The following is a 72,089-nucleotide window of genomic DNA, read 5'->3' on the forward strand; positions in this document are numbered from 1 at the left end:
TTGTAAAAAAAGGAGATTTAGAAAACAAAATATGGAGTTCTGATTATCTTTTTGTAAAGGAAGATGACAACTAAATTATGACAACAGCATGCAGTGGCTGAAAGGAAGGGCCCTGAACTGCCTAAACAATAATTTAAAGGTTAAATGGTGGAGTGGTTACTTCCGGAAAGGTCTTGTTAGTCTCAAAGTCTGTAGAAAGATGTGAATAATTAGTAGTAAGGTCAAAATGTCCTAAAAAGGAACAGACAATGGACACACACACACAAACTCAAACTTGCACATAAACCCAAGGAAACACCGACAGAGACAGCCTCAGAAAACACACAAAGACATATACACACATACACACACAGAGACACCCACAGAAAACACACAAAGACATACACACACAGAGAGACAACCACATGAAAAACACAGAAAGACATACATACACACACCCTCACTGAGACCAGAAAACACACAAAGACATACACACACCCTCACAGAGACACCCACAGAAAACACAGACATACATACATACATACATACACACAAACACCCTCACAGAAACACCCATAGAAAAAGCTCAAAGACATATGCACACACCCTCACAGACATCCACAGAAAATGCACAAAGACATACACACCCACCCTCACAGAGAGACCCACAGATAAAAAATACATACACATAGAGACACAAACCAAAGCACAAAGACATAAACACATACACCCACAGAAACACTCACAGGAGGAAACATTTATGCACCTTGCATCCCCTAAATCAACAGTGTGTGACATGCATGATAAAAACAAATGCAGAAATTAAGAGATCACTTTTTAAAGAATCATATTTGTAAATGTGCAAACAAAAATAATTCTGTGAATTCAAAATTGTTCATTAATAAGCTGGGTTGATGGCTAGATGAAGAAAAGTACCTTTAAAAGGTTGACATATGTTTGTTTGATTTTTTCCCATTTTCCCCAACCAAGAGCACCACTTCAAATATAGTGTACAAATTTTCCCATCTGTCAGCTGTACTTATGGATTTTGAAAATGCTGTACTCTATATGGTCTTGGTGGGACCATAAGCTGTGGTACTCATACCATTAGATCTGGTTAAATGCAGGATTTAGGCTTGTTGGTATGTATTTCAAAACTAAGTCAGCTGTAGTGTAAACTGAACAGTTTTAAGTTAACCTGTCTCATTTCATTTATAGTATAAATTCAGTATTCAGTATAAAATTTTATGCAGATGTAAAAATCTTAGATAAAATGCCTCCTTGCATCTGGAAAGTCCTTGCATAAAGGGGCAGTAAACTGGAATGTAATATATATATATATATATATATATATATATATATATATATATATATATATATATATATATATATATATATAATGCATATCTGCCAAAAGGGCATCTACCATTTGTGTATTGAGGAGGAAACATTTCTGCATGGTTTTAAATATAGAATTTCTACAGCATTGTCAAATAATCATAAATACACTGCTGCTAAAAAAATGTGTTTTTATGGACCCCTAGCCCCACCATACAACTACTACCACACTGAAGTTACAATCCAAAATTGCACAAATAAATAAAAAACATTTGCTAAGTAAGTCCTACCTCCTCTTCAAATGAAAGTGATCTGCCGTCTGACTCAGGCACACACTGTACAAAGTGCCAAGTCTGTCTCACACTGAGCATAGTGGTTTAGTGCACACTAAGAAATCCTCTCAAATGCTAATACTTTACCTTGTAATAACATTTCCCATGCTCAATTAGCACTCTGCTGTAGTACCCACTGGTGGCTGCCAAAATTTTTTTTTTTAGTTCTTGCCTCATGGGGCTCCCCTGGCTCATTGGGCCCCTGACAGGAGTCACCCCTGTCACCCCCTGATGGTGGCCCTGTCTGTATACAAGAAAGATTTTTAGGTTTTATTCAAATCCACAGCTCAACTGGAGAAGGTCTGACTGAGGCAGTTTTGACTGAACTTGAAAATCTTAAGATTCCCCTTGGTGATATGAGAGGACAAGGATATGATAATGGTTCCAATATGAAAGGAAAACACCAAGGTGTCCAGAAAAGGATCCTTGATTTAAACTCACGTGCCTTTTATGTTCCCTGCAGCGCTCACACTTTAAATCTAGTGGTGAATGACGCAGCCATGTCAAGCAGGGATGCAACAACTTTCTTTTCTGTTGTGCAGAAAATATATGTTTTTTTGTCAGGGTCCACACTTCGTTGGAATGTCTTGAAAAAACACATTGGCAAACTAACAATAAAACCTTTGTCTGACACCAGATGGTCATCAAGAATTGATGCTGTTCGTCCGTTTAGGTTCCAGGTTGGAGAAATTTATGATGCTTTGACTGAAATTTCAAGAGATCACTCACACACAGCAATGGTAGCACAATGTGAAGCTGAATCACTCGCAAAATAATTAAATAACTTAAAAATTTTTTTGTTTCATTGTATTGTGGTATAAAATACTGAATAGAATTAACTTTGTCAGCAAACTTCTTCAAAGACAAACGATTTATCTCCCAGATGTGATTGATGTTTTGCAATCCACGACTACTTTTTTGAAAGATTATCGTTCAGATAAAGGATTTAAAGATTTGATCGAAGAGGCAAAAGAACTAGCTTTAGAAATGGAAATAGATCCTGTGTTTGCCCCTTTAGTGCGACAAACAAAGAAAAAGAGGTTGTTTTTTTATGAAGGTCCAGATGATTCAATTGTTGATCCTGACCAAAAATTTAAAGTTGAGTGCTTTTTCAGTATTTTGGATGTATGCATTAATTCTCTTGATGAGAGATTTGAGCAGATTAAGCATCACAGCAGGCACTTTCAATTTCTTTATGACATTCAGAAAATTAAAGATGTACCACAGGAAACACTGATGAAGCACTGTCTAGATTTGCAGAATGTTTTTTTACCGATAAAAACTCAGAAGATTCTGATCTAGATGGAGCACAACTATGTGAAGAGCTTAAAATATTGGCTCCTATCTTGAAACCTGCAATGACGCCTAGTCAAATTCTAGCATATGCAGTTAAAAATGGCTTTGCTCCAAATGTCTCCATTGCACTTTGTATACTATTGGCATTGCCGATATCTGTTGCCTCTGGTGAGCGAAGCTTTTCAAAGCTGAAATTAATAAAGAATTATCTTCGCTCTTCAATGTCACAAGAGAGATTGGTGGGACTTGCAATGATTTCTATTGAAAACCGTATTGCACGAAACATTGATTTTCATACTCTGCTTCAGGATTTTGTGAGTGCAAAAGCAAGAAAGGTTAAGTTTTTTTAAGGTTTTCTCACTTTGAATGTTTGCAATATCTTTTAAAGCACTTTATGTAAATTAGCACTGACAGACAACTTGCTGAGAAAGTTAAGTTCTTATGTTATAGTTTTTGAATATGGTTGTAATGTAAAAGGAATCAAGGGATTAATATGTTGATTTGAAACCTCATTGTTCCTAGTTGCACTACTACTTCACTCTTTTTGAGTGATAGCTGTTAAAGTTTTGCCTTGACCCTAACTGTTTTATTGTAGCAATGTTTGTGTGTAATGTTTTCCTCTGTTTAATGTGAATATTTATCATAAGTTCTAATTTGTCTGTGAACTGGAATATTGTGTGACTTGTTCTTACCCTAAGAAATTAAAGTCTAAGTCATACCGTTTACACTATTTCCTGCACTTTCACTCATTGTTGAAAATGTTATGTTTTATATTTTGTTGAACAACTGTTAATAAAATGCACTTTACAAAACCACAAATATGTGTTTTTATGTAAAAGAAAAATAAGTTGGCTTAATGGAGCGCAAATAAAATGTACTTGGTATGGGGGGAGTGGTCTTGAGGAGGGCAGGGAGGTTGGTGATATTGTCTGGGTTTTTTTGGTGGGGGGGGGGGGCGTCCAAATGCACCTTCGCCTGTGTAGACAAAAATCCTTGCACCGGCCTTGCCTATGGGATTAAATAAATAGTGGGATGTTTTTTTGTTTCATTAATACTCTGTGGTATGTGAAGAGTTAATATAGCAGTAGGGTATCAGTATTTTGTGGAGGTTAATCTGTCAATGATTAAGTGCCTGGCAGGCATGGAACTCACCTGGATACGTGTCCTTGCTGTTAATTATTTGTTGCTCACATTAATTTAATCAAGAATTAATAAATGTTTTTTTTCCAGATCGTTATGCCAAGTCTTGTGAAAATCCAATCCTGCCCCCAACCCTGTTTCTGTGAGCTGGCTCAGGGCTAGGTCCTGCACCCCCAGCATTAAAATGATTCTCCTCATAATGGCTGTCTCTGTACACTGCTAAATGGATCCAAGAGCTCTGATGGATTTGCAATCAGTGCTGGATTGGTCTGCGACAGCTCCAGGGGGCCTCACACCTGGGTAGGTAAACTCAGGGTCAAGTCCTACAAAAAAAAGTGTGGGAACTCACCAAGACTTTCACCCTCCCTCAAAATTAATATTGTTTTATTTATATATATACTAGTTGGTAAGTCTGCCCAGAGGGCAGTCTATATGTTGTAAAAACAACCCCCCAAGGTACAAAAAATTAAATAGAAATACAGAAAAAATAAACACATTATCCAAAATAAAAAAAATAAACCTAATCCCTATGAAAAAAAAAAATAAAAAAAAAAATAAAAACACCCCCTATTCTAATGCTAAACTACCAAAAGCCCTAAAAATGGCTTTTTTTTTTTTTTCAGAAGTCCGGCGGAGAAGGTCTTCTTCTAGGTGGGTCCATCATCTTCATCCACAGCAAAGGCAGTGTGGAGTGGAAGTCCGGAGTGGTCTTCTCAGTTGTGGCAATCCTCGGTGGTGGTCCTCGTTGGCGGGGGTCCTCGGCAGCGGTGGTCCTCAACGGCGGCGGTCCTTGGGGACATGGAGGCTCCTCTTCATCCAATCGTCCGTGGTATACTGAAGAAAGAATGCAAGGTACCGCAATCAATTTGGGGTACCTTGCATTCCTATTGGCTGAATTTTTCAAAACAGCCAATAGGATTAGAGCTACTAAAATCCTATTGGCTGTTCAAATCAGCCAATAAGATTTCAGTAGCTCTCATCCTATTGACTGATTTTTGAAAATTTCAGCCAATAGGAATTCAAGGTACCCCAATAAATATGGGGTACCTTGAATTCTTTCTTTATTGTGCAACTGACGATCGCATGAAGAGGAACCACAAAGCCTTCTCCGAGGACCGCTATCGTCGAGGACCGCCTATGCCGCCACCAAGGAGCGCCACCGAGGAGCTCCACATCTGGGAAGACCGCTCCGGACCTCCACTCTGCGCTGCCTTCTCTGTGGATGAAGATGATGGACCCGCCTGGAAGAAGACCTTCTACGCTGGACTTCAGGAACCGTGAGTACCTATTTGGGGCTTTAGTGTTAGGTTTTTTTAAAAAAAAATTAAGTTTTTTTTTGGGTACTTTGAAAAAGAGCTGAATGCCCTTTTAAGGGCAGTGATAAAGAGCTAAATGCCCTTTTAAGGGCAATGTCCATACAAATGCCCTTTTCAGGGCAATGGGTAGTTTAGGTTTTTTAGAGCTAGGTTTTTTATTTTGGGGGGGTTTGGTGGGTGGGGGGGGTTTACTGTTAGGGGGACTTTGTTTATTTTTAATGTAAAAGAGCTGTTTAACGTTCAATCCGATTGGCTGATCCAATCAGCTAATCAGATTGAGCTTGCATTCTATTGGCTGATCGGAACAGCCAATAGAATGCGAGCTCAATCTGATTGGATCAGCCAATCGGATTGAACTTGAATCTGATTGGCTGATTGAATCAGCCAATCAGATTTTCTTACCTTAATTCCGATTGGCTGATAGAATCCTATCAGCCAATCGGAATTTGAGGGACGCCATCTTGGATGACGTAATTTAAAGGAAACTTAATTCGTCTTTCAGTCGTCGGGCCAGCTGGATGTTTCGCTTCGGAGGTCCGAAGAAAGAAGATTGAAGATGCCGCTTGGAGAAAAATGTCGCCCCGATGGAGGACCTCTTCTTTGCCGCTTGGATGAAGACATCGCCGGATGGAAGACTTCTTCTTTGCCGCTTGGATAAAGACATCGCCCGGATTGGATGAAGAGTTCGGCCCGGCTGGGTGAAGACGACTCAAGGTAGGGAGATCTTCTGGGGCTTAGTGTTAGGTTTTTTTAAGGGGGGGTTGGCTGGGTTTAGAGTAGGGGTATGTGGGTGGTGGGTTTTAATGTTGGGGGTGGTATTGTGTTTTTTTTTACAGGCAAAAGAGCTGATTACTTTGGGGCATGCCCCGCAAAAAGCCCTTTTAAGGGCTGGTAAAAGAGCTGGTTAATTTTTAATTTAGAATAGGGTAGGGCATTTTTTTATTTTGGGGGGCTTTATTATTTTATTAGGGGGCTTAGAATAGGTGAAATTAGTGTTTGTTTGTTTTTTGTAATTTAGTTTAGTGTATTTAATTGTATTTTAGTTTAGATATTTGTAGTTTATTTAATTTATTGATAGTGTAGATGTATTTGTAACTTAGGTTAGGATTTATTTTACAGGTAAATTGGTAATTATTTTAACAAGGTAGCTATTAAATAGTTATTAACTATTTAATAGCTATTGTACCTAGTTAAAATAAATACCAAGTTACCTGTAAAATAAATATAAAGCCTAAAATAGCTACAATGTAATTATTAATTATATTGTAGCTATCTTAGGGTTTATTTTATAGGTAAGTATTTAGATTTAAATAGGAATATTTTAATTAATAATATTAATATTAATTAGATTTATTTTAATAAGAATTTAGTTAGGGGTGTTAGAGTTAGATAGGGTTATTATACTTAATATATATATATAATATAATAACTATATTAACTATATTAACCCTAATATAATTAGGGTTAATATAGTTAATATATATAATATTATTACTATATTAAGTATATTAACCCTAATATAATTAGGGTTAATATAGGTGGCGGCGGTGTAGGGGGATTAGATTAGGGGGTAATACATTTATTATAGGTGGCGGCGGTATAGGGTGATTAGATTAGGGGGTAATACATTTATTATAGGTGGCGGCGGTGTAAGGAGATTAGATTAGGAGGTAATACATTTATTATAGGTGGCGGCGGTGTAGGGGATTTAGATTATAGGCAAAAGAGCTGATTACTTTGTGACAATGCTCCGCAAAAAGCCCTTTTAAGGGCTGGCAATAGAGCTGTTTACTTTGGGGTAATGCCACGCAAAAAGCCCTTTTCAGGGCTATTTATAAAGTTAGACTTAGGTTTAGTGGTAGGGATAGTTTAGTATTTTAGAGGTTAATTAATTTAATATAGCTGGCGGCGGGGTAGGGGATTAGATTAGGGGTTAATAATTTAATATAGCTTGCGGCGGGGTAGGAGGATTAGATTAGGGGTTAATAATTTTATATAGCTGGCGGCGGGGTAGGGGGATTAGATTAGGGGTTAATAATTTAATATAGCTGGCGGTGGGGTAGGGGGATTAGATTAGGGGTTAATAATTTAATATAGCTGGCGGTGGGGTAGGGGGATTATATTAAGGGCTAATAATTTAATATAGCTGGCGGCAGTGTAAGGGGCTCACATTAGGGGATAGGTAATGTAGGTTGCGGCGGTGTAAAGGGCTCACATTAGGGGGTAGTTAATGTAGGTGGCGACGGTGTAAGGGGCTCACATTAGGGGGTAGTTAATGTAGGTGGCGGCGGGGTCCGGGAGCGGCGGTTTAGGGGTTAATAACTTTATTAGGGATTGCGGCGGGGGATTATGGTTGACAGGTAGATAGACATTGCGCATGCGTTAGGTGTTAGGTTTTATTTAGCAGTTCGCGGTTGACAGGTAGATAGACATTGCGCATGCGTTAGGTGTTAGGTTTTATTTTGCAGGTAGTTTAGGGAGTTACGGGGCTCCAATACACAGTGTAAGGCTTACTACGCCTGCAATTTGTGGCAAGGTGAAAATGGAGTAAGATTTCTCCATTTTCGCCACGTAAGTCCTTACGCTATATATTGGATACCAAACTGCGCTGGTTTGGCATACCTGTCTATGGCTCAAAAAACTACGGCCGAAGGCAGAAATATATGAGCGTAACTTCTAGGTTACGCCGTATATGTGATACCAAACCAGCGCAAAATTTGGCGTCGCCGGCTTTTGCGGGTGACGCTGCATATCGGATCGAGGCCTTGATATCCTACTGAAGCTGCTGATTAGCAGTTTATATGATAATTAATGAAATACACCTGTTTAGGTGAATAGCCAATGAGATGTCAGATTGTGCTTTTAAATATGGTGCTATTCTTTAAGGTGATGGAGTCTATTAATGTAGGTGCGGACAGACATGATCCGCTAAAGCAAATCATGTCCACTGCACATCGATAAATGCCGACAGTATACGCTGACGGCATTTATCATGGCACCAGCAGTTCAATCGGCCGCTAGCAGGGGGATTCAATCAACCCGATCGTATTTGATCGGGCTGATTGCTGTCCGCCACCTCAGAGGTGGCGGACAAGTTAAAGGGACAGTCTACACCAGAATTTATGTTGGTGTTTTTATATGGATCAAATGATTTTATGAATTATAATATAGCTATATATATCTATTTTTATACAGCTAAATGCATTTAATACTTGTTTAGATATGTTGCTATTTTAGTGTAGTTATATATGTGTGAGCCTTTTTTAACCACTAGTGCCCATATAATCCAAGTAATCTGTCAGATACGAGTGTATTAGGATATATGTGGTAAAAAGGTAAATCCCTTCCTGAGAGGAAGTATGTCAGGTGTGTGTATAAATTGCAGTCCTACAGGTAGTTTGTTAGCTTGTATTTTCATATACCCCTGAAGAAGTCTGCCCGTGTGCAGAGGAAACGCGTGGGGTAACTAACTCCTACCATCAAAGTGTTTAGGACTGCTGCTCTTTTGAGTTTCTCTTTGGCACCTGCCGTATGTGACAGGAAGCGGGTCTCTTGGTGCTGCTGGTCGGCGTCTGAGGTGTTCCCGCTGAGATTTGCTACAGGCGAAAGACAACTAGCCAGAGGGCATTACCGCTCATACATTACTGTCATCTTGTAAGTGTGCAATTTTCTGTGTGTGTCATTTACCTGAATAAACGCTGCTGTGATTCGTGGATGCGCTGTTTTCTTCTTGTCATTTCTACACCAGAATTGTTATTGTTTGAAAATATAGATAACCCCTTTATTACCCATTCCCCAATTTTGCATAACCAACAAAGTTATACAAATATATGTTTTACCTCTGTGATTACCTTGTATCTAAGCCTCTGCAGACTGCCCCCTTATCTCAGTAATTTTGACAGACATGCAGTTTAGCCAATCAATGCAGACTCCTAAATAACTCCACGGGAGTGAGCACAATGTTATCTATATGACACACATGAACTAGCACTGTCTAACTGTGTAAAACTTTTAAAATGCTCTGAGCTAAGAGGGGGTTTTCAACGGTTTAGAAATCAGTTTGAGCCAACCTAGGTTTAGCTTTTCAAAAATACCACCAAGGGAACAAAGCAAATTTAATGATAAAAGTCAATTGGAAAGTTGTTTAAAATTGCATGCCCTATCTGAATCATGAAAGTTTAATTTTGACTAGACTGTCCCTTTAAGGAGCAGCGGTCTTAGGACCGCTGCTTCTTAACTTCCGCTTCAGTCAGAAGTGAAGCGGAGAGGGTCGGAAGTAGCATCCGCTGCTTCACAAATAGACACCTATGAGCAAGGCCCAAGGCCGAAACATGTTAGAGCTCTATCTCTGATGTTGCTGTTATTTTAATACATTTATAAATAAATTTTGGAATTTTAAGATGCAGTGCCAGCTTTTCCTTTCTATTGTATATTCTCATATACATATATATTTATGTGTTAATATGTGTAAATATTCATATACATATATATTTCCAGCCTGCTCTCCTTCATGCTTGTCTCTCCCATGCCACAGCCACTCCCCTTCCCCAGCCTACCAGCACAGCACAGGTAACTCCCTTTGTTTAACTTTCTTCCTACAGCCACTGCCCCGCCTCCCAGCCCTCCCACCTCCCAGCACCTATTTAATGGAAGTTGCTGTGCGTCCGCGCAGCGCGCGCATGCGGCGCTGGCGTGCCAAAGGCAAGCCCATCTGCGCCCGTCCTCGCCTGGACCGCGTCCAGCGCCACTAACCCTGGCTCCCACAACCACCGCCACTACAACGCCAGCACCCTCTTCCATCTCAACACCGGTAGATCATCTGCCTGCCACCACGCATCCCCGACGAACACCATCGGACCCTTCACCTGCCGCAACTGCACCTTCCCCTCCCTCCAAATCACTAACCTGCCAGTCACCTCTCACGCCTTCTCCTCCCTCCGAACCACTAACCTGCCAGTCACCTCACGCAAAAACAACCGCAACCACCTCAACTGCATCCTCCTCAACACCCGCAAGCACGCCGTCGAAATCTGGAACCTGCTCAACTCCACCTCCCCGGACGTTGCCTTCCTTACTGAAACCTGGCTGAACCCTACATCAATGCCGGACATTGCCATCGCCATCCCCGACGGATACAAGATCTCCCACAAGGACCGCAGCAACCGACCGGGAGGAGGCATCGCCATCGTCCACAAACACTCCCTCCACGTCACAACCAGCTCTGACTACCACTCACCAGTCTTGGAACACCTACACTTCAAGATCCAGGTCAGTCCCAACACTACCCTCCGTGGCACCCTCATCTACAGATCTCCCGGACCTCGTCCTGCCTTCTGTGACTCCATCACCGACCTCATTGCACCCCACGCCCTCCCCTCAACAGACTACATCCTCCTCGGTGACCTCAACTTCCACCTAGACAACCCCAATGACCACAACACTGCCAACCTCTTAGAAAAGCTTGGAACCATCGGTCTAAAGCAACTCGTCAACTCCCCAACCCACTCAGCCAGACACACACTCGACCCTATCTTCTCAGCAGGCAACCACATCTCAGTCAACCACATCACCGAACGCCATTGGACCGACCACCATTGCATACATTTTTCCTTCAACAAACCCACCGCACACCTCCGGCAGCACCACCCACCCCGCAGAAACTGGAACAACATCACCGAAGACCAACTGAACAAGTGCCCCCCAGCCACCTCCACAGATGCCAACTCCTCTGCCCGCAACCTCCACCACTGGCTCACAGTCTGCGCCAACACCCTCGCCCCTCTCAAGAAACCGTCCAACCGCCAACCCATCATCAAGGCTAGTTGGTTCACCCCTGCCCTCCAGGACTCCAAACACCACTGCAGGCGATTGGAAAGGACCTGGAGATCCAGCAAGACCCCCTCAAATAAAACAGCCTACAAAGAAGCCATCACTACCCACCACCACCTCATCAAAACCACCAAGAAGACAGCCATCCAAGATAGAATCAATGCCAACGTCCACAACAGCAAGGAGCTGTTCACAGTAATCAAGGAATTCTCCAATCCCAACAGCAACACCAACGACATCCCGCCCTCCCAGGACCTCTGCGATAACCTCGCAATGTACTTCCACCGCAAGATTGTCGACATCTATGACAGCTTCGTGCCCCAGAACTCACCCACCACCGCCTACCCACCAACTCCCACCAATACCTCACCCAAATACACCACCGCCTACCCCCCACTGACCATCTGGAGCCCCCTCACCACAGAGGACACCATCAGGATCATGAGATCGATCCACTCCGGAGCACCCTCGGACCCATGCCCGCATCACATTTGCAACAAAGCGGTTGACACCATCGCCCCCGAGCTCTGCAGCACCATCAACTGCTCCATCGAAACCGGCACCTTCCCGGATGACTGGAAGCACGCAGAATTAAAACCCCTACTGAAAAAACCCACGGCTGACCCCAATGATCCGAAGAACTACTGCTCAATCTCTTTGCTCCCCTTTGCGGCCAAAGTCATCAAGAAGTCCATCAACGCACAACTCGTTGACTACATTGAAGCCAACCACACCCTGGACCCCTCCCAATCAGGTTTCAGTAGCAACCACAGCACCGAGACTGCCCTCCTCGCCGCCACAGATGACATCCTTGCCCTACTCGACCGAGGAGAGACCGCCGCCCTCATTCTCCTAGACCTCTCAGCAGCATTCAACACTGTCTCCCACCCCACCCTCCGCAACCGACTACACGATGCCGGCATACGCGACAAAGCCCTGGAATGGATCACCTCCTTCCTCACCGGCAGAACCCAGAAAGTTAGACTCCCACCCTTCACCTCCAAGCCCACAGAAATCAGCTGTGGTGTACCCCAAGGCTCTTCTCTGAGCCCCACCCTATTCAACATCTACATGGCCCCTCTCTCCGCCATCGCCCGACGACACAACCTCAACATCGTCTCCTACGCCGACGACACCCAGCTAATCATCTCACTCACCAGTGACCCCACCACCACCAAGAGAAACATCCACGAAGGGCTGACAGCAGTCGCCACCTGGATGAACTACAACTGCCTAAAGCTAAACGCAGACAAGACCGAAGTCCTCCTCCTCGGCCCCACCACATCCACGTGGAATAACTCCTGGTGGCCCACAGCCCTCGGACACCCTCCAACCCCCACCGACCATGCACGAAATCTAGGCGTCATCCTGGACTCATCACTCTTCATGGACTGGCAAATCAACGCCGTCTCTTCTACATGCTTCCACACACTTCACCTGTTGCGAAAGATCTTCAAATGGATCCCAACCGAGACCAGGAAGACCGTCACTCACACCCTCGTCAGCAGCCGACTGGACTATGGTAACGCACTCTACGCCGGCACCACCATCAAGCTCCAAAAGAGACTACAGCACATCCAGAACTCCTCGGCCAGACTAATCCTTGACATCCCTCGTCAATGCCACATCACCAAATACCCGCGGGACCTGCACTGGCTCCCCATCAACAAAAGAATAACCTTCAAGCTTCTCACCCACGCATTCAAGGCCCTCCACAACATCGGTCCCGAATACTTGAACCACCGCGTTACCTTCTACACCCCTGCCAGACAACTTCGATCGGCCGACTAAGCCCTCGCTGTCATTCCCCGCATCAGGAAAACCACAGCGGGAGGCAGATCCTTCTCTCACCTGGCTGCCAAGACTTGGAACACCCTCCCGCTGCACCTTAGACAAGCTACTGCCCTAACTAAGTTCAGAAAGGACCTCAAGACCTGACTCTTCGACTGAACTGCAACCCTCAGCGCCTTGAGACCCTTACGGGTGAATAGCCACGCTTTACAAGAACCCAATAGATAGATAGATATTTATGTGTTAATATGTGTTAATATTCATATACATATATATGTGTTAATATGTGTAAATATTCTTATATACATATATATTTATGTGTTAATATGTGTAAATATTCATATACATATATATGTATGTGTTAATATGTGTAAATATTCATATACATATATATTTATGTGTTAATATGTGTAAATATTCGTGTATACATATATATTTATGTGTTAATATGTGTAAATATTCATATACATATATATTTATGTTTTATTATGTGTAAATATTCTTATATATATATATTTATGTGTTAATATGTGTAAATATTCATATACATATATATGTATGTGTTAATATGTGTAAATATTCATATACATATATATTTATGTGTTAATATGTGTAAATATTCGTGTATACATATATATTTATGTGTTAATATGTGTAAATATTCATATACATATATATTTATGTGTTAATATGTGTACATATTCTTATATACATATATATTTATGTGTTAATATGTGTAAATATTCATATACATATACATTTATGTGTTAATATGTGTAAATATTCATATACATATATATTTATGTGTTAATATGTGTAAATATTCATATACTGTACATATATATTTATGTGTTAATATGTGTAAATATTCTTATATACATATATCTTTATGTGTTAATATGTGTAAATATTCTTATATACATATATCTTTATGTGTTAATATGTTTAAATATTCTTATATACATATATCTTTATGTGTTAATATGTGTAAATATTCTTATATACATATATATTTATGTGTTAATATGTGTAAATATTCATTTACATATATATTTTTAATTTGTTGCGCGACTACCCCCTGTGCTGTGCTAGGTGCTTTGCCGTGTCTCACGGCATGAGAACGAGGCTCCCGTTGGAGCCTATGAAAGCATGCTCTTGTGAACGCAAAGCTTCCATGCAATGCAAACGCAAGGTTGCGTTCGCATTGCACCTAACTTGTGATACCAGCACACATTTCTGTGTGCTGGTATTACAGAGTGGAGCGCAAATATTGTGCTTGAGAAAGCGCAATGTTGCGCTCCACTCGTAGTCTAGGCCACTATTTTCCACCACCAAGTGGCTTATTTAACAGTTCACAGATCTAATGGTATGTTTGTTCACCAAGGTATAGTACCTCTTTACTCTTTGGTCTTAAAGGGACAGTATACACTAATTTTTATATAACTGTATAGCTATAATAGACACTACTATAATGAATAATATGCACAGATACTGATATAAAAATCCAGTATAAACCCTTTTAAAAACTGAATTAGAAGCTCCCAGTTTAGCACGGTTGTTGAGGTAGTCTGGGACACCCACTGAAAGGGGCTGCGTAAACAAAAAGAGCAGGCACTCCCCACCTCCCCCCTTTCCTGCATATGAAAAGACAGATCATATAAACAGGAGCCTGCAGGAGTCTGTAAACGCATGTATACATCTGACACTGTGGGGCTTGGTTAGGAGTCTGAAAATCAGCACAATGTTCTTAAAAAATAAGCAAAACTATACATTTTTATACAAATACTACTAGATGGGCTATATAAATGGATCATCTACAAAACATTTATGCAAATAAAAATCTAGTGTACAATGTTCCTTTAAGGATGTTGATAGTTCTTTGAATCTCTTCATTTGAGAATTACATATATATTGTAACATTGATTTATTTATTTTATAAATTATTAACATGCTGATTACATTTGGATGCAAAAATGATGCTGGAATATCTGCACTTTTTGCTCAGAGCCTCAGACTAAACAAGTTTTTTCCAGATGTTCTTTATTATTATTATTATACTAGAATGTACCTTTAAAACACACAATTTTTATGGTAAAAACAACAACTTTGTAGTGCACTTTCAGTATTTATTTTGCCCTCTTTTCTATTAATTTAACTCTGAAAATTGTGTATTTTCTATTTTCTGTAAGAATCATAAGTTACAAACTACAAATTTCAGAAACATACCCTGCAACATTCTACACAGTGATTGTGTGATTAGTGTTGTAGCTAACTTAAATTTATTCCTAACTAACCACAGCAGAAGGGATATGATAAAAAAATAGTATCTTCCTGGACTGCAAAATAATTTAAATGTTACTGTCAAAATGAAAGTTTAAATGGCTTTGTACCTTCTAAAATGTTGTATTTATGTTATAATATATGTTATGCATTTATAAAATAAGAATTTTATGAAAGTATTGTCATCAAGGGATTTCAGTGCACTGAAGATATAACAGTTTTCATGTTTATTATCATGTTAAATTATACAAAGGGAGAGGATGTTACCATCTGAAATCAAGCACAATGAGAAGGGTGTAGCTCAGATACTCTGCTTGCACACATGCACATACACACGCTCATTCATACAGTGGCATCACTAGAAAGTAATAATGAGGGGGCACTTGCTTAGGCCCATGCAAGGGGAGGGGCAGAATAGGGTGTGCCGTAGGTGGGTCTGCAATAGGAGGGGTGGGGCCAGACCAAACATGGGCAGGGAGTGTCATGGGTGTTGCTGGGTAGGGATTGTGCAGGACCAGTGGGGTTGGGGAAGCCATCAGTAGAGTAGTGGTTGAAAAAGCAAGGGGGAGCACAATTGGCAGCATATGGGAGGAACCATTATGCCCCCCTCTTTCACCCCCTGGTGACACCACTGCACATTCACCATGCACATTGCACACAACACACAAGCTCACACTCTAGTTACATATACCAATCCCGAGCTAGAGTAAATTATATGACATTTCCAAACTCATTAGGAATGGTGATGCTTTAAAAAAAAATCGGAACAAAATATAGGCAGGGAAGGCAGATTTGTGACAGCAGTAACAGATGGTATCCGGTGGTTGCCCAAGGAATGGTTCCGCTCATGTTGGTTTGGAAGACCCCATTCATGGCAAGTACATGGTTTTCCAGTCTGCTCCCTGTGGGAGACACAAACATATTACTGCCTTTATCTGTTATTATTATTTATTTATTTATAAAACATGTTCCACAGCTCATTAAAGACACATGTGATTTTCCATAAACACCTAGATTACAAGTGGAGCACAATATTTACCATGAGAAGCACAAATGCTTGCGCAAGCTCACGGTACTAACACTCCCTATACTTTCTATGATGAGCACAAAGTGGAAACTCACGTTCGTATTACAAATTCATGGTTAACCCTTGAACTCAAGCGATAATATAATTAAAACTGGAAATATTAACCAAAGTGAAAACCTCTGGTAAAGTCATTGTGACAGGACTCCATAAACCACGAAACTGGCCTCTTTTATTTTCACGCTATTTAAAAAATTCTATGCATTGCTTTTGTGCATAAGCAAAAAACACTGTCATTTTTAGATGTATTAAAGGGACTGTAGACACCAAAAATATTATTGTTTAAAAAGATAGATAATCCCTTTATTTACCTTTCTCCAGTTTTGCATAAACAACACGGTTTAATTAATATACTTTTTTACCTCTGTGATTACCTTGTATCTAAGCCTCTGCAGACTGCCTTCTTATCTCAGATCTTTGACAGACTTGCATTTCAGGCGATTAGTGCTGACTCTTAAATACCTCCACAGATGTGAGCACAATGTTTACTATATGGCACACATGAACTAACACCCTCTAGCTGTGGAAAATCTTTCAAATGCATTCAGATAAGAGGCGGCCTTCAAGGTCTTAGGAATAAGCATATGACTCTACCTAGGTTTAGTTTTCAACTAAGAATATCAGTCCTATAATTTAAAAATGTAAATACACAAAAATGAGAACAAAAAAAATGCATTAGTATATTTTAATTTATACTATTTTCATTATTGAAAATGAGATTTTTTTATCTGACAGCATGCCATGTCTTTGTGCTGAAGGCTGTGAGTTCACTTTCAAAATCCATTGTATGAGTTTTCAAAAATATTAAGATGAAATCTGTGGGTAAGTAATAGATGTCATTTTCGAAATTACAATATTTCATGATGTGGTTACAATAACAAATATATTTATAGGTTGTGAAATGTTATTTATTGTTATTTTTTATTATTGTTTAATCCATTTGAGGTGGGGCATTTTGGGCATACAATACATGTGTGCATGATGTGTTATTTATATGCAGTATACTGTAATACATGTGTGTATAATGTGTTATTTATATGCAGTATACTGTAATACATGTGTGTATGATGTGTTATTTATATGCTGTATACTGTAAAACTGTTCATTATACATTTTTCTTACTTCATTTACTGTAAATAAGATGTTGGTTTTTTTTTAAATTTGTCAAGGTTTTTCTCTAGAAACAAGAGTATGGGATATTAAAGGGACGTGAAACCCAAACTTTCATGATTTAGAAAGAGCATTACATTTTAAACAACTTGCCAATTTACTTCTATTATCTAATTTACTTCATTATCTTAATATCCTTTCTTGAAAAACATATCTAAATAGGCTTAGTAGCTGCTAATTGGTGGCTGCTCAAAGGAGCCTCGTGTGATTGGCTCACTCATGTGCATTTCTACTTCTTCAACAATACTAAGAGAATTAAGCAAATTAAATAATAGAAGTACATTGGAATGTTGTTTAAAATTGTACTCTCTATCTGAATCATAAAATACATTTCTCCAACATTGGTGTGTCCGGTCCACGGCGTCATCCTTACTTGTGGGATATTCTCTTCCCCAACAGGAAATGGCAAAGAGTCCCAGCAAAGCTGGTCACATGATCCCTCCTAGGCTCCGCCCACCCCAGTCATTCTCTTTGCCGTTGCACAGGCAACATCTCCACGGAGATGGTTAAGAGTTTTTTGGTGTTTAAATGTAGTTTTTATTCTTCTATCAAGTGTTTGTTATTTTAAAATAGTGCTGGTATGTACTATTTACTCTGAAACAGAAAAGGATGAAGATTTCTGTTTGTAAGAGGAAGATGATTTTAGCAGACAGTAACTAAAATCGATTGCTGTTTCCACATAGGACTGTTGAGATGAAGTAACTTCAGTTGGGGGAAACAGTTAGCAGACTTTTCTGCTTAAGGTATGACTAGACATATTTCTAACAAGACTGTGTAATGCTGGAAGGCTGTCATTTCCCCTCATGGGGACCGGTAAGCCATTTTCTTAGTCAAAAACAAACAGAATAAAGGGCTTATTATGGGCTAAAAAACTGGTAGACATTTTTATGGGCTAAATCGATTGCTTTATTTGTGCATATTATTCAAATTTAGGCTAACAATTGACATTTATAATCTTGGGGAACGTTTATAAAACGGCAGGCACTGTATTGGACACCTTTTTCAGTCAGGGGGCCTTTCTAGTCATAGACTGAGCCTCATTTTCGCGCCACTAATGCGCAGTTATTTTTTGAGAGCAAGGCATGCAGATGCATGTGTGAGGATCTAAGAATCTCTGAAAAAGCTTTTAGAAGGCATCATTTGGTATCGTATTCCCCTCAGGGCTTGGTTGGGTCTTAGCAAAGACTGTATCTGGGACTGTATAGGGGTTAAATTGAAAAACGGCTCCGGTTCCGTTATTTTAAGGGTTAAAGCTCTGAAATTTGGTGTGCAATACTTTTAAGGCTTTAAGACACTGTGGTGAAAATTTGGTAATTTTTGAACAATTCCTTCATACTTTTTCACATATTCAGTAATAAAGTGTTTCTGTTTGAAATTTAAAGTGACAGTAACGGTTTTATTTTAAAACGTTTTTTGTGCATTGTTGACAAGTTTAAGCCTGTTTAACATGTCTGTACCTTCAGATAAGCTATGTTCTATATGTATGAAAGCCAATGTGTCTCCCCATTTAAATTTATGTGATAATTGTGCCATAGCGTCCAAACAAAGTAAGGACAGTACTGCCACAAATAATGATATTGCCCAAGATGATTCCTCAAATGAGGGGAGTAAACATGATACTACATCATCTCCTACTGTGTCTACACCAGTTTTGCCCATGCAGGAGGCCCCTAGTACATCTAGTGCGCCAATACTTATTACCATGCAACAATTAACGGCTGTAATGGATAACTCCATAGCAAATCTTTTATCCAAAATGCCTACTTATCAGAGAAAGCGCGATTGCTCTGTTTTAAACACTGAAGAGCAAGAGGACGCTGATGATAATTATTCTGTCATACCCTCACACCAATCTGAAGAGGCCATGAGGGAGGTTTTGTCTGAGGGAGAAATTTCAGATTCAGGAAAAATTTCTCATCAAGCTGAACCTGATGTTGTGACATTTAAATTTAAATTAGAACATCTCCGCGCACTGCTTAAGGAGGTGTTATCTACTCTGGATGATTGTGACAATTTGGTCATTCCAGAGAAATTATGCAAGATGGACAGGTTCCTAGAGGTTCCGGTGCCCCCCGACGCTTTTCCTATACCCAAGCGGGTGGCGGACATAGTAAATAAAGAGTGGGAAAAGCCCGGCATACCTTTTGTTCCTCCCCCTATATTTAAGAAATTATTTCCTATGGTCGACCCCAGAAAGGACTTATGGCAGACAGTCCCCAAGGTCGAGGGGGCAGTTTCTACTCTAAACAAACGCACTACTATTCCTATTGAAGATAGTTGTGCTTTCAAAGATCCTATGGATAAAAAATTGGAAGGTTTGCTTAAAAAGATTTTTGTACAGCAAGGCTACCTTCTACAACCAATTTCATGCATTGTTCCTGTCACTACGGCAGCGTGGTTCTGGTTCGAGGAACTAGAAAAGTCGCTCAGTAGAGAAACTCCATATGAGGAGGTTATGGACAGAGTTCACGCACTTAAATTGGCTAACTCTTTTATTTTAGATGCCGCTTTGCAATTAGCAAAATTAGCGGCGAAAAATTCAGGGTTTGCTATTGTGGCGCGCAGAGCGCTTTGGCTAAAGTCTTGGTCAGCGGATGTGTCATCCAAGACAAAATTACTTAACATTCCTTTCAAAGGTAAAACTTTATTTGGACCTGATTTGAAAGAGATTATTTCAGACATCACTGGGGGAAAGGGCCACGCCCTTCCACAGGATAGGTCTTTTAAGGCTAAAAATAAGCCTAATTTTCGTCCTTTTCGCAGAAATGGACCAGCCTCTAATTCTGCATCCTCTTAGCAAGAGGGTAATGCCTCACAACCCAAACCAGCCTGGAAACCAATGCAAGGCTGGAACAAGGGTAAGCAGGCCAAGAAGCCTGCCACTGCTAACAAGACAGCATGAAGGAGTAGCCCCCGATCCGGGACCGGATCTGGTGGGGGGCAGACTCTCTCTCTTTGCTCAGGCTTGGGCAAGAGATGTTCAGGATCCTTGGGCGCTAGAAATAGTCTCTCAAGGTTATCTCCTGGAATTCAAGGAACTACCCCCAAGGGGAAGGTTCCACAAGTCTCAATTATCCTCAAACCAAATAAAGAGACAGGAATTCTTACATTGTGTAGAAGACCTGTTAAAGATGGGAATGATACACCCAGTTCCAATAAAGGAACAAGGAATGGGATTTTATTCCAATCTGTTCGTAGTTCCCAAAAAAGAGGGAACGTTCAGACCAATTTTGGATTTGAAGATCCTAAACAAATTTCTCAGGGTACCATCGTTCAAAATGGAAACTATTCGAACGATTCTACCCACCATCCAGGAAAGTCAATTTATGACTACCGTGGATCTAAAGGATGCGTACCTACATATCCCTATCCACAAGGAACATCATCAGTTCCTAAGGTTCGCTTTTCTGGACAAACATTACCAGTTTGTGGCTCTTCCATTCGGATTAGCCACTGCTCCAAGGATTTTCACAAAGGTGCTAGGGTCCCTTCTAGCGGTTCTAAGACCAAGGGGCATTGCAGTAGTACCTTACTTGGACGACATTCTAATACAAACGTCGTCCCTGTCAAAGGCAAAGGCTCATACGGACATCGTTCTAGCCTTTCTCACATCTCACGGATGGAAGGTGAACAAAGAAAAGAGTTCTCTGTCCCCGTCAACAAGAGTTCCCTTCTTGGGAACAATAATAGATTCCTTAGAAATGAGGATTTTTCTGACAGAGGTCAGAAAATCAAAACTTCTAAGCTCTTGTCAAGTGCTTCATTCTGTTCCTCGTCCTTCCATAGCACAGTGCATGGAAGTAATAGGATTGATGGTTGCAACAATGGACATAGTTCCTTTTGCACAAATTCATCTAAGACCATTACAACTGTGCATGCTCAAACAGTGGAATGGGGATTATACAGACTTGTCTCCAATGATTCAAGTAGATCAAAAGACCAGAGATTCACTCCGTTGGTGGCTGACCCTGGACCATCTGTCCCAGGGAATGAGCTTCCGCAGGCCAGAGTGGGTCATTGTCACGACCGACGCCAGTCTAGTGGGCTGGGGTGCGGTCTGGGAATCCCTGAAAGCTCAGGGTCTATGGTCTCGGGAAGAGTCTCTTCTCCCGATAAACATTCTGGAACTAAGAGCGATATTCAATGCTCTCAGAGCTTGGCCTCAACTAGCAAAGGCCAAATTCATAAGGTTCCAATCAGACAACATGACAACTGTTGCTTATATCAATCATCAAGGGGGAACAAAGAGTTCCCTGGCGATGAAAGAAGTGACCAAAATAATTCAATGGGCGGAGGATCACTCCTGCCACTTGTCTGCGATCCACATCCCAGGAGTGGAAAATTGGGAAGCGGATTTTCTGAGTCGTCAGACATTTCATCCGGGGGAGTGGGAACTCCATCCGGAAATCTTTGCCCAAATAACTCAATTATGGGGCATTCCAGACATGGATCTGATGGCGTCTCATCAGAACTTCAAGGTTCCTTGCTACGGGTCCAGATCCAGGGATCCCAAGGCGACTCTAGTAGATGCACTAGTAGCTCCTTGGACTTTCAACCTAGCTTACGTATTCCCACCGTTTCCTCTCATTCCCAGGCTGGTAGCCAGGATCAATCAGGAGAGGGCCTCGGTGATCTTGATAGCTCCTGCGTGGCCACGCAGGACTTGGTATGCAGACCTGGTGAATATGTCATCGGCTCCACCATGGAAGCTACCTTTGAAACAGGACCTTCTTGTTCAAGGTCCATTCGAACACCCAAATCTGGTCTCCCTCCAACTGACGGCTTGGAGATTGAACGCTTGATTCTATCAAAGCGTGGGTTTTCAGATTCGGTGATAGATACTCTGGTTCAGGCCAGAAAACCTGTAACTAGAAAAATTTACCATAAAATATGGAAAAAATATATCTGTTGGTGTGAATCCAAAGGATTCCCATGGAATAAGATAAAAATTCCTAAGATTCTCTCCTTTCTTCAAGAAGGTTTGGAGAAAGGATTATCTGCAAGTTCTATAAAGGGACAGATCTCTGCGTTATCTGTCTTACTACACAAAAGACTGGCAGCTGTGCCAGATGTTCAAGCATTTGTTCAGGCTCTGGTTAGGATCAAGCCTGTTTACAGACCTTTGACTCCTCCCTGGAGTCTAAATCTAGTTCTTTCAGTTCTTCAAGGGGTTCCGTTTGAACCCTTACATTCCATAGATATTAAGTTACTATCTTGGAAAGTTTTGTTTTTGGTTGCAATTTCTTCTGCTAGAAGAGTTTCAGAGTTATCTGCTCTGCAGTGTTCTCCTCCTTATCTGGTGTTCCATGCAGATAAGGTGGTTTTGCGTACTAAGCCTGGTTTTCTTCCTAAAGTTGTTTCTAACAAAAATATTAACCAGGAGATAGTTTTACCTTCTTTGTGTCCGAATCCAGTTTCAAAGAAGGAACGTTTGTTACACAATTTGGACGTTGTCCGTGCTCTAAAGTTCTATTTAGAGGCTACTAAAGATTTCAGACAAACATCTTCCTTGTTTGTTGTTTATTCTGGTAAAAGGAGAGGTCAAAAAGCGACTTTTACCTCTCTTTCCTTTTGTCTTAAAAGCATTATCCGATTGGCTTATGAGACTGCCGGACGGCAGCCTCCTGAAAGAATCACAGCTCACTCCACTAGGGCTGTGGCTTCCACATGGGCCTTCAAGAACGAGGCTTCTGTTGATCAGATATGTAAGGCAGCGACTTGGTCTTCACTGCACACTTTTGCCAAATTTTACAAATTTGATACTTTTGCTTCTTCGGAGGCTATTTTTGGGAGAAAAGTTTTGCAAGCTGTGGTGCCTTCCGTTTAGGTGACCTGATTTGCTCCCTCCCTTCATCCGTGTCCTAAAGCTTTGGTATTGGTTCCCACAAGTAAGGATGACGCCGTGGACCGGACACACCAATGTTGGAGAAAACAGAATTTATGCTTACCTGATAAATTACTTTCTCCAACGGTGTGTCCGGTCCACGGCCCGCCCTGGTTTTTTTAATCAGGTCTGATGAATTATTTTCTCTAACTACAGTCACCACGGTATCATATGGTTTCTCCTATATATATTTCCTCCTGTCCGTCGGTCGAATGACTGGGGTGGGCGGAGCCTAGGAGGGATCATGTGACCAGCTTTGCTGGGACTCTTTGCCATTTCCTGTTGGGGAAGAGAATATCCCACAAGTAAGGATGACGCCGTGGACCGGACACACCGTTGGAGAAAGTAATTTATCAGGTAAGCATAAATTCTGTTTTTTTGTGTTTCATTTCCTTTAATATCTCCCTAAACAAAATATACATAGCTTTTCCTGTTTACAATAGTGGCCTTTATGACATTTCTCACACTGTAAAGGCACCATTTCTACCATTGAAACTACTGAGTTGCTTTATTCTCACTGTAATTTTTTTACTGTACAGAGTGGGATTGCATTTTTTATGCAAGATATTAATTTTCCTGTATTGGTAATATTGATTCTACAACAAAACCTTAATAAAGTAAAACACGCCCGCAAACAGGCAAATTACAAGTCGCTGGTTATTGCTACTGCAAGTTTGTGGTAGCAATTAGTGCTCAGAAAATTAACCAGAGATTAGGGGCGGTATTACATATGAGGCGCATATATTTCACCCGCTAATTTTACTCCCATAAACTAACATAGAACTGCGTCACAAATCAGTATCATATATTTAGTGCAAGGACTTACGCGCAAAAAAGGAGAAATTTTACTCCATTTTCACCTCGCCACACATAGGCAGGCACAGTAATCCTTGCACTGAAATATATAAGTACCGTAACTCCCTGGAAGTTCTAACTAACACCTAATGCATGCGCAATATCTACCTGTCAAGCGACATCCCCCCACCGCAATAACTATCGCAATCTACCTAATACATGTATTAACCCCTAATCCACCATCCCCCCACATCGCAATCTACCTAATAAATGTATTAACCCCTAATCCTCCATGCCCCCAGATCGCAAACTGCCTAATAAATGTATTAACCCCTAATCCGCCATCCCCCCACATCGCAAACTGCCTAATAAAGTGATTAAACCCTAAACCGCCATCCCCCCACAACACAATAAACCTAATTAACCTATTAACCCCTAAACCGCCAACCCCCCACAACGCAATAAAATAATTTAATCACTAAGCCCCCTAATCTAATAACCCCTAAATTAACCCCATTTACATAAAATAATAAAATTCTAAGTTAAAATACTAAGTTAAAATTAAAATAAAAAGTAAAAAATCCTAACTTAAAAAACCTAAGATTAAATTAAAATAAAAAAATCTAAAATTACAAAAAAAATAAGTCTAAAATTACAGAAACAAATAAACCAAATTATATAAAAAAATTAAACCTAATCTAATACCCCTATGAAAATAAAAAAGCCCCCCAAAATAAAGACACCCCTAACCTAAACTAAACTACCAATAGCACCAAACCCCCATAAAAGCTACCCATTGCCCCTAATGAGGCATTTGTATGGGCATTGCCCTTAAAAGGGCAATCAGCTCTTTTGCAGCCCATGAAAATAAAAAAAAATCCTAATCTAAAAAATGAAGAAACCCCCCCAAATAAAAAAAAAAGCCTAAGTCTAACCCCCAAGTAGGTGCTCACCGTTCCTGAAGTCCTACGGAGAAAGTCTTCTTCCAGGCGGTGAAGTTCTTCTTCCAGGCAGGGACATCTTCTTCCATCGTGGGGACCTCTTTTATCTTAATCCAGGCCGAAGGTGGCGCAGAGCAAGAACGCGGGCCGTGGAGCCATCCAGCGTGAAGGATTCTCTTTGTACGATCGTCGCCGCACACTGAGGAATGAATGCAAGATACCCGTTTTATATTTGGGGTACCTTGCTTTCCTATTGGCTGAAATTTTAAAATCAGCTAATAGGATGAGAGCTACTGAAATCCTATTGGCTGTTCAAATGTGTGAGGTGAATTTACGGGCAACGCAGGTTTCAGCAGTTACGCTGAAGCCTGCGCTGTATATGTAATCTTGCCCCTGATCTCTGGTTAATTTTCTAAAAGTGCCCCAAATGCCCTTAAAATAGACTGCATTATAGTATAGTATTTTTATAAAAAAACAACTGCATAAGGCAGTTTTGGGGCTTTAAAGGTGGTGGGTTTGGGGTGTGGGGTAGCGCTCCACTTGTAATCTAGTCCATAATGTATAACACATCATACACACATGTACTGTATACCCATGATGTTCCTTTAAGTATATAACTACTGTGATTATATCAATAGCCAAAAGACAATTACATAAATAATAAAATATTCAATAAAAAATTTAGAAAAAAAAATTGGATTGTTGGTGACAACTGAAACCATTTCTGATCATATAGACGGCCCATGCAGCCCAGTTAGGGAGGGGCGAAACATGTCATCTGGCAGCAGTGCGCTTGTGTGGTCTAGGACTATGGGGTAATTTTGGTTCTTGGCTACTGTTAGAGGTACAGGCGGCTTCCAGCCCAGGTGTGGGTTGCAACATCCCATTTTCCCTTCAGGTTTAGCAGTACTTCTTTAGCAGTATATTTATGTGCTTATATGTGTATACACATATATCACTAAATAAATATATATGTATATAGCACACAGAGGAAGTCCAGTACTCACTTGCAAGCTCTCAGCTAAGTGTTGGACTTCCTCTGTGTGCTGTATTAATTTGTTTTGTAATTTTCCCTATGGGCCTTGCACCCAGACCTGCCTGGGGTTAACTGTCTGGGACTCTGAGGACAGTGCAGCTGCCTGAGAGTGCTATTGAGGCTTGAGCACCCAGGACTGTGCATGTTGCAGGGTCATACGATGTGTTGTGAGTCCAATCTGAGTGCAGTCACAGTCTGAGTGCAGTCTCCTTTTATATAAGCATATACATATAAATTAACAGTTAAAACACAGTCCCCATAGACCGCAATGTAAAGGCACTTTTTTCCTAACACCTCACATTCACTCACTTTAACCCCTTATAACTGCTTAGTGCAGATATATTTGTTTTTTTTTAAATGCTCGTATATTTTATTTTTAAAAAGGAACTATACTCTTAATTTTAGGGGGCAATTCAGGAACTTTTTTTAAATTAACCAGAGGTCTGATCTCTGGTTAATTTCACTGAGCGGAAAGTTCTACGGCAAGCTCATGAAAGCATTAACCAGCCACTCGTAATGGCTGTTTATTCAAAATGCGCCCGTAAATGAGCAAATTTGGCAGTTTACGGACGCACATTAAATTAGCGATCCACTTGTAACCTAGCCCTATGTTATTAATGTTTAAAGGGACAGTTCACTCCAAAATTATCTCCCATTTAAATTGTTCTTAATGATCCTATTAAATTGTTTACAAGTAGCTCCTTTACCCCTATTTTGGCCTTTGAAATAGCTGATTTAGCTTGTGGTTTCCCAACCTATTCTGAAAGTTTTGATACTGGAGTCTCAGCTATTGATAAACCTAAGTAAACACAGCCAGCAGAAGAAATGACACTCCCAGTGGGGTGCAGGATAGTTAAAGGGACACTGAACCCACATTTTTTCTTTCATGAGCATGCAGTTTTAAGCAACTTTCTAATTTACTCCTATTATCATTTTTTCTTCGTTCTCTTGCTATCTTTATTTGAAAAAGAAGGCATCTAAGCTTGTTTTGAGGTTCAGAACTCTGGATATCACTTTTTTATTGGTGGATGAATTTATCCATCAATCAGCAAGGACAACCCAGGTTGTTCACCAAAAATGGGCCGGTATCTAAACTTAGATTCTTGCATTTCAAATAAAGATACCAAGAGAATGAAGAAAATTTGATAATAGGAGTACATTAGAAAGTTGCTTAAAATGTCATGCTCTAGCTGAATCATGAAAGAAAAAATTTGGGTTTTCCATTGTTCTCTCTATGTATTGAGCTTTAGTTTTCCAGACAAATATAAGATAAGGAAGCAAGTGTATGTACACAAAGTGATAACATAATGAGATATGATATTGCCTTTAAGTTTAACCCATTGTAATAGGCTGTGGTTTAAAAGCACAAAACCAGCTACTTCATATACACAAATAAACCTGAGTATACATTTTATACTCTGCACCTGGTATAACAAGTCATTAAAAATACATTAATATAAAATTAATTTTACAGTGTACTGTCCCTTTAAGGTGGAGGAGTGTAGTGATAAATTCTTCCTAATCACATCCATTGAGTGCGGCATGGTCATTCTTTCTGGTGTTTAATTAAATTGAGCACATGCTTCCTTTTTCCCTATAGTATACAATAAAATATTCAAGTTCACCTAAACTATTTGTTCTCCATATTCCCCTCTTCATCCTTTGCCCTCATAAACAAAATGTAAAATGCATCCCCAAAGTATATGGAAACTTTATATAAATATATCTTGGTTTGAACACACTTATTGCTAAAATAAACTATAAACTGTATTATTTAATGATTAAAAATTGTCTTTAAAGAGACACTGTATTGTACAATTTTCCCCATTTTAATGCGTCCCTAATTATCCATTATAACTGCTGGAGTATAGTAAGTTGTTTACAAATGCCTCCATTACCTTCATTTTGTTATCTAAAATATCTGATTTTGCCTGTTGACACTGCCCTCTAAACTGAAAATATAAATACTTCTGTATTCTCTGCAGAAAAGCTATGTAAACAAGACAGTATCATAAATTAACCTCCCAGTGTGAGCATGGTAGAGAATGATTTTTGTATCTGAAATAGCTGATTTTGTTCATTGGACCCCCACCCATAGTTAACATATCAAAAACCATTTGCCTTTGTGTATAGAGAGAGATAACTTTAGCTGGTCAGCTCTGTCTGCAGGCTCAGCAAATGTAAAAGGGCATGGCCATTGAGTTTTAATGAGCAAAGCTAGCTATTTCAAATAAATAAATAAACACAAATTAGCATTTTCCCATGCATTTTATACAATGGCATAACAAGTCATTAAGGGGAAACAATGGGAAACAATCTTTACAATTAATTGCCCCTTTAACCTAAAGGTGAGTTAGTAGGGCATTCTCTACCATTTATCCTCTCTTATATGTTCTCCTGTCTTCATCTACCTATGCACCATTGCATCACATCCTACAGACATCCACCCACTGTTCCTCTTTAAAGGGACAGTCTACCTTAAAATGTTTATTGTTTAAAAAGATAGATACCACCTTTACTACCCATTCCCCAGCTTTGCATAACCAACATTGTTTTATTAACATAACTTTTAAACCTCTAAACCCCTGCAGGCTGTCTTTATCTAAGTGCATTTTATTAGCTTTTCGCAGCCAGACAGTGCTCGTTAATGTGTGCCATATAGATAACAATCCTGTGGAGTTAGTCATGAGTCAGCACTGATTGGCTAAAATGCAAATCTGTAAATAGCACCGATGTATGTATTTTATTTGCCTCCTACTCTCTGTCTCACCTAGATGTCTCCTTTTTAAAGGGACAATCTACTTGAACGTGTTTTTGTTTAAAAATATGGATAATCCCTTTATTACCCATTACTAATTTTTTCATAACCAACACTGTTATAGACGTTTTATCTCTGTGATTACCTTGTAGCTAAGCCTCTGCAGACTGCCCCTTTATCGCAGTGCTTTTTACAAACTTGCATTTTATCCAATTGGTGCTGATTCCTGCATAACTCCACAGGAGTGAGCACAATGTTTATCTAGATGGCACACATGACCTAGCACTATCTAGCGGTGAAAAGCTAATAAAATGCACTGAGGTAGAAGGTGGCCTGCAGGGGCTTAGAAACAGACAGAGATTTAGAGGTTTAGAGTTTACAATGTATAATAATGTTGGTTGTACAAAGCTGGGCAATGGGTAGTAAAGGTGTTATCTCTCTTTTTAAACAATAAATTCCTTACTCCCATCAGCCCTCTTCTCTTGCGCTGCTCATTGTGAACCTATAATATGAGCTACTTCCTTGTTATCCTTCATGTAACCCCCTCCTCTCTGACCCTTTTTGTTCTCCCTTTGCCTCTACTCTTTTTTGTCAATCAGCTTCCTACTCTGTAATGGTATCAGCCTCCCTATTTCCATCCTTTTCTGCAACTGCCATTCTCTGCCCTCCCTAAAACTCTTCCCTCCCATTCCCCCTGGCCTCCTTTCTAACCACAGTCTAGTCTCCACTCTGGTCCCTTCTTATCTTGTGATCTGTTACATTTTTATTGAAAAGTTGTTCTCTCAGTGAGTTCTCTAAATTCTCCTACCTGTCCTTCTCTGGTCCATCTACGTTTCCTGTATTTAGTAGTCTTCATTTAGCGCTCTGTATAGAGAAAACAATGTTACTGTTATGGATAACTATTGTTAATGAGGAACATCATGAATTAGCGCCAGTACCGAGACTAACCTCAGTTGCTTTTTCCTCCCACAGCGAAATCTGCCACCTAGGATTTGAGAAGAAAAAATTGCTAATAACGCACAATACATGACGTGGAGGACAGACAGGCCTGTGTATACATGAATATACGGTATATGAAAACAGACATGCAAGTCATGTGGGAAAGACAGATCTTCACTTGAGCAGACAGGTGAAAGTGTATACGATGTCAGCTTCTAATATACTCACTGAAAATTATTAGCAGGCCAACCACAAATGCTACCGCTGCAAAGATGAGACCTCCTCTCCTAACAGTCTCATAGTCTGTAAATAGGTGGGGTGAAAAAAGTCAAGATAAACTAGCAAGGATTAAGAGAAAAAAAAATAGTATCCCACTACTACCACCAATAACAGTCCCAGACATCAATTCACTTCACAAAAATCAGACCTCACAAAAAAATCTAAAATTACTCTCAGCTGCATTAAACAGGTGGGAAATGGTTCAGTTTAAAAGAATGTGTGTTTTATGCATCTAAAAGAGGGCATATACAATATATTATAGTCGTTATTAAGAAACATAAAACTATGCTATGTATGCTTGTGAGGCTTTTCACTATCCACCAGTAAGAGTGGACGGAGTTGTCCTTTTGAGACAGTGAGCAGACTATTTGGAACAAACATGTATTGCATGTTAGTTTCAAAATCAGAAACTATGTTTAGCATATTTAAATACTGTTCTTTCAAGGCCATTTTTTTTAGATTAATGTCCCTTTAATGTTAAAGGAACACTAAACCTAATTTTTTTCTTTCAGGATTTAGGTAGAGAATACAATTTTAAAAAGCATTCCAATTTACTTCTATTATCTAATTTGCTTCATTATTTAGATATTCTTTGTAGAAGAAATAGCAATGCACATGGGTGAGCCAATCACACAAGGCATCTATGTGCAGCCACCAATCAGCAGCTACTTGAGCCTATCTAGATATGCTTTCCAGAAAAGGATATCAAGAGAATAAAGCAAAATAGATAATAGAAGTAAATTAAAAAGTTGTTTAAAATTGCATGCTCTTTCTAAATCATGAAAGAAAAAAAAATGGGTTTCATGTCCCTTTAAGGATAGAATATCTGCTTTGAAATTAACACATTTCTGAATTAATGGATAATTTGTTAAAGTGGAGAGCATTTCCACATGATATTAGACTATGTGTACTTACCATAGAAAAATCGTTCCTGGCCATTCATATCCTGTGCTGGAGAAAGAAAGAGAGAAGAGGTGAGACAGGATTGGAACTGTGTCTAATATGTTAATATGTCAAGTATTTATGTGTGTATTGATAATACACCAACAGAGGAGGTCAGGGTTTTTAATATATTTTTAAAACACAGGTGTGCAGTGCACTCAATTACCCTGATGTCAAGCAACTGTGTATAATCAAACACATATTTACAGGTATTTAGACAAAATGTGCTGTAAAGAATGCTAGAAAATGTGCAATTTAATCTGAATCTGTCAAACCTCCCCAAAATAAAAAAACTAACACTAAAAAATCCTAAACTACCCATTGCCCCTAAAAAGGCATTTGTATGGGCATTGCCTTTAAAAGGGCATTCAGCTCTTTTACTGCCATTAAAAGGGCATTCAGCTCTTTTAAGAGTGCCCAAAAAATCCCTAATCTAACCCCCCCCCCAAAAAAATGAAAAATAAGCCTTAGTCTAACCCTCAAATAGGTACTCATCGTTCCTGAAGTCCGGCGGAGAATGTCCTGTTCCAGACGGTGAAGTCTTTTTCCAAGCGGCCGACATCTTTTTCCAAACTGGGACCACTTCCTTCATCCAGGACCAAGCCGGCACGGAGCGGAGATGACCGCGGAGCAGGACCGGCAGCCCCGGAGCCATGGAGGATCCTCTTCGTACGATCGCCGCCGTACACTGAATAGTGAATTCAAGGTATGCATTTAAATATGGCGTCCCTTGCATTCCTATTGACTGATTTGATTCTTCAAATTCAAATCAGCGAATAGGATGAGAGCTACTGAAATCCTATTGGCTGTTCAAATCAGTCAATAGGTATGCAAGGGATGCCATATTTAATTGTGTACCTTGAATTCACTATTCAGTGCGCGGCGGCGATCGTACGAAGAGGATCCTCCACGCTCCATGGCTCTGTGGTCGCCGGTCCTGCTCCGCGCTCATCTCCGCTCCGCGCCGGCTTGGTACTAGATAAAGAAGGAAGCGGTCCCTGCTTGGAAGAAGATGTCGGCCGCTTGGAAAAAGACTTCACCGCCTGGAACAGGACCTTCTCCGCCAGACTTCAGGAATGGTGAGTACCTATTTGAGGGTTAGAGTTAGGATTTTTTTAATATTTTTTTTTTTTTTAGGTTAGGGATTTATTGGGCACTCTTAAAAGAACTGAATGCCCTTTTAAGGGCAATGCCCATACAAATGACCCTTTAGGGGCAATAGGTAGTTTAGTTTTTTTTAGTGTTAGGTTTATTTATTTGGGGGGGGGGGTGGGTAGTGACTTAGAATTTTTTTTTAAATGCAAAAGAGCTGTTTAACTTAATGCAAAAGAGCTGGTTATCTATTAATGTCACCACACCCTACAAAAAGCCCTTTTAAGGGCTATTGGTAGATTAGCATTAGCATTATTTTGGGGGGGCTTTTTTATTTTCATAGGAATTAGGTTTAATTTTTTAATTTTGGATAATTTTTGTTTATTATTTTTTTGTAATATTAGACTTTTTTATTTTTGGTAATTTTAGATTATTTATTTTAATTTAATGTTAGGTTTATTTTTCTAAGTACTGTTAGGATTTTTTATTTTAATTATAATTTAGTATTTTATTATTTTATGTAATTTTGGGGTTAATTTAGTGGGTGTTAGGTTAGGGGTTTAGCAATTAAATTATTTATTTGCGTTGTGGGGGTTTGACGGATTAGGCGTTAATAGGTTAATTAGGGTACTTGCGTTGTGGGGGGTTGGCGGATTAGGGGTTAATAGTTTTAATAGGATTGTTGCGTTGTGTGGGTTTGGTGGATTAGGGGTTAATAGATTTATAAGGTTTGTTGCGATGTGAGTTAATGGCGGATTAGGGGTTATTAGTTTTAATAGGTACTTTGCAATGTTGGTTAATGGTGGATTAGGGGTTAATAAATGTAATAGGTAGTTTGCGATGTTGGGGTTGGCAGATTTAGGGGTTAATACTTTTACTAGGTAGATTGCTATGTGGGTGAATGGGTTAGGGGTTAATAGTTTAATTAGGCATATTGTGTTGTGGGGGGTTGTCGGTTTAGGGGTTAATACTTTTATTATTAGTTGTGATATGGGGGGATTGTGGGTATAGGGGTTTTTACGTGTTGGGTTTATTTTTGGGAGGTCGGTTAGACTTTTACGGGAGAGTTGATTTTTTTCTTTATTTTCTTAGGCACCGGCAGTTTCTAAAGTGCCGTAAGTCACTGGCGACTCCAGAACTTTGCTGTAACTGCCTGAAAATATTAACTAACACCTAACGCATGCGCAATATCTATTTACCTGTCAACCGCAATCCCCCACCGCAATAACTAATAAAGTATATTAACCCCTAATTCACCATTAACCCACATCGCAATAAACTTAATAAATGTATTAACCCCTAATCCGCTATTAACCCACAACGCAATAAACCTAATAAATGTATTAACCCCTATTCCGCCAAACCCCCACAACTCAAATAACTAATTAAATTACTAAGCCCCCTAACCTAACACCCCCTAAATTAACCCCAATTACCTAAATTAAAAGATACTAAATTACAGATTAAAATAAAAAAGATAACGTTACTTAAAAAAAAAATAATAATCTAAGATTACAAAAATAAAAAAGTCTAACATAAAATAATAAACCAAATTATCAAAAATAAAAAAATTAAACCTAATGCCTATGAAACTAAAAAAGCCCCGCAAAATAAAAACACCCCCTAATCTAATACTAAACTGCCAATAGTCCTTAAAAGAGCCTTTTGTAGGCCATTGCCCTAAATTAAACAGCTCTTTTACCTTAAAAAATACTTAGCCCCCCTCTAACAGTAAAACCCACCACCCAACAAACCCCCCAAAATAATAAAAAACTAACACTAAAAAATCCTAAATTACCCATTGCCCCCAAAGGGGCATTTGTATGGGCATTGCCCTTAAAAGGGCATTCAGCTCTTTTAAGAGTGCCCAATAAATCCCTAATCTAAAAAAAACAACCCCCCCAAAAATAAAAAAAGCCTAAGTCTAACCCCCAAATAGGTACTCACCGTTCCTGAAGTCCGGCGGAGAAGGTCCTGTTCCAGGCGGTGAAGTCTTCTTCCAAGCGGCGGACATCTTCTTCCAAGCGAGGACCACTTCCTTCTTCATCCAGGACCAAGTCAGCGCGGAGATGAGCGCGGAGCAGGACCGGCGACCGCAGAGCCATGGAGAGTGGAGGATCCTCTTTGTACGATCGCCGCCCCACACTGAATAGTGAATTCAAGGTACGCGTTTAAATATGGCGTCCCTTGCATTCCTATGATTTTAACAGCCAATAGGATTTCAGTAGCTCTCATCCTATTGGTTGATTTGAATTTAAAGAATCAAATCAGCCAATAGGAATGCAAGGGATGCCATATTTAAACACGTACCTTGAATCTATTCATTGTACGTCTGCAATCGGCTTGGTCCTGGATGAAGAAGGAAGTGGTCCCCGCTTGGAAGAAGATGTCTGCCACTTGGAAGAAGACTTCACCACCTGGAACAGGACCTTCTCCTACGGACTTTAAGAATGGTGAGTACCTATTTGGGGGTTAGACTTAGGCTTCTTTTATTTTTGGGGGGTTTGTTTTTATTTAGATTAGGGATTTTTATTTTGGGGGGGTTTGTTGGGTGGTGGGTTTTACTGTTAGAGGGGGAACTTAGTATTTTTAAGGTAAAAGAGCTGTTTAAATTAGAGCAATGCCCTACAAAATGCCCTTTTAAGGGCTATTAGTAGTTTAGTATTAGATTAGGGGGTGTTTTTATTTTGGGGGCTTTTTTATTTTCATAGGGATTACGTTTATTTTTTTAATTTTTGATAATTTGATTTATTATTTTATGTAATCTTATACTTTTTTATTTTTGTAATCTTAGATTAATTTAATTTTTTATTTTTTTAAGTAATGTTAGCTTTTTATTTTATTTGTAACGTAGTATGTTTTAATTTAGGTAATTGGTGTTAGTTTAGGGGGTGTTAGGTTAGGGGGTTCAGTAACAGAGTAACATAGTAGATTAGGTTGAAAAAAGACTGAAGTCCATCTAGTTCAACCTATACAAATATAAAATACTTACAAAAAGCTCCAGTTAAGATTAAATAATCCCTTTAATTAATGACCCATTTAAAACAAGCAATCATATCCATGAATTTTGTTTCTAGACAGACATGTATCCAAACATTTTTTAAATGTATCTAGGGTATTAGCATTCACTACCTCCTTTGGTAATGAGTTCCACAACTGCTCTTACAGTGAAAAAATGTTTCCGTTGCAGGAGATTAAATCTCCTTTCCTCTGACCTTAAATTGTGACCTCTTGTCACAAACAATTTTCTTGGAATAAACAGAGCTTCTGCCATCTCTTTATATGGGCCTTGAATATATTTATATAAAATAATCATGTCACCTCGCAAGCGCCTTTTTTTCTAAAGAAAACAGACCCAGTTTGGCTAGCCTCTCCTCATAGTTTAAATTCTCTATTCCCCTTATTAGCTTTGTGGCCCTTCTCTGAACATTTTCTAGTTCTGCAGCATCTTTTTTTTGCGATCGGTCCCCAGAACTGCACTCCATACTCAAGGTGAGGTCTTACCAGGGATTCATATAGTGACATAATTATGTTTTCTTCCCTTGAATCAATTCCTGTTTTAATACATGCTAGTATCTTATTAGCCTTTGAACCCGCTGCCCTGCATTGTGCACCCATCTTTAGCTTGTTATCTATTACTACTCCCAAATCCCTTTCCTCCTCTGTTTGGCTAAGTCTTTTCCCATTTAAATAATAAATTGCCTGCTTATTTTTACTTCCAAAATGTAGAACCTTGCATTTCCCCGTATTAAATCTAATTTTCCATTTACTTGCCCATACTTCTAATTTATGCAGATCTCTTTATAACGAAAGTTCATCCTGGTCTGACCTAATGACCTTACTTAACTTAGTATCATCTGCAAAAATAGAGATGTCGCTATTTAATCCTTTTATTTATAAAAATATTAAAAAGAATAGGGCCCAGTACTGATCCCTGGGGAACTCCACTGATTAACTTTGTCCAAACTGAGTATGATCCATTCACTACTACTCGTTGCTCCCTATCTTTTATCCAGTTATTTATCCATGAGCTAACATTTTTAGCTATTCCCAGTCCCTTAATTTTGTGCATTAATTTATCATGTGGCACTGTATCAAACACCTTTGCAAAATCTAAGTATATCACATCAACTGATTTCCATTTATCTATATTTTTACTTACTTCCTCATAGAATATAATTAGATTAGTTTGACATGATCTATTCCACATAAAACCATGCTGATTTGAATTTATAATCTTGTTTACACGAATATGCTTATCAATATAATCCCTTATAATCCCTTCAAATATCTTCCCCACTATTGATGTCAGACTAACTGGTCTATAGTTTCCTGGATCATCCCTGTTTCCCTTTTTGAAGAGTGGCACCACTCAGGATAATGAGTCTTGAAAAATTAAGAGTAGAGCTTTGTCTATAACAGTGCTAAATTCCCTTAACACCCTTGGGTGAATTCCATCTGGGCATGGAGTTTTATTTACTTTAATATGATCCAGTTTTTTTCTGATATCCTCTATACATAACCCAGTTAATGGTATGTGCTGGCATGTTCTATTTTGTTCCAAAGTATCCTCCATTAGTTCCTCTGGTTTAGTACCTCAGCCTTCTCCCTGTCACTATTAATCATGCTACCCTCCACGCATTTTAATGTACCTATATTGTCCTTCTTAGATTTTTTGCTATTTATGTACATTAAGAACCTTTCAGGGTTAGATTTAGAATCCTTTGCAATTAATTTTTCATTTTCAATTTTGTCTAATTTGATTGCTTTTTTGCATGCATTGTTACATTCCTTATACATATGGTATGTTGAGTTTGTAGTATTTTCTTTGAATAATTTAAATGCCCTATGTTTTTCCTAAATTTATTTAGCCACATTGGCTTTGATTTTTTTTTTTTTTATAACCATATGGTTTTTGTTGAAATGTTATCCATTTATCCTCTGTATTTCTATTAAAGAATACTTTGTCCCATTTTATGATTTCCTTAAATTCCAATTCTATCTAATTTCTGGGCTATAACATTTCTCCATCTGGTATACACATATGAGGGAAGCAAACAAAGTCGAGGCTATCACTAATTGACCCATCCTAAAGTCCAAAAAAGAAGTTAAAAAATGTCTTGGGTAGATATAGAAAAGTTCATCAATGGATTTTCTTCTATAGTTAAACCCCTGACTACTCTCACTAAGAAAGCTTACAAATATTCCTGGAATCCCCAAGCCAATCAAGCTTTCAACTTACTAAAAGAGAGTTTTGTCTCAGCTCCCATATTGCAATTCCCAGACCTGAAGTTTCCATATGTTTTGGAGGTAGACGCCTCAGACTATGCTATTGGTGCAATACTGTCTCAAAGAAAATCCTTAAAAAAAACCCTACACCCAGTTTCCTTCTATTCCAGGCTCATGAATAGTGCCAAATTAAATTATGCCATTGGAGAAAAGGAATTGCTAGCCATCAAGGCTTCACTAGAGTTCTGGAGGCATTTACTAGAAGGCACCTCTTTACCCATAATAATCTATACCAACCACAGAAACCTCCAATATTTAAAAACCAATAAAACCTTAAGTTCACGAAAAGTTCGCTGGAGTCTTTTCTTTTCTAGGTTCAATTACCTTATTACATATCGCCCTGGTAGTAAAAACATGAAAGGAGACACACTGTCTAGAAAAGATCCCAAACCTTAATATGACCAAACTCCAGGTTCTATTGTACCCCCAGACAGGCTTGTTGCTCTTATTTCACACAATTCGGACCATATCAAAAGTTATCAAGAAAAGGATCCCTCTACATTGTAACTCCCTCTTCAAAAAGCTTCAGATGGTCTACTCTATCATGGACATCAACTATATGCCCCTGCTTCTCTCAGGGATGAATTTCTCAGAGCCGCCCATGATTCTCTCCTATCAGGTCATCCTGGCATAAGGAAAACTTTACATCTCATACAAAGAGATTTCTGGTGGCCAAAGATGGTCCACAATGTAACAAAATGTGTTCAAACCTGTTCGGTTTGTTGTAGATCAAAACATCAAAAGATCCATCCTTATGGGTATCTTCTATCCATGCCCATTGCAGACAGACCTTGGCAAGCAATAGCCATGGACTTTATTGTCGACCTACCGCCTTCCTCCAATAATAACATAATTCTTGTAGTTAATGACCTTTCTCAAAGATGGCTCATTTTATTCATATCCAAGGACTACCAACTGCTTTCCAAAATAGCTCAATTGTTTCTTAACCATATTGTTAAACTTCATGGTTTACCTAATTCAATCACTACAGATAGGGGCACAATTTACTTCGAGATTCTAGTTGCAACTCTGCCAAACTCTTCAGATTGAAAGAAGACTTTCTACGTCTTTCCATCCCCAGACCAATTGGCACACAGAAAGAACATATCAGACCCTGGAGCAGTACCTACATTGTTACTACACTATACAACAAGATAACTGGACCTCCCTATTGTCAACTGTAGAATTCTCGTACAATAATACCATTAACAGCTCCAGTAAACTTACTCCATTTTTTGTTAACTATGGATTTCATCCATCATACCACCTAACTCAAAGGAGTGAAACCACTTCACCCCTAGTTATTGACACGATTAACATTATAGCATAAGGCTTCACTCATCTTAAAGAAACTCTACAAGAAGCCCAAGCGAGACAAAATACTTATTATGATCTCAGGAGATCAAAACCACCTGAGTACAAACCAGGAGATAGCGTTTGGCTCTCCACTAAATATTTGAAACTTCGGGTACCTAGCAAAAAACTTGGTAGTTTATTCATTGGACCTTTTCAGATCATTAAAGTGCTGAACCGGAATGCGGTCACTCTTCAGTTACCCCCTTCTTATAAATGTCATCCAATGTTTCATGTCTCTTTACTCAAACCCTACCATCCAGTAAGACCTCATTCCCAACAAGTGACTGAGTCATCCTTTCTACCAGACGACAAGGAATATGAGGTTGAGTCTATTATTGATTCTCAATACTACCGACGATCCCTTCAGTATCTGGTCCGCTGGAAGGGTTACGAAATGGAGGAAGATTCATGGGAACCCTCTATCAACCTGTCGGCTCCACGACTCGTTTCGCAATTCCATCGGCGACATCCATATCGTCCCAGGCCTTGATCCGCTGTCATGTTTCAGTCTTATCCAGTATGTACCTTAAAAAATTTCTGTCTCACCACCCTATTTAAGGCTCCTCCTCCTCTTCCTCTTTGCTAGGTAATTTGCTTATGTGGTGTAAAGACCTCTGTCGAGCAACTACGATTTAGCCACTAATTTCATTGGGAGTGAATACCTTTTAGACTGAATCTCTCTTCCTATTATTCTCCTCCAGTCTAAATCAGTCTGGTACATTTTATTCCCTACAGGAATCTGCAGTTTCACCGAAACCAACTCAAACTTCCATTCAGCTTACCTTACTTGTAGCCTCCGCTACTCCCAAGTATTCCGCTGACAAGCTGCGGTGCATGACGTCACTCCTCTGTGCCTGCACACTCTCAGTCCGGACTGGCTGAATCTCCAACCCTCTGAATCACGGTATAGTTACGAGCGGAGCTTGCAGGCTCATAAGCCTCAAGTTAAATGAATGACGCAACTGGCTAAAGACCTGCATACTAACACTTGAGCTGCCTATCTGAACTGTCTGACTAACTAACCACTTGCTCTGATTTATTCACCTCCATTTTGTCTACCATCAGGCTTGTGTCCTCTGAGTGCATTATTCTGTGACCCTCAGTATTCCATTTTAACTCCTCATCTCTATCTTATACTATAATCGTCATACTACATACTATCTTGGACTCAGTACTGATTACTTTGTGTGTGGATTTACTTCCTGGCGAAGATTATACCATAGTAGGAACTAACCTTTGTACCGTAGTCTTTCTCAAAGATTTACACTTACATAGCCTCAGTACCAAGAAATATACCGTTGCTAGTGGTTTTCTACCAATCTTCCCAAATTGAGCGTCCACATTTATCTTAGCTAAAGATTTGATTGTTCAGTCCTTTATTGACTAGTCGTAGTCACCCTCAGTTCAATGAGCATAACAGGGCTCTAATTACATCCATAGAGTCTGTGGTTTGGTGTGAGACTGAGTGTTAATTATTTGGGTTATGTGGGTACTTAAGAAAAACTTAATAGAGCTACTGAAATTCTATTTGCTGATTGGAACAGCCAATAGAATTTCAGAAGCTCTAATCCTATTGGCTGTTTTGAACAACCAATTGGATTTTAGTAGCTCTCATCCTTTTGGCTAATTTGAATTTCCAAAATCAAATCAGCCAATAGGAATGCAAGGGACGCCATTTTGAAAAGGCTCCCTTGCATTGTAGATTCAGTATACGGCGGCGACTGTATGAAGAGGATGCTCCCTGCCGGATGTCTTCAGGATGGACCCGCTCCGCGCTGCCAGGATGAAGATAGAAAATGCAGCCGGGATGAAGATAGAAGATGCTGCCGGGATGAATATAGAAGATGCCGCCTGGATGAAGATGGAGCCGCCTGGGTGAAAATGGAGCCGCCAGGATGAAGATCCTTTAAGCAGGACTTCAGCAACTGTGAGTACCTAATGAGGGGTTAGAGTTAGGTTTTTTAAGTTTTTTTGGGTGTTTTGTTTTAGTTTAGGGTTTGGGCTTCTTTTAAAAGAGCTAAATGCCCCTTTCAGGGCAATGCAAAAGAGCTAAATGCCCTTTTAAGGGCAATGCCCATGCAAATGCCCTTTTCAGGGCAATGCCCATGCAAATGCCCTTTTCAGGGCAATGGGTAGATTAGGTTTTTGTTAGAGTTAGGTTTTTATATTTTGGGGGGTTGGTTGGGTGGTAGGTTTTACTGTTGGAGGGGCCTTTGTATTTTTTTTTACAGGTAAAAGAGCTGTTTAACTTAGGGCAATGCCCTACAAAAGGCTCTTTTAAGGGCTATTGGTAGTTTATTGTAGGCTAGGTTTTTTTGGAGGGGGGGGTGGGCTTTTTTATTTTTATAGGGCTATTAGATTAGGTGTAATTATTTTCTATTTTTGATAATTGCGTTTGTTAATTTTCATAATTTAGTGTTTGTTATTTTTTGTAATTTAGTATTTTTTATTTTTTGCAATTAGATACTTTGTAATTTGTATAGTAGTGTTAGGATTTTATTTATGTGTATTTTAGTTTTCTTTAATTGGTAGTTAGTTTAATTTTAGTTTAATAATTATTTTAGTTTAATTGTTAGTTTAAACTTAGTTTTTTTTAATTTGACAGGTAAGTTTTAATTTAATTTAAGATAGGGAAATTGTAATTTTAATATAAAGTTAGGGGGGCATTATGTTTAGGGGTTACTAGTTTAAATTAGTTTATTGCAATGTGGCGCTTTCAGTTTAGGGGTTATTAATTTAGTATATTTCGTTGTGGGGGGCTTGTGGTTTAGGGGTTAATAGGTTTATTATAGTGGCGGCGGTGTAGGGGAACAAAAGAATAGGGGTTAATAACTTTAGTATAGTGGGGGCGATGTGGGCGGACGTCAGATTAGGGGTTAATAATATTTAAATAGTGTTTGCACTGTGGGAGGGCGGCGGTTTAGGGGTTAATAACTTTATTATAGTGATGACGATGTCGGGGAGCGGCGGAATAGGGTTTAATAAATTTTATTAGTGGCGGCGATGCCAGGAGCGGCAGATTAGGGGTTAATAAATTTATTATATATTGTTTGCAATGCGGAAGGGCCTCGGTTTAAGGGTTAAAAGGTAGTTTATGGGTGTTAGTGTACTTTGTAACACTTTAGTTATTTGTTTTATGTAACTGTTTTGTTGCGTAAAACTCATAACTACTGCTCTCAGATGGCGTTACGGATCTTGTCGGTATAGGGTGTAACGCAAGCTTTTTAGCCTCACCGCAAAACTCGTAATGGCTGCGCTATGGAAGTCCGATGAAAAAACGTAATTTTTACGAGTGCGGGACTGACGTTGCGTTACAGGCTAAAAGGCTTGCGGTACAGCTATACCGACAAGACTTGTAATTGCTACGTTGCTATTTTAACGCTGAAATTACCATTTTTTCAGCGTTAAAACACGAACGCACAACTCGTAATCTACCTGTTAGTTAAACCTTTAAGACACTGCTTATGAAAAGAGATTTCAAATGTGACCATTTTATGACCACTGTTACCCAAATGTTCTTTGACTTCTATGTTTGATATTATATCTGTTTTTTTTATAGCACTAAATCAAATATAGTGTTACTCCTAGTTGGTTCCTCTATTAATTGTGACAAGAAGTTATCCCTGAGAACATTTATAAATCTATCCCCCTTAGCTGAATTACTAGTTTTGTTGGCCCAGTTTATATCAGGGTAGTTAAAATCTCCCATAATTACAGCACTGTTATTAGCAGCCTTACCTATTTGGATAAGTAGATGAGTTTCCTCCAGGTCACACATTTTATTAGTTATTTGCTTTGTGTGGGTTTGGCGGATTAGGGGTTAATAGTTATATTAGGTTTATTGCGTTGTGGGTTAATGGCGGATTAGGGGTTAATAGTTTTATTAGCTTTATTGCGATGTGGGTTAATGGTGGATTAGGGGTTAATACATTTATTAGGTTTATTGCGATGTGGGTTAATGGTGGATTAGGGGTTAATATACTTTATTCGGTTTATTGTGATGTGGGTTAATGGCGGATTAGGGGTTAATACATTTATTAAGTTTATTGCGATGTGGGTTAATGGGGATTAGGGGTTAATATACTTTATTAGTTATTGCTGTGGGGAATTGCAGTTGACAGGTAGATGGATATTGCACATGCGTTAGGTGTTAGTTAATATTTTCAGGCAGTTACTGGAGTTATGGTGCTCACATTTTCAGCGCAAGGCTTGCTGAGCCTGCCTATGTGTGGCAAGGTAAAAATGGAGTAAAATTTCTCCATTTTCACCGCGTAAGTCCTTGCGCTGAATATGTGATACCTATTTTCTATGTTAGCTTATGGGAGTACAAATTGTGGGCGACGGGTGAAATATACGCGCTGCATTTATATGCGGCACCATATATGTTATACCAAAACCGCGTAAAAACCGGCGTCGCCGGCTTTTGCGGGCAATGCCACATATGTAATCTTGCCCTATGTGGATAGCAATTAGTTTACACTGCAAGTTATTTTCTGCAAATAAAGGTTCCTGGTATACAACAGACTACTATAAAGCATTTCAAATAAACATAAGTACAATATAATAAAGAAAAACTTGTAAAATAGTTAAAAATTGAAAAGTATCATAGACCAGAAATTCAAGTTGCTGTGTAATTTATAAGCTTGTCTTGAATTAAAAATGCACTTGTTGCAATGTATGATACATTTATGAAACCAATAGATTTATTAAGCTATTTTTTATTTTGTTTTTTGCTTAATGATTCAGATATACCGGTCTCAAACAACTTCACAATGTACTTCTATTATCTAATTTGCTTAATTCTCTTGGTATCCTTTGTTGAAGGAGCAGTAATGCATTACTAAACACATCATATGAGCCAATGACAAGAGGCATATATGTGCAGCCACCAATCAGCAGCTAGCTCATAGTAGTGTATTACCTTTTCTTAGCCTACCTATGTATACTTTTCAACAAAGGATACTAAAAAACAACACAAATTAGATAGGTAAGTATACTGGAAGTTGTTTAAAATTGCAAATGAATGCCTAATAAACATTTCAACTTGACCTCACTGTCCTTTTACTATAGCATCTTTTGCACATTTGTTATATTACTATTTTATTTTTCAGTTATATTTCTTTTCTTTGCATTGACTCAAACCAAGTAAAACGGTATCTTTCTGTGGGTGGACAAACAGACTTTGCCCAGATGCACAGACAAGGTATTGGATTAATTTGTGCTTTCTCTCAATGCGTTACAGCCTAATGAACCAGAAAAGCTTCATGTTAACCCTCTGACGTTCACTGTGCATCTCCTACTCACAACAGCACAAAAAGACGTGCATCAGACGTGAGACAGGAGACTATTAAATATGTTACTAATTGTAAGAGGAAAACAGGACAGGGCACGGGGAAGGGAGAAAGGTCAAGTGATGTTTAAAGGGAAATTAAACCCAATTTTTATTTTTCATGATTCAGACAGAGTGTGCGATTTTTGGCAGCTTTCCAATTAACTTCTATTTTAATTTTTTTGTTCTCTTGGTATCTTTGGTTGAAATGCAGGAAAATATGCTTAGGAGCCGGCCCAATTCTGGAGCTCTATATGGCAGCAGTTTTGCAAGAATGTTACCTATAGTGTTCAAGACACTTGCACACTCCGGTGCCTATTTAGATATTCTCTCAAGTAAAACAGATACATTTTAAAAAAAGAATACAAAGTGAAAATTGTAAACTAAATTGAATTTGTTTTTCAAATTGTATTTTATATCTCAATAAGGAACATTTGATCTTGACTTCCATGTTTCTTTCAAGAGGAATATTGTTACTGTTAGACAAAAGTAGTCATGTGCTAGATACATACAGTATTTCGTTTAGACAAGCCCATGGCCAAATATGCATTAGATTAGGTTGATTTGTGGCCCTAATTCTTAGGTTGGACAACTGTGCTATATAGGTTTTATATCATCAGGGATTTAGATCATCAGGCTCAGAGAGAGAAGAGCTTGTAGAGAAAAGAGTAAGAGAAAATAAAAATAAATTGTTCATAGTGTTTTACAGATGCAGAAGAGATGGTTTGCTTGGAAGCATGGGCATATGCAGAAATATCTTTTTGGGTAGGGGGCCAACATTAAACATATGTCCTGATACTAATAATGTTCATGTAGACAAATACTAATATATATTTAAAGAGACATGAAACCCACATTTTTTTCTTTCGTGATTCAGAAAGAGCATGCAATTTTAAACAACTTTCCAATGTACTTGTATTATTTATTTTGCTTCCTTCTATTGTTATCCTTTGCTGAAAGGTTTATCTAGGTAAGCTCAGGAGCAGCAAAGGTTCTAGCTGCTGATTGGTGGTTGCATATATATAACAATTGTCATTGGCTCACACATGTGTTCAGTTAGAAACCAGTAGTGCATTGCTGCTCCTTCAACAAATGATACCAAGAGAATGAAACAAATTTGATAATAGAAGTAAACTGGAAAGTTGTTTAAAATTGTATGTTCTACCTAAATCATGAAAGACAATTTTTGGGTTTCATGTCCCTTTAACTGGAGAATAAGCAAAATTATGTGGACGAAGAGAAGGGGAAGCCCTCCTGATCCCATTCCTGACACCCATGCTTGGAAAGGTTTTGTTTCAAAGGGAACAAAATATGAACATTTTCCAGTTACTTAAATGAGTTTTAAAACTGATAAAGTTTATGAAATTATTAAGGATATAATGTCTGCAGGTAGCAGGATTCACCTACAGGAGTCTGTATCAATATATGAGGATACAAATATATTTTAGAACAAAAGGTAGTTTTTGAAAAGAGGGTGCAGAGGTGGCACGAAGAATAAAGTCTGCTTGTATGACTGAACAGTGTCTAAAAGGCATTCAGAGAAAGGCACAGGGGCAAAGGCAAACAGATATCATTTGATGGGAAACTACATAGTCTAAAATTGGTTTAGAGTTGACATGTGCCTGACCTGGGGTTGCCTTTCTGGAGGGGAATATATTTTTGATTATTGAAGGGCACTATCATTTGGCATTTATCTAATTTGTCTTGGAATTTTTAAAAATATATTGCTTGTGATACTGTGTCTTATCTGTAGGTGATATAATCAGATGATTTTATTGGGGGTTCTCATAACAATATAGCGATGGAAAATCAGTGTATAATACGGAGGTTTTTTATATGGGCTATTTAAACTGATGGGGAAAATGGTTTCAAATAGAGAGTAGTCAAATATGGAGAGTAATAAAGGGGTTATCTTTATGAAAATAAAGATGGCTGATTCTGTTTTATCACTATTATGAAAAGGTCTGATCTATTGGTACCTACTCTCTAACATAATAAGAGGGGTTTGATCTAGCACAGAATGCCATATTTATCAAAAAGTCAAATTTAAAAAATCAAATATCTAAGGGAATTTGTGCATCTGATTTGGTGGGGAATATACCTGGATTATAGTTGTGGTTAGTAGAATTAAGTATGGGTTGAATAATCTTTGTTATTTAATCTGGCTAGAATTAGAGGGTCTGTTCTGGGGAACTAAATCTAGGTTGTGCATAAATGGGTCTAAACAGTTAAGCAATACAAGTTTCTGATCTGTTTATATGTAACTGGGATGAAAGTCTGATTTATGGGATAGGTGAATGTGATTTTTGGGAACAGGTGGGTTTAATCTGGGGAGCGGGATTGTCTGCTTTGGGGAAAATGGGGTCTGATATAAGAGGCAGTATAATCTTGGGGATAGGCTTTTAATACATTGTGTTGTCAGGGAAGGTTAGAGAAAGTTTACAGCATCCTTTCCTTACCATCAGACATCTCTCCAGTCACACACAACCTCTCGCCTTCTGCTCGATGCTCTGAATGTGCAATGCCAATGACAGCTTGGATAGGACAAACATTGGAGACAGCCCTCATTAAACATTAACCTCCTCTGGGGTAATATTTCTCCCAGTCACAAGGGACTCATGATTCGGATGGAGGAGCTTGGAAAATCACCAAGTCCTATTGCTCCTGTGGTGGTTTGTAAGGGTGGAGCGTGAAGGAATGATGTTCCCCTGAGCCATAAAAAGTATCTGTAAAATTCTTTAAAAAAAATAAATCATTAACGCCTGTTGAATGATGCCAGCAACATGCACATAAAATATCCCTGTACCAACAGAGCTTGCAATCTAATGACCTTCATGGAGTCATGGATTTAAAAGGAGTAAACTATTCTTTAAGCTAAGAAAAAAGATAATAGGAATAAATAATATAAATAAAAAGGAAATGTACTATACATAGCAAAGATCGCCAACCTTTCGGACCTCAGGGACCACTAAACTCACAATTTTGAAACCCGTGGACCACTAACATGATTTTTTTTTTTTTTAAAAAAAGGTACAAACCTGTATAATGTATATGTACTGTATGTATGTATATATATATATATATATATATATATATATATATATATATATACACACACACACATACTGTACATAGCTAGTATAACCATAGCTAAGTTTACATTGTGTATATATTTACACATTTTTAAAAATTATTTTTTGGAATTAACTAACTGAATGACAGAACTAAGAATACTTCCAAATGACAGATGAAGGGTGAGTAACAACGTTTGAGCTGGAAACAGAGAGGCAGAAAGTGGGAAAAAAATGTTAACCTCCCCATTTAGGAATTATTCAATACTACCTATGATCATGGACAGACATTGGAGTCATAAATTAAGTTTATATCAGAAAGATCTCAATATGGATGTGAGCTAACCACGACTGATGTTACTGGCAATTACTATAATACTGGTGGGATATGGCTGATCTGCTGGATGGCAATTACTAGAATTCAGGTGGAATGGCTTTGTGCGCGGGAAAATTATTAGAATGAAAAATAATTAATATTTAATTTTAAAAAAAGAAGATGGAGGGGAGGAAGACAGCGATGTAAGTCCATCTGAAGGAATTAGGAAAACTACTACAAAGAGACAGGTAAAGGGAAGAAAATAAATAAAAAAATTAGAAAAACATTTGTAAGATTTTTTTTTTATATATATAGTTTAATTCCACTATTTCAAGCCAAGACTATACCAACCTCTTCTGGCTTTAGCATGGAATCATCTTCCTCTGAGCAGTGCACCGGACGGGAGGAGTTAAAAATACAATCTAGCTACCAAGTTGCGCAGTACTACGCAACATGCGTAGGGAGATTGTAATTTAACTCCTCCTCCATTGGTTTTTACTGATGTTCAGCCAGGCACTGTAGGGAGTTGCGGCACGACAGGGGTGACACCATCAGAGGAGATTAATTCCTGCTTGATGGTGTCAAGGACCACCAACATCTTCTCATGGACCACCAATGGTCCATGGACCACTGGTTGGCGACCGCTGATACATAGGATAAGAATTTGTATAAGATAACAGGGAAATAAGATAATAGGGAATGGGTGTGTTTGTCAGAGAATGTGACATTTTGAATGTAACAATCTGAGGAGCTCTCAGTATAATGATGAGATGTGCTGGTCATGTTGTGGAATCTTAACCCATTCTATTCCATGAGTCCTGCCCATAACCTTAGCTAAGCTTGCTATGTATGGTAACAATTGTCTTGTGCCTCCATCCATGTGAAACTGGCCTGAGTTATTAGATGTCAGAGAGACCAGTGCAGATAAAATAGATACCTGCTGGAGGTCAGCTCATATAGTAAGATAGTTTGAGAGAGAGTTAGGACCAACACACTTGTGGGCGTGAGCTAATCCCCTTAAGGTCAAACAGTGTCACTAAGTCCTGCACTGCAGTGTGCCCAGAAAGTGTCAGCTGGTGTGTGTTTGTGTATCACATAAATCAGTGATTTAACCTCTTAAGTGCCACTATTGCTTATTCCACTTGGTAGTAATACATACCTGTTCCCTCATGTACAATAGTTGCCAAATGTTCCATGCTGTAATTATAGCATGAAAGGAAGAAAGTGATCTAATCTACAGTTATCATTTACAAATAAAGTGTTTAAGCTGCAGCACACGGGAAACTTGAATGGCCACTCCCCAACATCCCACCCAAAGCCTTCCCTAACCTTTTCATTGATATTTCTCACATCAGCAGTTAATGACCTTCTTCCTGCAAGTCAAAGGGACAGTATACACCAATTTTCATATAACTTCATGTAATAGACTACTATACAGGGAGTGCAGAATTATTAGGCAAGTTGTATTTTTGAGGATTCATTTTATTATTGAACAACAACCATGTTCTCCATGAACCCAAAAAACTCATTAATATCAAAGCTGAATATTTTTGGAAGTAGTTTTTAGTTTGTTTTTAGTTTTAGCTATTTTAGGGGGATATCTGTGTGTGCAGGTGACTATTACTGTGCATAATTATTAGGCAACTTAACAAAAAACAAATATATACCCATTTCAATTATTTATTTTTACCAGTGAAAGAAATATAACATCTCAACATTCACAAATATACATTTCTGACATTCAAAAACAAAACAAAAACAAATCAGTGACCAATATAGCCACCTTTCTTTGCAAGGACACTCAAAAGCCTGCCATCCATGGATTCTGTCAGTGTTTTGATCTGTTCACCATCAACATTGCGTGCAGCAGCAACCACAGCCTCCCAGACACTGTTCAGAGAGGTGTACTGTTTTCCCTCCTTGTAAATCTCACATTTGATGATGGACCACAGGTTCTCAATGGGGTTCAGATCAGGTGAACAAGGAGGCCATGTCATTAGATTTTCTTCTTTTATACCCTTTCTTGCCAGCCACGCTGTGGAGTACTTGGACGCGTGTGATGGAGCATTGTCCTGCATGAAAATCATGTTTTTCTTGAAGGATGCAGACTTCTTCCTGTACCACTGCTTGAAGAAGGTGTCTTCCAGAAACTGGCAGTAGGACTGGGAGTTGAGCTTGACTCCATCCTCAACCTGAAAAGGCCCCACAAGCTCATCTTTGATGATACCAGCCCAAACCAGTACTCCACCTCCACCTTGCTGGCGTCTGAGTCGGACTGGAGCTCTCTGCCCTTTACCAATCCAGCCACGGGCCCATCCATCTGGCCCATCAAGACTCACTCTCATTTCATCAGTCCATAAAACCTTAGAAAAATCAGTCTTGAGATATTTCTTGGCCCAGTCTTGACGTTTCAGCTTGTGTGTCTTGTTCAGTGGTGGTCGTCTTTCAGCCTTTCTTACCTTGGCCATGTCTCTGAGTATTGCACACCTTGTGCTTTTGGGCACTCCAGTGATGTTGAAGCTCTGAAATATGGCCAAACTGGTGGCAAGTGGCATCTTGGCAGCTGCACGCTTGACTTTTCTCAGTTCATGGGCAGTTATTTTGCGCCTTGGTTTTTCCACACGCTTCTTGCGACCCTGTTGACTATTTTGAATGAAACGCTTGCTTGTTCGATGATCACGCTTCAGAAGCTTTGCAATTTTAAGAGTGCTGCATCCCTCCGCAAGATATCTCACTATTTTTTACTTTTCTGAGCCTGTTAAGTCCTTCTTTTGACCCATTTTGCCAAAGGAAAGGAAGTTGCCTAATAATTATGCACACCTGATATAGGGTGTTGATGTCATTAGACCACACCCCTTCTCATTACAGAGATGCACATCACCTAATATGCTTAATTGGTAGTAGGCTTTCGAGCCTATACAGCTTGGAGTAAGACAACATGCATAAAGAGGATGATGTGGTCAAAATACTAATTTGCCTAATAATTCTGCACTCCCTGTAAAGAAGAATATGCACAGATACTGATCTAAAAATCCAGTATAAAACCCTTTAAAAACTTACTTAGAAGCTCCCAGTTTAGCTCTGTTGATGAGGTTAGCTGGAACCCCCACTGAAAGGGACTGGGAGCAGACACTCTCTCCCCATCCCCTCCCTGCATATTAAAAGACAGATTAGACAAACAGGAGTCAGCAAGAGTCTGCAAATGCGTGTATACATCTGATACTGCGAGGCTTGGTTAGGAGTCTGAAAATCAGCACAATGTTATTAAAAAAAAAGCAAAACTATACATTTTTACAAAAACACTCACAGATGGGCTTTATAAATGAATCATCTACAAAACATTTATGCAAGGAGAAAATGTCCCTTTAACACATGGAAATATGATTAATACATCTGTGCCAGTGACACAAGAAAAGAAAAAAAAAACATTCTTGTTGATGACATACTTACTACAAATCCTGACTAACCCTTTTTATGTTATAAACACAGAGGGAGCAATGATCAACACATTTTGTCAGCACACACACAGGGGAGTAACACACAGGGCCGGTGCTAGGATTTTTGGCCACACAGGCGAGAATACATTTTGCCGCCCCCCCCCATTACATACCATCCCATTGCTAGTTAAAGTGATATGAAACCCACATTTTTTTCCATCATGATTCAGATAGAGCATGACATTTTAAGCAACTTTTTAATTAACTCCTATTATTAAAAAAAAAAAAATTCTCTTGGTATCTGTATTTAAAAAGCAGGAATGTAAGCTTAGGAGCTGGCCCATTTTTGGTTCAGCACCTGGGTAGCACTTGCTGATTGGTGGCTAAATTCAAATCAAACAGTGGTAGTGCAGCATAGCAAATCAGACAGTGGTACTGCAGCATAGCAAATTAGACAGTGGTAGTGCTGAATAGCAAATCAGACAACGGTTGTGCTGCATAGCAAATCAGACAACGGTTGTGCTGCATAGCAAATCAGACAACGGTTGTGCTGCATAGCAAATCAGACAACGGTTGTGCTGCATAGCAAATCAGACAACGGTTGTGCTGCATAGCAAATCAGATAATGGTTGTGCTGCATAGAAAGTCAGACAGTGGTTGTGCTGCTTAACAAAATAGACAATGGTTGTGCTCCATAACAAATAAGACAGTGGTAGTGCATTACACCTTAATCAAATTGATTATTACTGCCAGTGACAGTAAATGAGGGGTCAAAGTGTGAGTGACACAGCACAGCAGTCTGACTGAAATAGATAACAGATAGAGCCACCGTCCCACTCCCAGGAGGACTTACCTCCCTCAATATTGATGTTTTCCCATCAGTGCATGGCCATGTGTGTTGTGTGTGTATATGCATGTATATTGTGTGTGTTTGTGCATGCATATATATATACACATATATGTGTGTGCGTGTATGTGTGCATAAGTGTGTGTATGTATGAGTGTCTGCATGTTGTGTGTCTATATGCATGTGTATGAGTGTGTGTTGTGTGTGTGTTTGCGTGTACACATGTAAATATATGTGTGTTATGTGTATGTACTTATTATCTATGAGCAATAAAAGCATTAGTTAGTTTGAACTCAGGAGACAAACTGTTGCAAATAGGCATTAAAATCTTTTATCCCATAAAAGTATAGAATTAATTTCATATATAATGGTAAGGCCAAACTCCACTCCAAGTGTACCTAAAGATGCAGGCTCTAATTATCATGTTACATGTGCTTGGTTTTATGTAACTGACTTACTAGCTCCTAAAAAATAATCTTAAAAAATGAAGTATGATCCAGCAGGAGCAGTACTGATACAAGTGCCACTGTTGCAGGCCAGGAGGACTTACCTCGCTCAATATTGATAATGTAATGTTGTTATAACTTATGTTCTCCCTCAGTGCATGGCCATTGGCCATGTGCCTCTGTGCAGTCGGGCTGCCGCTGTAGCTGGGAGAAGTTTTCCAGGACCGGGTGAGCGTGGGAGCACAGCAGGAAATCCCACTCACACCACCAGTGGGAGAGTAAGGGAGGAGGGCAGGCAGTACAGATGTAACCTGCTGTCTGTGCTGAAAGCCTGGATCTGGCATCGCTGATCACCGCTCCCAGTGTCCGGTCCGGTGGCGGGCTTTAAAACACACTCATATCACACTTCAGCTCCGCCTCCAGCATCGCATGGGCTCTGACTGCGGCACCGCACGGACATTACATCACAAACTTGTGTGTGTGTGACAGTGCAGCAGGCTGTTTGTTTTCCCAGGCAGAGCGCAGAGGCAGGCAGCCAACACTTTGTTCGTTGCGGCTGCACTGTAAAGCTGCCTGTCTATCACTGTCAGTGTCATATGCGTTTATGGTACCTGTGACCTGACCTACCCACCCACATGTAAAATTAAATAGATAACAGTTAAATGTATGGCATAACAACATTGCTATTGCTAACTCATTATATAAGTCAGGTCAGATTTAGGCAGGCTAAATGAAAAAATATGAAAGTTTTGGCTGTTGCATATCTGCCGCTCCAGGATTGCGCCCACCTCCTTGTGCGCCCTAAGGCGAATGCCTAAGCTGCCTTATGCAAAGCGCCGGGCCTGGTAACACACTCAAATACTAATACAATAAAATTACATATTTGAATTGACTCGCTAAAACACATATACTGACAGACACATAGACAGACACATAGACAGACACATAGTCAGACACATAGACAGACACATAGACAGACACATAGACAGACACATAGACAGACACATAGTCAGACACATAGACAGACACATAGACAGACACATAGACAGACACATAGACAGACACATAGTCAGACACATAGTCAGACACATAGACAGACACATAGACAGACACATAGACAGACACATAGACAGACACATAGACAGACACATAGACAGACACATAGACAGACACATAGACAGACACATAGTCAGACACATAGACAGACATATAGACAGACACATAGACAGACACATAGACAGACACATAGTCAGACACATAGACAGACACATTTATGCAGTTATGAAGCAGCGGTCTAACGAGTATGATCGGGTTGATTGACACCTCCCTGCTGGCGGCCGATTGGCCGCGAGTCTGCAGGGGGCGGCGTTGAACCAGCAGCTCTTGTGAGCTGCTGGTGCGATGCTGAATACAGAGAGCGTATTGCTCTCCGCATTCAGCGATGTCTGTCGGACCTGATATTTTATTGCAGAAAATATATATATATATACAGTATATATATGATCAAAACACCTGTGGCTCCCCTGCCCTGACTCACAAAGGAGTGTTTGCCCCCCCCCCATAATAGCTTCTGCAGCAGCCTCTGGCACACATACTCCTTTGACCCCTTCCAGGTCCCACCACTTGTCATATACCATATCTATTAAATTCTGTCACAAAACCTTCTTTTCATCAATAACCATGTGTTTCCTAAGTAGTGTGTAAATGTATCTATTATTTACATAGCATTTTCATGTGTTTTGCTTTGCAAACTAGCAAGTGATAAACGTTTACCTCTGGTCTTAAAAAGCTCTACATTTTAAATTGGTAGTTTGCATTGCAATCAAGCAACTTGGGATATGAGCACAATGAGTATGCTGATACCTCTCTGTGCTATCCATTACAAGTATAGGGAATGTTAAAACGTTTTGACCGTTAAGGTTTTGGTTAACATTTGTAGCCTCCATGTATGATACCAGATTGTGCTTTATACTTTGAGTGAGACCTGAACACAGATAAGCACTCTGTGCTACTTGTAATCTAGCCTGCTATTAATTAAAGGGACAGTATACACACATTTTTATTTAACTGCATGTAATAGACAATACTATACAGAATAATATGCACAGACACTGATCTAAAAAATCCAGTATAAAACCATTTAAAAACTTACTTAGAAGCTCCCAGTTTAGCTCTGTTGAAAAGGTTAGCTGGAACACCCACTGTATATGGTTCTATATAAAAAAAAATCAGACCCTCCTCCCCTCCCTCTTCCTCTGCATATGAAAAGACTATTTACACAAACAGGAGCAAGCTGGAGTAGGTAGACATCAGTATTCTCCTAAAACTTTGGGGCTTGGTTAGGAGTCTGAAAATCAGTGCAATGTTATTTAAAAAAATAAGCAAAACTATACATTTAAAAAAAAAAAAAAATAAAGCTGTATAGGCTATATAAATGGATCATCTACAAAACATTTATGCAAAGAAAATGTCCCTTTTCAGCTCTGAAAATTAACTTCCACCAGAGAGGTTGGAGTGCAGAACCTTGAGATTCATATATGCTGAACAGTGATTGGTTGAAATGTGCAGGAGCTCATTTATATAATGTCTTTAATTGGCCACAGCGATAAAAGTAAAATAAATAAAATTCAAGTGGTGAAACTAAGTATATTTGTCTGATAAAATTACTTTTTTAAATGCTTTTAAAACATGTATTTTTTTCTGCAGATCTTTTGCGGTGCAGCAAATAATTCTCAGTGCATAGATGGAAATTTTACTTGAATGTCCTTTTAATAAAAGATGAAAAAGCAAATCACAGAGCTGTTGTCATTCAGTGTTTTTGCACTGAAATTATGATGGTTCAAAATAGACCCAATAACGTATTCCTATGACAACGGTGTGAAATACTAGAAGCTGTAATTATGTGTTAAATAGATTTCACAGCTAAAAAAAAATAAATAAAAAAATAGATCAAATAAATAAAATGATTAAAAAATAAAAGAATACAAATAAATGGATACATGCACACAGAATGTACAACATGTACACAGGGAGGTGAATATATATACCCTGACAAACTTATTCTGTATATAAGCATCTGTATATATTCACACTCCTGTTGTACATAATCACAATTTCAGGTAACAGATTAAGTGCATTATGTTCAATAATGAGTAACTAACAATGAAATCATCTCCCTATTCTGCCACCACTACTGAGACTCAAATTTTCCACCTAAACTGTAGCTCACAGTATCCTAGGGGCATTAAATAACTGAGGGTGAGTTAGAGGACAGGAGTTAAACAAACAATGCCTGGATTTAACATTGCGATAAACCCAGCTGTCTCAACCTGTCCTGATAATGTGCAATCAGGGGTTTACATGCACTGAACAGGCCAGCATGTCTGGTTTAAAGGGACATAAAACCCACATTTTTTCTTTTATGAGTCTGATAGAGCACACAATTTTAAACAACGTTCCAATTTACTTCTGTTATCAAATTTTCTGTTTTCTTGTTATCCTTTTTTGAAAATCAAGGATGTAAGCTCATAAGTGTGTCTTCAGGCACGTGCATGCTACCTACCTAGGTATCTCTTCAACAAAGAATATCATGAGAAGGAAGCAAATTTGATAATAGAAGTAAATTGGAAACTTTTTTTTTTAAATTGTGTTCTCTATCTGAATAATGAAATAAATATTTTGGGTTTAAATGGCTTTAAGTTAATGTAAGTTAGGAGGTCACCCTGACACCCAACATTTGTTTTAACCTTTCTTGATAATCTGCTGTCTGAATGCATGAGACACCAACACTCCTTAAACCTGTCCTGATAATTTGCTGTCAGTAAATCAATGTTTGAAATTGTCTTGCTAATCTGCCATCAGTTTGTCACCCTACATTTGACATTCAGTACTGCAGTTAATCTGAATTCTGTAAAATTCTGAGCCTGTTCTGTTAATCTGCAGTAAATAATTCACCCTACATTTGAAACTCAGTACTGCAGTTAATCTGAATTCTGTAAAATTCTGAGCCTGTTGTGTTAATCTGCAGTAAATAATTCACCCTACATAAGATATCCCCACTGCTGTCTAAGCCTGTCCTGTTATTATGTCTCCAAACATTAGATCCCCATCAATCTCTGAGCCTTTCCTCTTAATCTGCAGTCTGTAAATCATCCCATATCAGAGACCTGCACTGCCATAGCCTATCCTGTTAACCTGTGGTCATTTAAATACCCAGCACTGTCTAAATGTGTCCTTAGAAACTGTGCTTCATTAAGTTGTCACCTACCCAGCTCATATCCCTGTCTGGATCCTTATTTGGATAGCTGTTGCCATCTCCCACAGCTGCTTCCCCCGTGTAGTTTAACTCTCCAGTTGGTGCTTCTTATAAACCTTCCAGTTCCTTATGCCCCCTCCCTTTAATATAAGAATGTGAACCCTCAGGGTCTTCCAGTCTTGGGAATATGAGAGTCAATGATGCATTTAAAGTCTTAAGAAGCATATGTGTGCGCCAGTTTAAACCTATAACAGCCAGTAACTTGACAATTTATTAGTCATTTAGTGTGTTCCAACAGAAAGAAGCTGGCTGGAATCAATGGTTATTTACGCAGACACAAAATTGGGTGTATTTTAGGAATAATTGGGGTCAAGTACCTACACATAGACTGAAGAGGCTGTGTATATTACTTTAGAGACTTGAGAAACAGGGATGGATGATTTATAGCTAGAGGGATATAAGAAACTAAACAATGAGATTGCTGGCTGAGTAATGTCACGTTGTAAGTGCTTCATTATCAATAGGTTGGGTCTTACTGAGGAAATGTATCTGGCATATCATATGTGACATAATGGTGTGTGTGTCATTACAAAATCTTATAATGTGGGTCTTGTGTATTATTTGATTAAAGATGTAGCAGTAGGAAAATGTACCAGGAGTCTGATTTAAGAGAAGGTCTTTTGGAAGTTTGAAAAAAAGAGGTAGCGTGAAATTTAAGAGGATGGAGGCATGATGAAACAACTTTGTGCTGAGAAACGCGTTGCATATGTTTGGGGGAGCACTCACATGTCCCTCATTATATTCACTGCTTTGTTTTAACCAATTTTTTTTAATAAACCAATGTTTTAATAAGCAGTGTGTGCAAGCCTTTTACATATAGCAAGTTCATACACAGAGTGAAGTTCGGCTGGAGACTCTGGAGGAATCCTTGGACAGTTCCGGTCACTGGGAATAGGTGAGCTGATACACCTGAAAATATCAGCTTGCGACTACCAGCACATAAGGAGGTGAAATGTGAGTATTGTAACCCTTTGCTATGCACATTATATCCATCTTTATGGCTACTGATTGATACACACATGAGGCGTCCCTCTCTTGTTTGTCTGACTACTTAGATTTGTTCCACCATCCGTGTGAAGAGGAGTGCGGCCCGCCTAGCCCTTTTTTAATTTGTGCTTCTGAGTCTACCTAGATATGTTCTTCATTTTGACTGGACTTTCTATTTAAATAAAATGATTGCACCAGTATTATATTGAAAAGACTATGGTCCATGCAACTCATAGGGGAGATTGTTATCTTGGAGATGATTGAACATGGTAGAATCTACTTTCTCTGCTTTAAATAGGCCAGTTGACTCAAAATGTATCAGACATGGGCTTTGTGCATGCTTTTTCCACTTTGTTCTTCTGTAAATTCACCCTTTTTTGGCATCTTGTTGACCTTCCACATAGTCCTATAAGTAAGCAATGGCGTAGATTCAATAACAGGCAGGTAAAGGCTATGTCGGATGGGAATATGTTTCCCATCGAAGGATTTATTAACTGCAGATCACAATTTGTAGTGTATCAATTAGAGTGTGAATGTTCCCTTAAGTACATTGGAAGGACGAAGAGGAATTTCAAGACTAGATTGGGGGAACATAAATAATATAGAAGAGGGTTATATGAAACACAGTGTATCAGCACATTTTGCTGTTGCACATGGGAAGAATCCAAAAGGCTTAAAGGTAAAAGCATTTGAACAAGTGGAACAGCACATAAGAGGAGGGGATCGGTTGTTAACCCTTCGTAAAAGAGAAACATATTGGATTTATCGTTTGGGTACTTTGAATCAAAATGGTCTGAATATAGACATTGACCTTGCAGCTTTTTTATAAAGGGAGTGTATGTTTAATACAACCTGCTTGGAAATTCCTCTGACAGACCCCCCCCCCCATTTTTATCGTTATTTAAATCTTTATTTTTATTTGGGAGTACACATATGATATATGAATATAGATTATTAGTATTACAAGTCTAGGCAAGATGCATAGAGAAGGGATAATACATAAGGATGTAATGAGTCAGGGTCCTTGGGGCAACATCTTATAGCCAATAGTATTAAAATAGATTCATTACATTAATGGACGCATTATACTATTAAAAGGAACTAGTAGGAGTGAGAAAGTGGTATTGTGCTACGTTATGCGTCTGGCCACTACGCATCATCATAGGAATGAGCAGCTTTGATAAGTGGTAATGAGTGGTAATAAGTGGTAATGAGATGTTATGAACCTGTGATGAAAAGTTGCTTTAAAAGTGATACGTGAGAAAGTGGGCGGGTTCCTACATAGTCACTTACTATGGTTGAACTAGGTATTTTAATAACAGGCTGATATATATTAATACAGATGCGTACATTACGTACATTTGTGATTATAAACAATAGCAACGGAGCTGCTGCAATAGGTGAGTTTGTCTCTGAATAGAGTACATAAGAGGATAGGTCTGGATAGGTGGGCATGCTTCTGATGAAACTGGATTGGACCCGCAAAGCGCGTTAGGCCAGGCCCACCTATCGCAGCTTGTTTTATTGCAAGTACCTGTTATGGATATTTTTCACCTCTGCCTGAGTCTCCGGTTGAGGAATAGTCGCTTAAGAAAGAATCCACCTGTGAATTATATCCACTATTAGTGTTGTGGATAAAGACAACATGACTTCTGCCTTGCCAGCACCGTGGAATCTAGGGTTGCCATCTAGGTCATGTTTTCCTGGACAAATATGAATTATACATGCTGCAGGGTGTGCAGAAAGGAATATGAATAGTGCTGTTCAGTGTCACTATTTGTGTGCTGTCCAGGGTGGAAATTCATGTACCTACCTGCACACCCTGCAGCATGTATAACTCATAAGTGTCCAGGAAAACATGGCTGAGGTGGCAACCCTAGTGGGATCAGAAGATACAGGTGACAGCTACCAACAGTCTTGCTTTTATACCGATGTGCCATATAAGTGTTCCTCAGCTTTAAGTGAGGTGTTTTATTGTAAGTGTGCATTTGTCTATTTGGTATTAAATTGAATGCTTTTTACCCCATCTACACTTAGATCTTTTGTATGGCGCTTCTCCCCTTAACCCCTTGCATCTTTTCAGCTTGTTTCTACCTACTCCAGTAAGTAGGACATTGGAAAGTTGAGCCTGCAAGATTGATCTGCATGCTTTAAAGGGACACTGATTCAGATAGAGCATGAAATTTTAAGCAACTTTCTTCTGTTAAGTGTGATCAGTCCACGGGTCATCATTACTTCTGGGATATTACTCCTCCCCAACAGGAAGTGCAAGAGGATTCACCCAGCAGAGCTGCATATAGCTCCTCCCCTCTACGTCACTCCCAGTCATTCTCTTGCACCCAACGACTAGATAGGATGTGTGAGAGGACTATGGTGATTATACTTAGTTTTATATCTTCAATCAAAAGTTTGTTATTTTAAAATAGCACCGGAGTGTGTTATTACCTCTCTGGCAGAGTTTGAAGAAGAATCTACCAGAGTTTTGCTATGATTTTAGCCGGAGTAGTTAAGATCATATTGCTGTTCTCGGCCATCTGAGGAGTGAGGTAAACTTCAGATCAGGGGACAGCGGGCAGATGAATCTGCATAGAGGTATGTAGCAGTTTTTATTTTCTGACAATGGAATTGATGAGAAAATCCTGCCATACCGATATAATGTCATGTATGTATACTTTACACTTCAGTATTCTGGGGAATGGTACTTCACTAGAATTACACTGTAAGAAATACATAAAGCTGTTTAATAACTAGAGATTATGTTTAACGTTTTTGCTGGAATGTAAAATCGTTTTCATTTGCTGAGGTACTGTGTGAATAAATGTTTGGGCACCATTTTTCCACTTGGCAGTTGCTTAATCTGTTTTTCTGACAGTTTCTGTTCTCCCTCACTGCTGTGTGTGAGGGGGAGGGGCCGTTTTTTGGCGCTTTTTCTATGCATCAAATATTTCAGTCAGCAACTCATTGTATTCCCTGCATGATCCGGTTCATCTCTACAGAGCTCAGGGGTCTTCAAAACTTATTTTGAGGGAGGTAATTTCTCTCAGCAGAGCTGTGAGAATTATAGTTTGACTGAGATAAAAAACGTTTATTCTGTAATTTGTTTCCTGCTTTCAGAATTTGTTATCTTTGCTAATGGGATTAAACCTTTGCTAAAGTTGTGTTGTTTACAAGGATTGAGGCTATAACTGTTTCAATTTATTAATTTTCAACTGTCATAGATCTTCTGTGCTTCTTAAAGGCACAGTACATTTTAATATTATTCTAATTGAATTGTATTTCCAAGTTGCAAGTTTATTTGCTAGTGTGTTAAACATGTCTGATTCAGAGGATGATACCTGTGTCATTTGTTGCAATGCCAAAGTGGAGCCCAATAGAAATTTATGTACTAACTGTATTGATGCTACTTTAAATAAAAGTCAATCTGTACAAATTGAACAAATTTCACCAAACAACGAGGGGAGAGTTATGCCGACTAACTCGCCTCACGTGTCAGTACCTACATCTCCCGCTCAGAGGGAGGTGCGTGATATTGTAGCGCCGAGTACATCTGGGCGGCCATTACAAATCACATTACAGGATATGGCTACTGTTATGACTGAGGTTTTGGCTAAATTACCAGAACTAAGAGGTAAGCGTGATCACTCTGGGGTGAGAACAGAGTGCGCTGATAATATTAGGGCCATGTCAGACACTGCGTCACAGGTGGCAGAACATGAGGACGGAGAACTTCATTCTGTGGGTGACGGTTCTGATCCAAACAGACTGGATTCAGATATTTCAAATTTTAAATTTAAACTGGAAAACCTCCGTGTATTACTAGGGGAGGTGTTAGCGGCTCTGAATGATTGTAAAACAGTTGCAATACCAGAGAAAATGTGTAGGTTGGATAAATATTTTGCGGTACCGACGAGTACTGAGGTTTTTCCTATACCTAAGAGACTTACTGAAATTGTTACTAAGGAGTGGGATAGACCCGGTGTGCCGTTCTCACCCCCTCCGATATTTAGAAAAATGTTTCCAATAGACGCCACCACAAGGGACTTATGGCAAACGGTCCCTAAGGTGGAGGGAGCAGTTTCTACCTTAGCTAAGCGTACCACTATCCCGGTGGAGGATAGCTGTGCTTTTTCAGATCCAATGGATAAAAAGTTAGAGGGTTACCTTAAGAAAATGTTTGTTCAACAAGGTTTTATATTGCAACCCCTTGCATGCATTGCGCCGATCACGGCTGCAGCGGCATTCTGGATTGAGTCTCTGGAAGAGAACATTGGTTCAGCTACTCTGGACGACATTACGGACAGGCTTAGAGTCCTTAAACTAGCTAATTCATTCATTTCGGAGGCCGTAGTACATCTTACTAAACTTACGGCGAAGAATTCAGGATTCGCCATTCAGGCACGCAGGGCGCTGTGGCTAAAATCCTGGTCAGCTGATGTTACTTCTAAGTCTAAATTGCTTAATATACCTTTCAAAGGGCAGACCTTATTCGGGCCCGGGTTGAAAGAGATTATCGCTGACATTACAGGAGGTAAAGGCCATGCCCTGCCTCAGGACAAAGCCAAAGCCAAGACTAGACAGTCTAATTTTCGTTCCTTTCGTAATTTCAAAGCAGGAGCAGCATCAACTTCCTCTGCACCAAAACAGGAAGGAGCTGTTGCTCGCTACAGACAAGGCTGGAAACCTAACCAGTCCTGGAACAAGGGCAAGCAGACTAGGAAACCTGCTGCTGCCCCTAAAACAGCATGAATTGAGGGCCCCCGATCCGGGATCGGATCTAGTGGGGGGCAGACTTTCTCTCTTCGCCCAGGCTTGGGCAAGAGATGTTCAGGATCCCTGGGCGCTAGAGATAATATCTCAGGGATACCTTCTGGACTTCAAATACTCTCCTCCAAGAGAGAGATTTCATCTGTCAAGATTGTCAACAATCCAGACAAAGAAAGAGGCGTTTCTACGCTGCGTACAAGAGCTCTTGTTAATGGGAGTAATCCATCCAGTTCCACGATCGGAACAGGGACAGGGGTTTTACTCAAAACTGTTTGTGGTTCCCAAAAAAGAGGGAACTTTCAGACCAATCCTGGACTTAAAGATCCTAAACAAATTCCTAAGAGTTCCATCGTTCAAGATGGAGACTATTCGGACAATTTTACCTATGATCCAAGAGGGTCAATACATGACCACTGTAGATTTAAAAGATGCTTACCTTCACATACCGATTCACAAAGATCATTATCGGTACCTAAGGTTTGCCTTCCTAGACAGGCATTACCAGTTTGTGGCTCTTCCATTCGGATTGGCTACAGCTCCAAGAATCTTCACAAAGGTTCTGGGTGCTCTTCTGGCGGTACTAAGACCGCGGGGAATCTCGGTAGCTCCATACCTAGACGACATTCTGATACAAGCTTCAAGCTTTCAAACTGCCAAGTCTCATACAGAGTTAGTGCTGGCATTTCTAAGGTCACATGGATGGAAGGTGAACGAAAAGAAAAGTTCACTCGTTCCACTCACAAGAGTTCCCTTCCTGGGGACTCTTATAGATTCTGTAGAAATTAAGATTTACCTGACAGAGGACAGGCTAACAAGACTTCAAAGTGCTTGCCGCACCCTTCATTCCATTCAACACCCGTCAGTGGCTCAATGCATGGAGGTAATCGGCTTAATGGTAGCGGCAATGGACATAGTACCCTTTGCACGCTTACACCTCAGACCACTGCAACTGTGCATGCTAAGTCAGTGGAATGGGGATTACTCAGACTTATCCCCTTCTCTGAATCTGGATCAAGAGACCAGAAATTCTCTTCTATGGTGGCTTTCTCGGCCACATCTGTCCAGGGGGATGCCATTCAGCAGACCAGACTGGACAATTGTAACAACAGACGCCAGCCTTCTAGGTTGGGGTGCCGTCTGGAATTCTCTGAAGGCTCAGGGACAATGGAGTCAGGAGGAGAGTCTCCTGCCAATAAACATTCTGGAATTGAGAGCAGTTCTCAATGCCCTCCTGGCTTGGCCCCAGTTGACAACTCGGGGGTTCATCAGGTTTCAGTCGGACAACATCACGACTGTAGCTTACATCAACCATCAGGGAGGGACAAGAAGCTCCCTAGCTATGATGGAAGTATCAAAGATAATTTGCTGGGCAGAGTCTCACTCTTGCCACCTGTCAGCAATCCACATCCCGGGAGTGGAGAACTGGGAGGCGGATTTCTTAAGTCGTCAGACTTTTCATCCGGGGGAGTGGGAACTTCATCCGGAGGTCTTTGCCCAAATACTTCGACGTTGGGGCAAACCAGAGATAGATCTCATGGCGTCTCGACAGAACGCCAAGCTTCCTCGTTACGGGTCCAGATCCAGGGATCCAGGAGCAGTCCTGATAGATGCTCTGACAGCACCTTGGGACTTCAGGATGGCTTACGTGTTTCCACCCTTCCCGTTGCTTCCTCGATTGATTGCCAGAATCAAACAAGAGAGAGCATCAGTGATTCTAATAGCACCTGCGTGGCCACGCAGGACTTGGTATGCAGACCTGGTGGACATGTCATCCTGTCCACCTTGGTCTCTACCTCTGAAACAGGACCTTCTGATACAGGGTCCCTTCAAACATCAAAATCTAACTTCTCTGAAGCTGACTGCTTGGAAATTGAACGCTTGATTTTATCAAGACGTGGATTTTCTGAGTCAGTTATTGATACCTTAATACAGGCTAGGAAACCTGTTACCAGAAAGATTTACCATAAGATATGGCGTAAATACCTATATTGGTGTGAATCCAAAGGTTACTCTTGGAGTAAGGTTAGGATTCCTAGGATATTGTCTTTTCTACAAGAAGGTTTAGAAAAGGGTTTATCTGCTAGTTCATTAAAGGGACAGATCTCAGCTCTGTCCATTCTGTTACACAAACGTCTGTCAGAAGTTCCTGACGTCCAGGCTTTTTGTCAGGCTTTGGCCAGAATTAAGCCTGTGTTTAAAACTGTTGCTCCACCATGGAGTTTAAACCTTGTTCTTAATGTTTTACAGGGCGTTCCGCTTGAACCCCTTCATTCCATTGATATAAAGTTGTTATCTTGGAAAGTTCTATTTTTAATGGCTATTTCCTCGGCTCGAAGAGTCTCTGAATTATCAGCCTTACATTGTGATTCTCCTTATTTGATTTTTCATTCGGATAAGGTAGTCCTGCGTACTAAACCTGGGTTCTTACCTAAGGTAGTTACTAACAGGAATATCAATCAAGAGATTGTTGTTCCTTCTTTATGCCCAAATCCTTCTTCAAAGAAGGAACGTCTACTGCACAACCTGGATGTAGTCCGTGCTCTAAAATTTTACTTACAGGCAACTAAGGAATTTCGACAAACGTCTTCTCTGTTTGTCATTTACTCTGGGCAGAGGAGAGGTCAAAAAGCTTCCGCTACCTCTCTTTCTTTTTGGCTTCGTAGCATAATTCGTTTAGCTTATGAGACTGCTGGACAGCAGCCTCCTGAAAGAATTACAGCTCATTCTACTAGAGCTGTGGCTTCCACTTGGGCCTTCAAGAATGAGGCCTCTGTTGAACAGATTTGCAAGGCTGCAACTTGGTCTTCGCTTCATACTTTTTCCAAATTTTACAAATTTGACACTTTTACTTCATCGGAGGCTATTTTTGGGAGAAAGGTTCTTCAGGCAGTGGTTCCTTCTGTATAAAGAGCCTGCCTATCCCTCCCGTTATCCGTGTACTTTTGCTTTGGTATTGGTATCCCAGAAGTAATGATGACCCGTGGACTGATCACACTTAACAGAAGAAAACATAATTTATGCTTACCTGATAAATTCCTTTCTTCTGTAGTGTGATCAGTCCACGGCCCGCCCTGTTTTTAAGGCAGGTAAATATTTTTTAATTTATACTCCAGTCACCACTTCACCCTTGGCTTTTCCTTTCTCGTTGGTCCTTGGTCGAATGACTGGGAGTGACGTAGAGGGGAGGAGCTATATGCAGCTCTGCTGGGTGAATCCTCTTGCACTTCCTGTTGGGGAGGAGTAATATCCCAGAAGTAATGATGACCCGTGGACTGATCACACTACAGAAGAAAGGAATTTATCAGGTAAGCATAAATTATGTTTTCTAATTTACTCCTATTATCAAATTTTCTTCATTCTCTTGGTATCTTTATTTGAAATGCAAGAATGTAAGTTTAGATGCCGGACCATTTTTGGTGAACAACCTGGGTTGTCCCTGCTGATTGGTGGATAAATTCATCCACCAATAAAAAATTGCTGTCCATAGTACTAAACCAAAAAAAAAAAGCTTAGATGCCTTCCTTTTCAAATAAAGATAGCAAGAGAATGAAGAAAAATTGATAATAGGAGTAAATTAGAAAGTTGCTTTAATTGCATGTTCTATCTGAATCACAGAAGAAAAAAATTGGGTTCAGTGTCCCTTTAACTATTTGAATCCAAGCGCTCTCATATGAGCAATACTGAGCAGAGCTAAGTGTTACTTTTATCCAATTCCATAGACTCAATAACACTTGTTCTTGAAACCAATATCTCTCTGGAAAAAAAATGGATGCACCACTGCAACCAGAAAAGTGCATAATTCATACATTATGTACCCACCCTTTATCACAACCACCATTTGCAAGATCAGCTACAGTCTAATCAATTGATCTGTATCTATCTTATCAAGTAATATGATATTTCTGAGTTAAAGGGCCAGTCTAGTCAAAATCAAACTTTCATGATTCACCTAGGACATGTCATTTTAAACAACTTTCCAAATTTACTTTTATCATCAAATTGCTTTGTTTTTTTGGTATTCTTAATTGAAAGCTAAACCTAGGTAGGTTCATATGCTAATTTTTAAGCCCCTGAAGGCTGCCTCTTATCTGAATGCATTTGACAGTGTTTCACAACTAAGGGCGTTAGTTCATGTGTGCCATATAGAAAACAGTGTGCTCACGCCCGTGGAGTTACTTATGAGAGGGCACTGATTGGCTAAAATTCAAGTCTGTCAAAAGAACTGAAATAAGGGGGCAGTCTGCAGAGGCTTAGATACAAGGTAATTGCAGAGGTAAAAAGTATATTGATATAACAGTGTTGGTTATGCAAAACTGGGTAATAGGTAATAAAGGGATTATCTATCTTTTTAACCCTTTGAGTGCTAATGACGGCTCTGAGCCATCACAGAGTTTCCCACTCTGGGGCTAATGACGGCTCAGAGCTGTCACTAGCACTCTCCCATCTTGAGGGAGATCTGGGGGCTCCCACCCGCTCCTACCCCGGCAATCGTGCCTGTAGAGTGACAGGCATCGCCGGGGCTTCCTGTTTTGCGTGATGACGTCACCGCGCAACTTTATTTATACTTAACAATGTTAAGTATAGGAACAGGGGGCATGCTGCTTAGAAGCCTGTATCTCAGGCATCTAAGCAGCTAAAGACCCCCAAGACCCACCATTGGAAAGGTAATCGCCTAACCTTTCCAACAGTGTAAGAGTCTTGGGAGTCTGAAAAAAAAGTTAAAAGAAAAATTGTTAAAAAAATAAAAAAACCTTAAAAAAATCTTAGCACCCAGGTGGGAAAGTGCTTAGCACTCAAAGGGTTAAACAATAGACATTCTGGTGTATACTGCCCCTTTAATTTCTAGATGCATAAAATGAGTTATACTGTCAAGGATACTGATTTAACTTAAACATCTTAAAATGACTAAACAAACAAATTTAAAAATCTGCACAAAACAAAACTTGTAAACAGTTAAATAGAAATAAAAATGAAACAACCTTATCAGCTTTAAAATAGTGAGACACGACACATAGGCAATCTTGCCTTTATGTATTCTGCATGCTTAGTCAAGCTTTAGATGAAAACTCCAACCATGAATGAAAACACCCATGGGCAGCCCCTTGTTTGCATCTGTGAGGTTTCCAACATGATTCCTGTTCTGACAAGCGAGACTAATGGACCACTCAATGCAGAACAATTGCATAATTAACATGTGCATAATAAAAAGACAACAATTTAACACCTACTCTGAATTTCAAATAAGCAGTAGATTTTTTCTGACAAATTTATTTTTTCTCCCATTTTCTGACAACTTGTATCATGTGACAGACATCAGCCAGTCACAGACTGGTATACGTATACCCTGTGAGCTTGTGCACATGCTCAATAGAATCTTGTTCCACAGAAAGTGTGAATATAAAGACTATGCAAACTTTGATAATGGAAGAAAATTGGAAAGTACCTTAAAACTGTTTGCTCTTTCTGAATCATAAAAGTTTATTTTGACTTGAGTGTCCCTTTAATAAAATAGAAATGTGAATATTTTACTACAAAAATTGCAAGTGTTTCCTAAGAGTTGTGTTTGTAATTGTTGCATTTCCGCTTTGTTAGCAGTTCTCCATTACTATTGCTGTGTGAAATAATATGTATTGGGTCACCTTTAAAGAGACATGATGCACAATTATTTTCTTTCATGGTTCAGATAGAGATGGCAGTTTTTAACAACTTTCACAGTTATGTCTATTAACAGATTTGCTTAATTCTTTTAGTACTGCACTACTGGGAATTAGCTGAACACATCAGGTGAGCCAATGACAAGAAGTATTTAAGTGCAGACCCCAATCAGCAGCTAACTCCCAGTTGAGCAGTGCCTGAGTCTACCAAGGTATGCTTTTTTAAATAAAATAAAAAGATAGCAATAAAGCAAATTAGATAATAGAATTAAAATGGAAAGCTGTGAAAATGGCATGCTCGATCTGAAATTGTTTGGTGAGAGCAGGGCTTGCCAATCATCCTGGGCAAGTCAGTTATGAAGCAGAAGTTGTGTATCCAGGCTCACATGAATGAGTTCTATAGGGTCAAGTCCTAAAAAAAAAAAGTGTGGGAACTCACCAAGACTTCCACCCCCTCACAATTAATATTGTTTTATACAACCAAACATATCATGTCAGCAATTACCAGATGGTACAAGCACCTTAGGCTCTCTGAGCACGTGCTGTGTTTAAAATGCTGGTGCACAGTGCATATCTAAATACACTTTTGAAAAAGCTATAGCATTTATCCAAATACATGTATATTACAAAAATGCTTCTATTCAAAACTGAAATACATCCATGTGGCTTCCAATTTTGGCTGAAATGTCCATTTAAAACCCTCCACTTCATAAAAGTAACAGCCACAAAAATAAAAAAATGATTGTATAGCCAATTAGCACATCTAGGCAATAATCCCAACTTGATTTTCCACAGAAGTATTCTGTATACATTGTTACCAATGCACCAGAGAACTCTAAGATATGGTATATATCGCAAATATCTTAGCCAGAGTACTCTGGTGCTTCGGTAACAATGTATACAGAATACTTCTGCGGAAAAGCAAGTTGGGATTATTGCCTAGATGTGGCATATATATATATTGTATACTGTATATACAGTATACTATTACTCACACACAATATGTTAGCTTACACATGTATGTGTGTGTGTGTATATATATATATATATATATATATATATAATATGCATAAGCTAACATATTGTGTGTGTGTCTGTATATATATATATATATATATATATATATATATGTAGAAATAAGTAAAATGTGTCTCCTCAGTGTACTGAGTTGACACAAGTGATACTCTGTTGTGGGCGCTGGTCAGAAGGTGTATAGGAAATAGTGGCAGCTGTATAGGACATATACTGGGAGGGTTGTGAAGCCCTAGACAGTAAAAGAGAATATATATTCAAAGGTGGATACAGCGCCTATATGTCCAATATACTGATGTGGTATGTGAGGAATAAAGGATGGGAAAAAGCAAATAAGAACATAGAAAATAAAAGAAAAAATAATAAAAAAAATAAATAAATATATATATATTAAGGATAAGGAATCTTACATTACACCGGGCCCGGGAGGTTGAAAGAGAAACAAAGACAGGGGTCCTCTCACTAAAATCGCTGTAGAAGAAAGTACAGAGAGATTTTTGTCTCCCTAGCAGAGTCACAGGGAAGGCAAAGAGAAAGTTAATACCAGAGCAGAAAGAGCACTCCAAGAGGCCAACCACGAATCCATAGGAAGTATAAGGGATCTATTCATCATCAGAGGCATATCCCTGCATACTCCAAGAGGTCAACGAACACCACAAGCAGGATACAAGGAGGAAACCCAATCATCTATATATACCCCCAGTGCGGCATACTTACCTCATTCGATTGAGGTAATATCTGGTAAGGGTATTATATACCAACTATATCTATACAACCACTACATCTGGAGATTCACTACGATTTATATTACTTCTAGGACTCATATGAACATCGTTTCAGAGTTCATATATTTTATATGCTATTTTTAGCTGGACTTTTTATTGTTATTTTATTTTAATATATATATATTTTTTTTTTTTTATTATTTTTTCTTTTATTTTCTATGTTCTTATTTGCTTTTTCCCATCCTTTATTCCTCACATACCACATCAGTATATTGGACATATAGGCGCTGTATCCACCTTTGAATATATATATATATATATATATATATATATATATATATATATATACAGTATATATTATATACTGTATATATAATCACACACAATATGTTAGCTTAAACGTATGTATATATATAAATATATATATATATATGCATAAGCTAACATATTGTGTGTATATATATATATATATATATATATATATATATATATTATATATACTCACACACAATATGGCCTAGATTTGGAGTTTGGCGGTAGCCGTGAAAACCAGCGTTAGAGGCTCCTAACTCTGGTTTTAGGCTACCTCCGGTATTTGGAGTCAATCAAAAAAGGGTCTAACGCTCACTTTTCAGCCGCGACTTTTCCATACCGCAGATCCCCTTACGTAAATTGCGTATCCTATCTTTTCAATGGGATCTTTCTAACTCCGGTATTTAGAGTCGTGTCTGAAGTGAGCGTTAGAATTCTAACGACAAAACTCCAGCCGCAGAAAAAAGTCAGGAGTTAAGAGCTTTTTGGGCTAACGCCGGTTCATAAAGCTCTTAACTACTGTACTCTAAAGTACACTAACACCCATAAACTACCTATGTACCCCTAAACCGAGGTCCCCCCACATCGCCGCCACTCGATTAAATTTTTTTAACCCCTAATCTGCCGACCACCACCTACGTTATACTTATGTACCCCTAATCTGCTGCCCCTAACACTGCCGACCCCTGTATTATATTTATTAACCCCTAATCTGCCCCCCACAACGTCGCCGCCAACTACCTACAATAATTAAACCCTAATCTGCCGACCGCAAAGCGCCGCTACTTACATTATCCTTATGTACCCCTAATCTGCTGCCCCTAACACCGCCGACCCCTATATTATATTTATTAACCCCTAATCTGCCCCCCTCAACGTCGCCTCCACCTGCCTACACTTATTGACCCCTAATCTGCCGAGCGGACCGCACCGCTACTATAATAAAGTTATTAACCCCTAATCCGCCTCACTAACCCTATAATAAATAGTATTAACCCCTAATCTGCCCTCCCTAACATCGCCGACACCTAACTTCAATTATTAACCCCTAATCTGCCGACCGGAGCTCACCGCTATTCTAATAAATGTATTAACCCCTAAAGCTAAGTCTAACCCTAACACTAACACCCCCCCTAAGTTAAATATAATTTAAATCTAACGAAATTAATTAACTCTTATTAAGTAAATTATTCCTATTTAAAGCTAAATACTTACCTGTAAAATAAATCCTAATATAGCTACAATATAAATTATAATTACATTGTAGCTATTTTAGGATTAATATTTATTTTACAGGCAACTTTGTAATTATTTTAACCATGTACAATAGCTATTAAATAGTTAAGAACTATTTAATAGTTACCTAGTTAAAATAATTACAAAATTACCTGTAAAATAAATCCTAACCTAAGTTACAATTAAACCTAACACTATACTATCATTAAATTAATTAAATAAAATACCTACAATTACCTACAATTAAACCTAACACTACACTATCAATAAATTAAAGGGACACTCAGGCTTTATTAAATTTTCATGATTCAGATAGAGCATGTCATTTTAAACAACTTTCCAATTTACTTCCATTAAAAAAAATGTGCACAGTCTTTTATATTTACACTTTTTTGAGTCACCAGCTCCTACTGAGCATGTGCAAGAACTCAGACTATACGTATATGCATTTGTGATTGGCTGATTGCTATCACATGGTACAGGGGGAGTGGAAATATATATAACTTTAAAATGTGTTAGAAAAGAATCTACTACTCATTTGAAATTCAGAGTAAATGCTATTGTATTGTCTTGTTATCTTGCATTTGTTGATTATGCAAATCTGCTGTGTTTACTGGTCCTTTAATTAAATACAATATGTACAAATAACTACAATGAAATAAACTAACTAAAGTACAAAAAATAAAAAAGAACTAAGTTACAAAAAATAAAAAAATATTTACAAACATAAGAAAAATATTACAACAATTTTA

The 72,089-nt window shown here is 39.1% G+C and overlaps 1 protein-coding gene across 1 annotated transcript; it reads right to left on the reverse strand.

Annotated features, from left to right (window-relative positions):
* Window positions 1–15,532: 15,532 nt before the first annotated feature.
* FXYD2 (FXYD domain containing ion transport regulator 2) lies at window positions 15,533–56,633 on the reverse strand. Its single transcript, XM_053691286.1, has 7 exons — window positions 56,580–56,633; window positions 46,655–46,931; window positions 31,103–31,138; window positions 30,137–30,211; window positions 29,918–29,954; window positions 29,778–29,833; window positions 15,533–16,203 (listed from the first exon to the last, which is right to left on the reverse strand). Exons 2-6 carry the CDS (start codon window positions 46,761–46,763, stop codon window positions 29,812–29,814), a joined length of 279 nt encoding a protein of 92 aa, XP_053547261.1. The 5' UTR covers window positions 46,764–46,931; window positions 56,580–56,633; the 3' UTR covers window positions 15,533–16,203; window positions 29,778–29,811.
* Between the last annotated feature and the right edge of the window lie 15,456 nt (window positions 56,634–72,089).

The sequence above is a fragment of the Bombina bombina genome, chromosome 8, assembly GCF_027579735.1.
Source record: "Bombina bombina isolate aBomBom1 chromosome 8, aBomBom1.pri, whole genome shotgun sequence".
Lineage (NCBI taxonomy): Eukaryota > Metazoa > Chordata > Amphibia > Anura > Bombinatoridae > Bombina > Bombina bombina.

What these genes read in the sequence shown, in the direction of transcription:
- FXYD2 (XM_053691286.1), bottom strand. Translation starts at nt 46,763, where the DNA reads ATGAGGGCTGTCTCCAATGTTTGTCCTATCCAAGCTGTCATTGGCATT. An exon ending in CCAGGAACGATTTTTCTATG is followed by an intron (nt 30,212 to 31,102) that starts GTAAGTACACAT and finishes ACCTATTTACAG; the next exon opens with ACTATGAGACTGTTAGGAGA. An exon ending in GGGAGGAAAAAGCAACTGAG is followed by an intron (nt 29,834 to 29,917) that starts GTTAGTCTCGGT and finishes TTCTCTATACAG; the next exon opens with AGCGCTAAATGAAGACTACT.